At 31.0% G+C, this 72089-nt stretch overlaps 2 pseudogenes across 1 annotated transcript; both read left to right on the top strand.

Annotated features, from left to right (window-relative positions):
- The first annotated feature begins 45071 nt into the window (after positions 1–45071).
- Positions 45072–46085, top strand: LOC149566141 (tetraspanin-8 pseudogene; annotated as a pseudogene).
- A 10713-nt stretch (positions 46086–56798) lies between these two features.
- On the top strand, positions 56799–58239 carry LOC149566140 (tetraspanin-8-like; annotated as a pseudogene). The gene is made up of 2 exons (XR_016361393.1): positions 56799–57320; positions 57787–58239. The product of XR_016361393.1 is annotated as a tetraspanin-8-like (transcript).
- The last annotated feature ends 13850 nt before the right edge of the window (positions 58240–72089 follow it).

Here is a 72089-nt window from a genome sequence, read left to right as displayed (position 1 = left end):
ACTGTCACCTAATTAGTTAAAATCTTCAACAAAGAAGAGAAATTCTAGCATGAATCTAACAAACCATTCCACACAAGAATCAAAATAATCTATTATTTTATCCAAAATGGTTTTGGAGAAAAATTCCCAATTTCTCATAACATCAAAATGAGAAGTAAAAAGAAAGCTCGATTTAGGCATAATATAAGCACTTTTATAAAAGTGACTTATAAAATAGATTATTGACCCACTTAATAATCTATTTGCCCTTTTCCAATTAAATAAATTAATTTGAATATTATGGAAAATTATTTGGTAATTAACATAAAATAGAAATCATTATAAGTCCCCCAACATACAATTAAATCATCATTTTAATTTGATAATAATTGTAGAACTCTAAATGCACAAATAAACTCATTGAGCTAGTCAAATCAATAATGCATTATGATGTTGGATCTACCAACATTTAGTGGAGGGTTACAATAATACACTAAAATGGATATGTTGTTCATAGATGAATGACATTGGCTCAATATTTAAGGTCAAAGTCAATAACTCTTGGGGCCCATTTTTTTGGGATATAGTCACACACTCAAATCCCAAATTCATGATAAATTTACCTAGTACTTGTTCATGTAAACAAATAACATTAAGTGTGGAATTTCAATATATAAATAGATAAAGCACAATTAAACACATAGTTAGGTGACAAAGAAGAACACTATGTAGATATCAAACTGACTATGTCTCCTTCCCACTCCGTACCAACGCCAATGGGAAACAATGCATAACAATGGTATATAGTACAAAATTACAACATATAATCATATTATATTATATTTGAACTAAAACATTTAAATAATCATTTCTAGCAACATGAACCTATATCAATTTATATATTTCTAAAATACCCAATAGAATATAACACACATTGTCTAGCAATGGATGAAAATTTTCCTAATATATTAATCAAATATTTTGAATGTAAATATCTCATATATTTAACTATAGAACACCATTGTGAATACACTATAGAAGTGATAAATGACAATATAATATAATGTATCATAGAAATCCATATATTGCAATCTATGTTTTAGTTTGATCAAATAATATATAATAGAGTATATTTGCCTCAATACACTTGCAATATATGGTTTGACATTCTATTACTTCCAAGAAATGATAGGGTTGGAAATGCACCACACATATTTAATGCTTTAAAATTCCAACCTATAGATCAATGAGTCACACATGTGGTGCCGACCCTAGTGACTTGATTTGAGTTTTTTTTTTTACACATTTGATATATACATGAGATGTGATGTGAGTTAGGTAGTACTTCATATTTGAGCTACTGGACTTAATGTGTATTTCTTTATTATTGCTCAACAATGAGTATTTCTTCATGATGATTTAGATAGTAATTTTGGACTAACCCTACTAACCCTTCATGTGGCTATAATAGCGTCTAGTGATTCTTTATATATGATATGCATATATGTATGGTATTTTTCTTGGTTGGTCATGTAGGTATGTACAAGAAAAGTATTATTAAGCCTCTATTTAATATGTTAATTCTAGAGATGTGTAATGCCTAACCCTAGTTTACCTTTCATGTTATATTGCTGAATTATTTTAGGCTAGCTTTATGCTTATGTTTTATGATTTAGTGGTACTCAGTTTTGTAATTTGATTGGATATTATTTCACACTCAATTTATATATTTGATGAGCTACATGATACTCGATTTTTTTCATGTGTTCATTTTTTTTGTGTGATGATGATCCTTCATATGTTCATATAGTGATTTCAGTTGTTTCATGATGATGTTTAGTTGGATGATTTATATGAAAATTTCTATAATTACTTACCCCATAGTTGCATGTGTATGGTATATATATGTATGTTTTACTTTATGTTTGATATTTCTAATATGGTTGAGGGAGGGAGTTGTAGTCACCTGATAATCAGGATCTACTCGATGCACCACTCCCTGCCATTTCTTATTTAGTTTAGATATATATGAACATGTACATGTTTAACTTTTATATTGATTGCAGGTACGAAGCATTGACTTCCCTGAATTGCTAGGATGAGCCTGCCCTATCGCAATATCAATGGTAAAGAAGGGAGATAGTTCTTGAGTCCAAATCCTAAACCTAAACCAATTGTCCTAGAATACAAGACAAGTATCTGAGTTATTCAGCCTCCCAAATTCATCAAAGTGACATGAATTTGAGATTTTGACCCTTAAGTTTGAATCCGTACTTTGTCTTTCAAATAGGTTTTCTTATTTAGTTTTGTGGGTCTATTGTGATTTTTAGTTATAATTAAATCAAATAAAGAGAATATTAAATGATTTAATTTAATGATTTTTTTTGAAAGAAAAATCAAATTTTAATTATGTTTAATTAATTGATAAATTAATTAAATAAAAGAATTAAATTTAAAAGATTTAAAGAAAGTTCCAAATTTGGCGTAATTATATTTATTTAATTTAATAATAATAAATTTAGGAGTTTCATTTTAATAATAAACTCTAAATATTATTATTTGTCAAATCAATAAATATACTTTAAAATGTGTCATGTTATTTAATAAAAGCATGAGAAAATAAATTAAATAAAGTTTATTTTAATTAAAACATAAAAGTTTGCACATGATATTAAAATAATAAAAGAAAATAATTTTTGTGTTTGTAAAACCAAAACCCTAAAGGAGAAAGCTCTTTGTTAAGAAATTAAAGCTCATTTCTCCACACATAGGTTCAGAGGAGCAAATTTTGGGAAAGGGTTTCGAGAGATGGGAATTCTTGCAATATCTGAGCATTTTTCTGGTTGAGGAAGGAATTTTGTTTGAGATTATCATAGTAGACTGCTTCAAATCTTTCCTCTATCTTCTTTGTGTTTGTTTGTACATCTTGTTTTAGAAATGGTTTTGGTTGAAACACTTGTTGAGAAAGTTTTATTATTTCTTCGTTATTGAATTCTCTATGAACAAAAATCCAATTGAAAACCCTTGTATTGTGAATTGATGCTTGGATTACATCATAGCTAGGGTTATTTTTGAAAAATCAGATCTATGTTCAATTGGTAATTAATTTGAGAAAATCAGCGTTATCTTTATTTATTTTTTGAAAAGAAACTCACTGGAAAAAGTTGTTGGAAAATGAATAAAAAAATATTATTAAAAATTTACATTTTTAAATATAAACTATTAAAAAATTTATATTTTGGAAGGGGGTTTTTAACCCCCCTCCGGGCCAATGGCCTTGGGCATGCAGTTGTTGAAGCAAACTGTGGATGCCCAAGGTAGACCACCTCTGGAGTCCGCTACTGCTTGTGTAGATCACAAGAGGTAAGCAGGTTAGGTGTTTTGTTTATATATATTTATATATAATTTTAAAATATATTACATATATTTAAAAACAAAAAAATATAATATGTTACTAAATATTGATTAATATTAATTATTAATTATTAATTTATTATTAATTCTTATTATAAATAAATAAATAAATATTATTTATTATTAATAATAATTATTACATTTTAATAATGTTTAATTAATGATTTTTCTTTTTTAATTAGTTTTTTATTAAATTAAATAAATATATTAAATTGATAATTGAAATTTTGATTTTTAATTAAGAGAAATTTGTTTATAACATTCTGATTATTGTATTAAAAAAACATTAAATTTTATAAGAAATGGCATTATGTACTTAGGTGATTCTAATGGATTATTGAGTCATTGAAATACTTGTAAACTTAAGAAACTTTATCAAATGTGACACTTTGAAAATGAAAGCTTGAACCCATTTGTAAAATTAGACTTTTATGTTTTCAAAACCAAATGAACTATGAAACTACATTTGTTTAAATACTTGATGTGACATATGGTTTATTTTGTGTTGCAGTTGGGTTTAACCCAGTTTTGACCGGTTAGGTATGTATACTAGAGGCTTGGGGGATATTGTTCCATGATGATGTTATGTATATTATTTAGTCACGATCTTTTATTTCCAACCATTGTGATGCATTTACGTATTTCTGTGATGAGTTTTGTTCAATTATTTGATAATCCTTTCCAGTTGCTTGTATTAGACTAAGGTGAATAGTGTGATTTTCTTGGTGTAACTAGAGGTTTGGATCAATTATCTTTTGGTGCTTTCCAGTTGCATGTATAGGACTGAGGTGCATATTGTGATTTTATGAGTTGTACTTCTATGAACTTAGGGTAGGTTATCTATGTGTATGTTGGAAAGTGACTTGCAATGGAGGCTGAAGCCCTAAAGAGGCTGCTTAAGCAACCCATTGTAGGTTGTTTTAATAAGTGATAAAATTTCATTAAATGAGTTAAAATAAACTAACAAGATTTAGTGTTTTACCTTACACATGCCTCGAGTGCTAGTACAGGCTAGGATGGTAGTAGAGAGGATGCTTGGTTGCAATCTTGCCTCAGTAGTATATGCCTTTCTTGTAAGAGAGGATACTAATGCATCATAGAGTCACTAGGGGGTCAGTATTTAAAGAGGCTTCTAGGGTAACCTTAGAGTTGGCTCATGTGACGACACTTGCCTACTTATATAGTAGATTTCCTATCTTTCTTTGTTTCCTATGGGATTAGATGTTATTTGTGTACTGGGTACCGTTGAGATAGATTGCTATCAGGATTCCTTGACCTAGATTCTTGTTCAACTTTTGGATTTTTATCTATTTGGGACTTGATATTATCTCCTCAACACGGTGAAAGTGAACCATTTAGATTCCATGAGGTCAGGTGGTAATGTTTCTTATACCTTTGAGATTTTGACAGCTACACACTATTGCTAGATGTTATTGTGCAGCTGTTCCATTCTTATGATCTTGTGATTTTGTTCTATGGTTATATGTTTATTTATTGTACTTTGATTATTGGAGATCTTATGAGATGTTGTACTTTATTATGATGTATATTATTTTAGCATTTCATACCCTGTGACTTGTATAGATGATGACTATTCATTGTGGCTATGTCCTGTGGCATCTTATGTGCCTGTATACTAATTCATTTAATTTCATTTTTATGGTTATATGATGATGTGGACTTTTTAATGTACTAGATTTAATCTTAATAAAGCTTATGTATGTGATTCAATGCCATGGAACCCTTAAGAAATGTAACTATTATTGTATTGCTTTATATGTATGTGTGTTATTGCTTCCCCTATGTTATCTCTTGTTGTTTCTAATCTTTCAATTTTTTTTTATAGAAAACTTAGTGACTTTATAGGTTAATTTCTTTTTTATTCCCTAGTGAGGTGTTACAAGATGACATCATGATCCATATAGGCACCCTAAGCCTATAATTCCTATTTAGAAAGTCAATTACCCAATTTGGGGGAATTTTGGGTTGTTATCTTGAGTTTGATATTTTATTTTTATACTAGTGGTTTGCCATTGATTTGATCTTGGATCTTTATACTAGTGGTTTTACCATTGTTGTGATATTGAGATGAATACTTTGATACATTGATTCTTTTATATAGTTGTGATTTTCTAATTGTCTAGTCATGTATATTTATTTGAGTATTAATGGGTGCACACATATATGCCCAAATAAATGTACAATTACAATTGTTTGCATGAGTGACATTAGTTGCACAATTTATGAGTCTCAATCTAATAGTATTTTGAGAAAATAATTAAAAAGGAGAGAAAATTGAAATATAATTATGAGAAAATAGATGGACTTGTGTAACTCAAACCCAAGACCAACCACCTTTCAATTGTAACTTAGAAAAATCTAGCTACCTTACTATTGGTGAACCGTAAGAAAAAAAACAAATTATAGCCTTCAACTTAGAAGACTAAGTTAATGATACTCACCTAGATGTGGTTGAACCCCTCACTCTTTCTTATGCTTCTAGTTACCATTTGGCTATACGTTTTTTTATTTTTGATTTTTGATTTTGGGATAAGCCTTAGAATTTTTCGTAGACCTATTTGGATCATGGTTTTGTCTCCTAGCTTGGGGGAATGGTTCCTTTATGGTTCCACATGGTTTGGCGGCAATTTTTTTTAAGACTTGTACGTGGTTCAATTGGAAAAGAGTTGATGATTTCTTGATGCTATTGAAGATATTTCAAATTGAGAATTACGTTGATGTATTTTATTTGATGCAAAAAATGTGAACCCTCAAAGGGAACTTATTGTTATATTCAAAAGTTCAAGCTATGTAAAAAGGGAGGGTAGTTAGGAAAAGGGGATAAAGAATATGTAAATGTTAATTGATGTTTATCTTCTTTCCCTCTTTAAAATTTTTAATGATATAAAATGTAATTAGTTATAATTTTGCAATAATAACTATCATGTGAAATGAATTCATTATGGAAAGGTGTTCATGTTGTACATTTCTCAGCTTACACTCTTAACGTCATACATGCCAATTTATTATGACACTATTGTAATTGCAAATATAACTTAGAAGATAACTTAAATTTGGTTAGGTAAATCAAATGGAAATGTTCAAAGGAAATGAATTTAGGATATTTAACATTAATGAACCTATTGGGACAAATATACATTTGTAGAAATAATTTTTGAAAATAGATCTAGTCATGTTGGGTTCCCTAGTGGAGCATTACAACACATGCATTAACCTTTAAACTATGAAATTTAAGTTCAATCCTATGAGCCCTAGAATTGACTCAAATCAATTATTCCAAGTGACATGAAACTTAATTATAAGGCTAAAACAATATATGCACAGTTAAGGAAAATCATACATAACTCAATATAAATGTATAGGTAACAATGAGGGGTATTTGGTGAATGCATACGAGTAACTATAAATCTTTATTGATATAAACCAAATAAAAAATAATTCATTGAAATGAATCAAAGCTATCAAAAGAATGCATCACCATAGTCAAGCATAGAGTTAAATATTACCATTATGTTTAATGTAAACAAAATAACATTAATAATAAAAAGAAAACCTTAATAAAAATATACTTAAAGTATCAAAATATATAATAAATATTAGTAAAAGGTGGAATATGTACTAGTAAATTTACACACATGCCTTAAAGAATCCATACACAGAAAGAATGGGAGCTATAGAGGCTCTCTTCCCTTTGCTAGGATCATTTGTTTTCCTAATAAAATAGGCAATCAATCTCACAAGCTACAACATTGAATGCTCCCTAGATTAGTCGACTTAAAGGATCACTTTTAATTGTTATGCTCATCATGTCTATGGTGTCTAAAAGCATAACACCGCTTTAAAAAAACTAGCATCACAATGTTTAAAATAGCAATCTTCATCACACTCATAACACCCCATAAAGAAACTAGCATCACAATGTTTAAAATATCAATCTTCCGCACATTCATAACACCCCATAAAGAAAATAGCATCACAATGTTTAAAAATAACAATCTTCCGCACATTTATAACACCCCATAAAATAACTAGCATCATGATGTTTAAAATAGCTTTGCACATTCATAACACAATTAATCTTTAACATTACTCGACTTGTTAGAGTCTGCATTTGTGGAGCTAACTGTGGATGTAGTCCAATATATCGCATTAACATAAACAAAGTTGCATGATGATGCTAGAATGCAACAAGCCAACTCCAAAAAGAAAATAATAAAAATATTACAATCTTGGTAATAAAATAGCACTTAATGAACAAAAATCAACATTGTAGTACAATTTAACTACATGAATTGGGGATAAATTCCTTGTGTAGAAGTGTCAAGCTCTTGATATTATTCTAGCGGATGCTCTTCTCCACTATCTTTTGTAGCCAGTCTAAGTAGTCTTCTAGCTGGTATTCTTCGTGGACGTGGCTATCTTCCTTGCAAACTGTATAGTTGACCAAATTTAAAAAATTGAAAATGTGATGGATTTTTTTTTGAAAACTTCAATATTTGATCTTCATGATCTGCATAGTTTGTAGTCAAAAATTGAGCGGCTTAACCGACACACTCAAACCATTGACTAATAGTGCCTAAGAGTGGGCCCAGCCACTCTTAACCAATAGCATGACACCAATGCATAACAGTGGCCCTAAGCTATTGGCTGAGTGGCTGGGTCCACTCCTAACTACTATTAGTCAATAGTTCCAGTGTGCTGGTTAAGCCTGGCCCTCGGAAAAAAATGGAGAAAAAAGCACTACGTTTTCGTAAATTTGACAAAAAAAAAGATTTGACTTTATTTTATCTTTAATGCATTTTACATGGTGATTAGCTTCCTCTTCCTAAAACGACCCGTCCATCGCCTTTGTAGGTGACAACGAAGACAAAGAAAGCGAAGCATAACAAGACAACTATGAGAAAAACCACGACTGACAGGTAGAGCTAGAGAAGGCGTTTGAATCTGTAACAGGCGCCCACCAAGCAGGCAAGACTGCAGATTACTAGAATACCCCAAATTGCAATGAGAGGCCAATGGAGAATCATGGTTGGAGCTCAACTCTATAGGTGTATGGAGGGCAAATAAGTTCTTTAAAGCTCTAAAAGCGAAACCCAGGAAAAACATTGTATTAGGGCAATCTGATGCAGAGCCCTCTGTATTTATATTTAAGGAATCTTATTTCAACTCAAGGGATTCACAATAGGCTGGTACACCCTCAAGGAACCAAGAACATCTCAAAGATTACAACAAAGAACCCTGGCATTATACACCAATAAAGACAAAATCTTCACTCACACAATCAGATTGCTATGTCTAATTCCATTGTTCATAACTTCTGTTCTAAACGTAGTCTTGAAAAACCTTTTGGAGGAATTGTTCCAAATTAGTAATTCTAAAACATATCCAAATCTGAGACCAATCCAATAAGCAGATTATAAATTATGTACTCTGAACCAAGACCCATATTTTTTGTCATAAACCAGAGACAAAACTGGTAACCCTGCCTAGGGCATCAGATATCTTTCACAAAAAAAATTCAAATAATCTCAAACCAATTCTAAATTATCCATCTATGATTCTAGTTTTCAAATATGTAAGCCATTCATTTTTATCATTCATATATAAAGTTCCAAACACAAATCACTGTCTATAACTCCAATGAAAATTGTTAAAAACCAGTTTTCACTCAAATGCCCATAACTTTCACAAATCTATATAAAAATGATTCAAACCAGTTGGAAATGAAAGGTAGTTCACATATCTTTCCAATGAATATCATTAGAGATCTTGAGTCTCCAAAATATGTCCGTATCACACGCTGTAACATGACTGTATTCAGCGAATCTCAAATCTGCAAACATCCACTTTCACCAAAATACCCATAAATTATTCATTTCTTCATAAAATTGAACCAAACCAAAAGAATCAGAAGAAAGATTCATCATACTATATATCTATTACTATATTACATGGTTTCCAGGCTGTACATAGCCATACAAGGCCTAGAAACTACTCTAAAACTAAAAAAACCAATCAAAACCACAACAATAAAATGCACCAAAAATGTATCAAAGTATTTCCTCTTCTTCCAATTGATTTGGTTCGACCATACAATGGTTTTTATATCCATTTGACAGTTATAAACCTTCCTAACTACCCCCAAGACCAACCATATACCTTTTTACATCATTTTTCTATTATTAACAACTTTCTCAAAGTTGCATTTTACAACTTTTTACGCAACTTTTACATTTTTGACAAAAAAATGGCTTCATAGCCTTTACAACTTGAGCCAAATACAATACAAATGACTCAAATGACTTTATATGGATGTCAATAGATCCATTCACCAATTAAATAAACATTTTTACATTATTTATTATATTAAGACCTCCTTTGACAACTTATTACAAATGGCTTCTCTAGCTTTTATATCTTTGTCTTCTTGAAATTTAATGTGCTCCCAACATTAGGATATCAACCAAATCAATTAAACCAAACCAAATTCATTATTTGTGATATTAAATACATTTGAGTCATTAATATTGTATTTGGGTCAAGTTGTAAAGGCTATGAACCCATTTTTTGTCAAAAATGTAAAAGTTGCGTAAAAAAGTTGTAAAATGCAACTTTGAGAAAGTTGTTAATAATAGAAAAATGATGTAAAAGGGTCTATGGTTGGTCTTGGGGGTAGTTAGGAAGGTTTATAACTGTCAAATGGATATAAAAATCATTGTATGGTCGAACCAAATCAATTTGGAAGAAGAGGAAATACTTTGATACATTTTTGGTGCATTTTATTGTTGTGGTTTTGATTGGTTTTTTTAGTTTTAGAGTAGTTTCCAGGCCTTGTACAGCCATGTATAGCCTGGAAACTATGTAATATAGTAATGGATATATAGTATGATAAATCCTTCTTCTCATTCTTTTGGTTTGGTTCAATTTTATGAAGAAATGAATAAGTTATGGGTTGTTTTGGATTCTTGTTTTGAGGTTTGTTGTTGCAGAATGGTGTCGGTTCACTCAGCTGCAATGGGTGGACAGGAGAGGTCTACCAAAGGATCATAGGAGATGATCCAGGGCTAGAGAGGATGGTCCTTTGTGTGTTGCCAATAGACTGGGGAGAGAGGCATGATGGGACTCCCAGGTGAGGGACAAGAGGTTGTGATGCAGCATGGAGGAGTGGACTGAGGAATGAGAAGCACCATAGAGGCAACTAGCATAACTCCATTGATGGGAGTCATTAGTGAAAGAGATAGGAAAGTGGAGGAGGCAGAGATCCAGTGATGATGGTGAAGAGGCAAAGGAAAAGATGAGGATTTTGATCTAATATTTTTTCTTGCAGGTTATTGATTACATGTTTCCAAGAGACTTGGAAACTTTTCAAGTTTGGGAGTATGGTGCAGGAGCACATTAAATACAAGAACATGGGAAATTTAAGATTCATTATTTGTGATATTAAATACATTTGAGTCATTAATACTATATTTGGGTCAAGTTGTAAAGGCTATGAAGCCATTTTTTGTCAAAAATGTAAAAGTTGCGTAAAAAAGTTGTAAAATGCAACTTTGAGAAAGTTGTTAATAATAGAAAAATGATGTAAAAGGGTATATGGTTGGTCTTGGGGGTAGTTAGGAAGGTTTATAACTGTCAAATGGATATAAAAATCATTGTATGATCGAACCAAATCAATTTGGAAGAAGAGGAAATACTTTGATACATTTTTGGTGCATTTTATTGTTGTGGTTTTGATTGGTTTTTTTAGTTTTAGAGTAGTTTCCAGGCCTTGTACAACCATGTATAGCCTGGAAATTATGTAATATAGTAATGGATATATAGTATGATAAATCCTTCTTCTCATTCTTTTGGTTTGGTTCAATTTTATGAAGAAATGAATAAGTTATGGGTATTTTGGTGAAAGTGGATGTTTGCAGATTTGAGATTCGCTGAATACAGTCATGTTACAGCATGTGATGCAGACATATTTTGGAGACTCAAGATCTCTAATGATATTCATTGAAAAGATATGTGAACTACCTTTCATTTCCAACTAGTTTGAATCATTTTCATTTAGATTTGAAAAAGTTATGAAGATTTGAGTGAAAACTGGTTTTTAAAGATATCCATTCAAGATGAAGGTAGGGATTTGTGCTTGAAAAATTATATATGAATGGAAAAAATAAATGGCTTACAGATTTGGAAACTAGAATAATAGATGGATAATGTTGAATTGGTTTGAGATTATTTGAATTTTTTTTGTGAAAGATATTTGATGCCCTAGGCAGGGTTACTAGTTTTGTCTCTGGTTTATGACAGAAAATATGGGTCTTTGTTAAGAGTACATAATTTATAATCTTCTTATTGGATTGGTCTCAGATTTGGATATGTTTTAGAATTACTAATTTGGAACAATTCCTCCAAAAGGTTTTTCAAGAAGACGTTTAGAACAGAAGTTATGAACACTGGAATCAGACATAGCAATCTGATTGTGTGAGTGAAGATTTTGTCTTTATTGGTGTATAATGCCAGGGTTCTTTGTTGTAATCTTTGAGATGTTCTTGGTTCCTTGAGGGTGTACCAGCCTATTGTGAATCCCTTGAGTTGAAATAAGATTCCTTAAAGATAAATACAGAGGGCTCTGCATCAAATTGGTATTAGAGCTCAGAAGATTCTGAGTGTGTAGAAGGAAATCTACACCAGGTAGAGTTGGGTATATGATTTTTGTTAGTGAAGTTTTTGTGGTTGTAGGTGATAGTTCACTCGCTGTAGATGGGTGGATAGGAGGTCTACCAGGTGAATGCCATAGGAGATGGTCTAGGGCCAGAGAAGATGGTCCTTTGCATGTCACCAAAAGTCTTGGGGAGAGAGGCAAGAGGGACTCCCAAGTGAGGGACAAAGTGTTGGTGTTTGTGAGTAGCATGGAGGAGTGGAAAATGGACTGGGAGAAGCACCTTGATGGCAACTAGTTGAACTCCACTGATGGGAGTCAGTCTATGAAGAGTCACAATTGAAAGTGGTAAAGAATGGAAGGAGCAGAGGCATCAATCAAGTGAATACATTTCCATCGGGACATGGAAATTTTGAAACTGGGGAGTATGGTGTAGTGGCACCCATGAAATATTTAATTCTGATCATTATTTATCTACTATTATACAAAATGTAAGCAGGCAATTCAAAATGGGTAAATTTCAGGCAATATCACGCCACATGTAACAAGAATCTTGTGTTGTTAAAGAACCACCAAATAATCATTAATGTTGAAAATGTACAGTTCTGTAATGGTTACAATTGTCTTTATATAGATTATTAAATCAGAAAGGGAATCGGTACTGGAATAAGAATGTAAACGGTTACATGGCAACTGCCTAAAATGTTATAAAAGGCAGAGATTGTCGATAGGAAGGGATAGGGCAAAGGAGTGTGAAACAAATCAGACTCTCTGGCTAGAAGCCAAAGAGCCATCAATATTTTGTTGGCCAAGCCATTAATAATTGTAGTCATTCGAATCACATGTGGATTCAGTTTTGAATGTAGTGGAAATGTATTTTGCTAAAATTTAGTGTGTTCCCTACTGTCGATCTCTGTCTTGAAGAGTAGAATGGTGATAAATGAATGTGTATCGGGTTTGATGGATGATTCAATTGTTATTGTATCGATTTCAATGTCTAGTATGAATGATACAATAGTGGTACGAATCGGGTCTGGTCATTATTTCAAATTTCCATTGTTTATTGTTTCTTGTTTGGCGATTTCCCTTATCAGTGTGGACCTCGTGATGGTGGAATAGAACAGAGAAGTAAACGAGTCTGATAGTCTTCAATGTTTAGAATATATGTTGCATAGCATTTTATGCATCGGGTTTCAAAATTGGTGAGTTGGTTCAGACATTTGAGAGTATAACGGTTTGTAAGAAAGAAGAATTGGTTAAGAGAATCAATGGAAATTTCTTGATTTGTAAATCAATAATGTGAAAAGGAATCCGATTACTGTCTGAAGGTTGAAAATGCAGTTTGTTTGTAAAAAGGTGGTAGAATAAGGTGTCAGCACTTTTTGCACTCGGCATGAAACAGGTGGAAAACTGATAGCAAGATATGAAAAGCTTTTAATGTTTTGGGTTCGCATGTGATGTTAATAAGATATTAAGATGGATCCAAACTGGCCCTGGGATATGTATGATCGGTTCTTGATAAATCCAAGACGTCAATGAAGTTGGTTATGCCTCAAGAAACGTTGTCTTATTAATCTGCGAAGGAGATCTTGTGCAGTGGTGTTTGCGTTTGCAAATTGGGCAGTGAACCTGTTATAGAGAAGTGTTGGTTGATATCCTAAAGTCGGGGACTTCTTATAGATCCTTGAGTTGAACTCTAGTTCCTTGAATGGATTCCAAAAAGTTGTTGAATCCTCGAGTTGAATAGGGTTCCTTAAGGGGATATTAGAAGCCTTTGCATCAAGGGTGCACTTCTTTGGTGTTCAGTGATGCAGTTTTAGGTCCACTTTAATTTTTAGTGATTGTCAGTGTTCCAGGCTACGGTTCTGTCGTTACCATGCCTGTAATCTGGTCGGCCATATCCATTTCCCTTAGAAGTATTCTGGTTTCTAAAGAGCCAAAAAGTAAAACTGAAAGATTAAAACTGAAAGATCTAGTATATCATTATGGAAATGCATACTATAATGTATTTATGAAAAGTATTTGAGTGTCAACTTATTGCCTAGTCCATTATAGGGGCTCACGTATCTAGAATTTCTAATATGTATATCAATAATTGATCTTTTGGTGAATTTTATAGGTGATTTAATAGCTTAAAGCTAAGGTTTAGGCATTTCCACATCAATAGGCTCTTATAGAAGTCATAGAGTCATTCGAAAATGTTGGTTATGTTCACACCTCAATAGTTGTTCACCCAAAAAAATAGTACTTTTTGCACAAATGGACCAATCACAACCAAGAAAGTAAAAAATGATTAAATATCAATACATGTGCAATTGTCTATTAGTACATTTGTTATGGGCTATTAGTACATGTTTTATTATTTTTTGGAACTTTTCAAAATTGGTAATTGAGAGGGATCTATAACGTTACCTTTCATTGGATCCCCAATGACTATTGGGTCTCTTCTCCTATATTGATTTTAGTTTATAAACAAGGAGGCAGAGCATCATTTGAAGTTTGTGCAAAAGTTAATCACTAAGAAAAAATTACAATTACTTTTGGACATGAAGTATGTATTAGTATAGTAAATACTATAATATGATATTAATAAAATATAGTATTTTAATATGATGAGATACGAGTAAAGCGTGTAGAGAAATAAATAAAATGTTAATATTATTTCGATGGCAAACTATAGCAAGAAAGATAAATGTAGAATACCATATAGTACAAAGATTATAAAATTCACAATTCAATACTATTTAAAATAATATGTGAATAATAAGCATTTCTATTATTTGAGAATTTTAAAGATTTGGTTAAATGTCATTATTAAATCTTTGTGTCACAAATACTTATTAAATATTTCTTTAATGTAAATAAAATAAAGAGAAGCTATAAGTCACTCTCTCAAAGACTTTATGTCACATCATTATTAATTATATAAAATTAAACCAATGTTTTAATTTTAATTTTTGTAAATAATTTGTAATTTTATGCTAATTTATTGACTAGAACATAATGTATCCTTATATATTTTTCAAAAATGTAATGAAAGCTATTATTTTGAGCTAGAAATAATAAAATGCCATATATTGTGAAGTAACAGATTATATCTCATCTTTTCTTGTTATGAAATCCAACAAACAACAACAAAACTATATCTCCAACAAGATGCAACATACATAACTAAATTAACTAGGATAATTAATGGATGCATGATATTCTTTTAAGGTCCACATACTTCAAGAATCTATCCTTGTGAATTAAATGTTATTGATGACTCTTTTTCGAAGGTTAAATAGACTAAATCATCTAAGATGATATAAAAATAGTTCATTAGCATTTCCACTGATAAGAAAAAAAACTAAAATTATTTTTTGCATGTATGTGACTATAGCTTAGATGATATAATAATTAGAACACATTTCTATTGCGCATGGTCCTTGATTCTATTGTAATGAATACAAATACATTCATGCCTCAAAAATGTTTATCAACATCAAAATTATTGTTTAATCATACACTCATAACCTTACATTGCATTAGACAACTCCCAAGTACTTCAAAAAGTAGTCAAGTCTATTAATAAAGCTAGCCAAGTTTTACCAAGAAAATATATTAGTTTAACATGATAGCAGAATCAAAATGAAATACCACTTTTTCGAGGATGAAATCCTATCCTTTGTAGCCCTTTGATTGTCTAGTTTTTTGCTTTCCAACATGTTGATGACCAAATGATGCACATTATTTGAATATTTGATATGCCAATCAAACAGAAAATTTATGACTATGAATTTTGATTAGTTCTCCCAAATGAATTTTTACACCATAATTATTTTCGCTAAGAAATATGTGATTTACAAAAATAAAATAAAAATTAAGAGATAATTGTCCAACCTAAGGTGAAAATGAGGTCTATTCTTCTTGAAGCTATTTTCATTGAAGAAAAAATAACATCAGTGGAGGTCTCTCTAGCATAATTATAAGAAAACTACAAAAGTGAGGATGTTTCCCGATTCAAAATCAAACATTGAATAGTCTAGAGAAAGTTAATTTACAATCCATGGTAACTCATATGTGAAACTTAATAACTTCAATCCACTCAAATAGGAAGAGGGTACTTTAGCACCTCAGAAGAAAAAGTAATATAAATGGTAAAATAGAATGTACAGAAAAGAAGGAATGGATAACCAAAGAGAAGAGAATGAAACAAATGAAGTGGCTTTAGATATGTACTTATGTGAAGGCCTTAAAAACACAACTCTTTGATTCTTCTTCTTAGTAAACTCATTTTTGTGAGACTTTTCTTCCAACTAGTTCAACATCCACTTTAGACTAAGACAAGACCAATACCATCATTTTCTTAAATGTGAGATTACATTGTTAAAATATATTATAATAAATTCCTCGAATATTCATGGAATACAATTATGGATTCTATATTTGCATTTTTTTTGAATATTGCATTATTTTCTCAATACATTTTAGTATAACCATATTATACTTTTCTAACGATATACATAATTTCAAATAATCATCTCATGACCTCTAATCCTTATCATCACATTTTTTAACATGGTCAATGTACAAAGTTGGCTCTCAAATCCATAGAAGTTTGTGGATTAAAAAGTTTCCTCTCCATAAATGGGCATCTAATTTTAAAATAATTGGGAAGCCATTCCATTTCACTAGTAGCCCAGTGCATATTCTAAAATTGGGCATCCAATTTAAATTTCGGTTATACATTTTAGCCCGGATTGAAATGAATGGGGTGCCTAACTTTTTAAAAATTGGGGACCTAATTACTTACAAATCAGGTGCCTGATTTGTAAATATCAAGCACTTGATTCTAAACTATATATTTTTAAATTTGTTTTTGCCTCATTTTAATTCTTAACAAAAATTGGTTTACAATGATGAGTGCTTGATTTCTACTACCATACCAACCCCCACAAGCCATTTTTTTATGTGCCTTAGGTTTGTTTAACCATTTGATATTATTTTATTTTATTTATTTTTGTTAAAGATATGATTTATATATTTTTTAAAAATTTGTTGTTAATTACATGTATTAGGAATATATAATGCATTTTCATTTATTTTAAAAGATATTATTTTAAGAAATAATTATTTTATAGTATATAAAAGGGTCAATGCACAAAGTTGGGTCTCAAATTCATGAAAGTACATGAATTGAAATGAGACCCCTCTAGAAATGGGTGCCTTCAATTGGGTTCAATAGCCTAATCCATTTTCATGAATCATTGTCTAATTTTGAAATCAGCTGCCCGTTTCACTTTAGGAATCCAATGAAACAGGTGCCTGATTTGTAAAACATTGTAGCTCTATTGTTATGTGGAACCTAATCAAAATCTAAGGTTAATTTTTTATGATCCCCACTTTATTTGGTGTGATTTCCCCTCTTGATTATTCTACACAGGGTTTTTGGGAAGTGCCACTAAAAGGTCAAATGATTTTATTATTGTAAAAGGCGTTGGAAGCTCTTTTTCCATTGGAGGATGTATCCTAGCACTAATTTTGTAGGTGACAAAAAGATTGTATAAAATGTCTTAGGAAAACGGATTTTACAATGCATAATGAGATAGTAGCTTCTTGCAACAATATTGAGTTGCAAGGAATTATAGATTGTACAATCAAGTTGTAATCACTAGATAATAAGGATATGGAGTTTTTGTTTGGTGGGCGTAGCCTAGCGATTAGGTGTAACAAATTAAATATTTGTGTCTTGTATTCTCTTCCATGTGGTTTATTATTTTCTAATTTTGGTTATATTTGTATGTAATTTTATTTATGTCTCTCTAATCCTAACAAGTAGTATTAGAGTAAGGTTGTTTCAGTTATCATTTGTTGAAAGGTCTCATGGTTGAGTGGGAGCAATGTCATACAAGGGTAAGATGAAGGTTGACAAGTTTAATGGGGAAAAAATTAGTTTTGGAAAATGCAAATGGAAGGCTACCTTTATCAGAAGGATTTATGGTGGCTTTTGGAAGGAAAATCCAAGAAGGACCTAAATATCACAAATGAGGATTGGGATATTTTGGACATAAAGGAACTTGGAAGTATTCACTTGTGCTTGACATAATTAATGGTATTCAATATTACAAAAGTGAAGATGATAGAAGAGTTGATGCCAACCCTAGAAAATCTATACATAAACCTTCCACTTCAAACAAGGTATTACTCATCAAGCGTTCACTTTTAATATGAAGATGGTAGAAGTTGGATCTGTTGCTAATCATTTAAATAAGTTTAATAAGGTTACCAATTGTTGAAATCTGTTTGAAAAGATCATTGTTGAAAAAGGGAGATTGTTGAAGCAGAACATATGTTTCAATCATTATTTTGTCATTGATGTCAAACCTACTATTTGCTAGTAAGACAATTGCTTATAAGATCAAAGTACTATCACTTAGTTGATTGATGATGAGGATTTAATCAATATGATGTAACAACAAAACCTAGAGGAAAGGTTGAGTTAAGGCTATTTAATGAAGTACAAGGATCAGTTAAGACAATGGTGAAATAATGTATTGATAATCTACTTGAAGATAGAAAGGTTTCCTACACTTAGAAACTTTAGAAGAACAAGTAATACAAAGGTTATCTACAATGCTTGACCAAAGTTGATAGTAGGTGCCGAGAAAAGTTAGTTCATGCCGAGCAAAAAATCAGTTGGTGCTGAGTAAAAAAAATTCTAGTATGTGCCGAGAAAAATACAATAGGTGTCGAGCATTAGCAACTCGTAGTTGATGCCGAGTGAACTCACAATAGATGCCGAGTGAACTCACAATAGATGCCAAGCAACATAGTATGTGTCGAGCATCGGAAGGTTAATAATGTTGAGCTACTGCATTATTAGAAAAGTCAAAGATTTGCCAAATCTAAGCTGACAAGTTTGTTATCTTGAATTTTGTGAACTAGGTGGAAGATAAGGATGATGAGTTGGTGGTACAAAATTTGAGGTTAATCATTTTTAGGTGATTTCAAATGGATTTTAGAAGAAGTTTCTAGAAGAGACAAGATAAGGGGTAGATACATTGTATCCTACATAATACATCCAAACCCTAAATTGGACAAGGGAAAACAGAGTGGGAAAAGTATTCTAATTTCCTATTTAAGGAATGTCTAGTCATGAAGCAAAGTGTCCAAATCTGAGAGTGTGGTGTCAAGGAGAAGACATTTAGAAGGTTAGAGAAGACCAAGGAATAATAGAGATAGAGACTCTGCTTCGTCAAGTGACCATAGAAGTGACTGCATTGGCCCAACAAGCGAAAGGCTTAAGGAGACAAAAACTTGAAGAGTGAACAAGCTGTTAGAATAGTAGAGATTGAAATCCTAGTAAAATTGAGGACTGAATTGTGATCTAAGATCTGCAAGATAAGTTGTAAGTTGTATCAGATCAAAGCTCTACTATTACTCTCTAACAATTGTATTAGTTAGGGTAAAATCCTTTGGACTAAGGTTGACTTAACAGTCATTAGAAAATCCTTTAACAGGGTGTTGGGTGAACCCACAATACTGGGTACCACTTTTGGGGGATGAAGGAAATTGTGAAATGATGAAAAATTCACATATTGAATTTTACATATGTTTGCGCGAACATGCCAACTATGTTCGCGTGAACATAAAACAATTATATGTTTGCACAAACATATTGAGTTTAAATAAGGTATGTTTGCACGAACATAGCTTATTAATATGTTCATGCGAACATATTTTTAATGGCAATTTTGTGATTAAAATTCCATTTTTCCATTTGAGATCTTCATAAATTTAGTTTTTTTGTATGTTCGTGCAAACACGAATTATTTTAGATGTTCCAGCAAACGTGTTAACTTAAATTTTTGGCTGTCAGATTATTTTTCTCATACGTTTGTGCAAACATATGTTCACACGAACATGTCTAATATGTTCACGCGAACATAATGTTCGTGCGAACATGTCAAATTACAAATTTTTGGTGTCATTTTCTAGAAAAAAAAAATGAAATTGGCTCTTTTGACCCCTAAAATTGAGATTGAATGATCTCTTACTACAAAATAAAAATTACCAATTTTGTGCTGCTCGGAGCAAGCTTTCCAACGACTATAATTATAATACATATTATATTCATTAAGACTTTCAAATATGAGTTTAACTCATTACATGTTCATTACTGATTAAGCATCAACTGAATTTGACACTTCAAGAAAATTAGTAAATTAAGTAAAAAAAATTTTTTTTTTTTTTATAGGAAATAGGTTATTGAGATAGCTTTCTTTTCAAATTTTTTTTTTTGATTTATGATAAATTGAGTTCAAGTTATCTGTGTCAAAACAAACGTATGTTTGAATTACAATTGGTGTCACTTGAAAACTTCATAAACTATACAATATTCAACCAAATTGAATCAAACCAAATGCATCCTCTAGATATTTATGTTACAAATCCAATGCCAAAAGAATTACCTCATTATTTTTTCTAGAAAAAAACTTATGTGTGTCAAATAGACTGTCACTCTTTAAAAATATTGAATTTTAACATGTACCACTTTTCGAAGGAGAAAAAAAATTGACATAAATAATTTTTTTTTTAAAATTAAAAAATATGGTTACAAAGTAGGAATAGAGTACTAAAAATCACTAGTTTATGTCATCTTGAAATTATTCATAGTTTTAAAGATATAGTCACTTAAACGTGAGGTTTGTTTCAAAAATATTGATTTTAGTGTCAAAATTGGTCAAAAAGTGGAACCCATTATTGTGGGATCACCCTGGCATTCTAAGTGAATGGCCTAAAGTCCTTTAACCAGGCTCACTTCTAACAAGGTGATTGAAATCCCTTAACCAGGTCACATTTAATAGTGTGTTTTGTAATCTTTAATAGGGTTGGCTTTTTAGATGGCATCACTTCAGAAGAGTGAAAAATGAGTGGCATGTTACTAGTGGTTTTTCCCAAATTGGGTTTCCATATTAAATCATTGTGTAATGTGTGTTGATGTTTCATGTTTTATTGCTGCATGTTGATTTATTGGTAACCTGCAAGTTTGAGTAATTATCTTGGATGCATGAATGTTTAATGGGTTCACTAAGCTGAGTGAAAAGTTTTATTGGTACATCTAGACCTTGAATAATTGATTCACCTCCACCCCCTCAGTTATTCTAAAGAATTCTAACAATTGTTATCAAAGCCATCTGCTAATTGGACTAGTTTGAAGGTACTAGAAGCATAAAGATCAAGATGTCCAAGAGAGAAGTACCTAAGCTTAATAGAGACAACTTTCTTGCATGGAAAAGTCTAATGAAATTGCATCTTGGAGGAATACAAGATCATGCACAATCATCAATTTTAGTGGAACATGCTGATCCAGTTGGAGTTCCTACTACTGAAGATATGAGGAAAAAGAAAGAGTACAATCAAGCAATGTTGGAGATTGTCTCTGCTCTCTGCTATGTAGAATTTGATGACATCAAGGGATGTAACACTACATTCAAGATGTGGGATGCTCTGCAAACCATCTATGGAGGAGATAAAAATGTACAAATAGCCAAGTCAAAGAGCCTTAAACGTAAATTTGATGACATGAGAATGGAGGAAGGTGAGAACATTGCTCAATATGTTGCTAGAATAAAAGAAGTTGTTAGTGCAATAAAATGTGCTACTGGTTAGATAGATGATGATATTGTTCTAGAAAAGTCTTAAGAACATTATTGCCTACTTATGCTATTAGAGTATCTACTATCCAAGAATTGAGATGTATTCCAAGAAATAATCTAATTCTTCAAGGTCTAGTAGGTAGATTCACTGCTTTTGAGTTATCCAAATTTGATAGTTACAAGCTAGAGAGTCTTGAATCTGCTTTCAAGGCTAAGTTACCGCTGAAAGAATTTGATGAGAAGAAGTAGAAGAAGAAGAGAAAGATAACACATGTGTCCAGTGATAGTGAAATTGATGAAGAAGATGTCAATCAACTAGAAGCATTGCTGGCAAGAAGATTCCATAGAGGAAAAGGCAAATTCAAAGGTAAGCTACCCATCATTTGTTTTAATTGCAATAAAGTTGGACATATTGCTGCTATGTGTCTAGAAAAGAGAAACTACAAAGGTAATGAAAAATACAAAGGTAGAAGAAATGAAGACAACAAAGAGTACAAAGAAAAAGGCAAAAAGTGCTACATTGTTGAAGAAGATGATTTTGATGAACATAATGATGAAGTAGTCTATGTTGCAATGAAGGATGAGTCTGATGAAGATGAGGCAATTACACTTGTGACCTATGTAAACAAGACTGATAAATGGATCATTGACAGTGGATGCTCACATCACATGACCAGAGATAAAAGTAAGTTCATTACCCTAACCCAGTATGATAGAAATAGTGTTAGATTTGGTAATGATGCTCCATGTCTAATAAAAGATAAAGGTTCCATTAAGCTCATAGAAAAAATATCATGTGATAATGTCTACTATCTTGCAGGTTTGAATTATAATCTGTTGAGTGTGTTACAACTAAGAAATGTAGGTTGCAAAGTTGAGTTTGGAAAAAAAACTGCCAAGATATATGACACAGATGGAAATTTGATAAGAAAAGGAGATCAAACTAGAAGCAATCTATTTTACCTTGATATAGAGGATGCTATTTGTCTTATTGTTAAATTTGATGATGTGTGGCTATGGCATAAAAGGCTATGTCATGTCAAATTTGATAACTTGATTAGAATCAGAAACATGAAGAAAGTTAGAGGTCCGCCTAAGCTAAAAAACCCTGATAATGTGATATGAAAACAATGTCAGCTAGGCAAAATGACTAAGTCAAGTTTCAAAAGAAAAACTTATACTTCTAAAGAGATACTAGAAATTTCTCATACTAACTTGTGTGGACCTATAGAAGTACAAAATTACAAGGGAGACAAGTATATAATGTTTTTTGTAGACAAGTACTCTAGGATGATGACAGTCATATTTCTAAAGCAAAAGTTTGATGCCTTTCAAATGTTTAAGTGGTTTCTAGCAAGAGTTGAAAAAGAAATAGGAAAAAATTTGAAATGTTTGAGATCAGATAGAGGAGGAGAGTTTACATCAAGAGAGTTTGAGATGTTCTATAATGATAAAGGAATCAAAAGATAGACTTCTACACCAAGGACCCCTCCACAAAATGGAATTGTTGAAAGAAGAAATTGATCAATAATGGACTATGCCAAGAAAATTTTGATGGAGAAGAATGTTGCTCTAAAGTATTAGAGAGAAGCTATGAGTACAACTATGTATACCCTGAACTAAGTACAAATCAAGAAAGGTACTAACTCAACACCTTTTGAATTATGGTATGGTCACTCACCCGATGTGAAACATTTCAAGGTATATGGGAGCAAATGCTATATTCTTAAGGATACTAGAAATGGTACGTTTGATGCAAAAAGTGATGAAGGTATATTCCTTGGCTACTCCACAAGAAGTAAAGCATATACGTGTTTAAATACTAACACTAACAAAATTGTGAAAAGTGCAAATGTAAATTTTGATGAATACATAGAAGTTCATGATGCTAAACCCATCAAAAGACCAAAAGAATATAAATCATTTGTATACTTCTACAAAGGAGTGCTTGCAAAAGAAGAAGTTGCCAATCAAGTTGAGAACCAACAACAAGTTTCAGTAACTGCCAAGTCACAACCAATGAATGCCAAACTAAATTTAGGAACTAAGCTACATTTAGATGCCAAGTTATAGAATGAAGAAACTACACATTTTGATTTTGAAGTTAGCACACATGACAAAGATGCTGAGTTACCTGAAAGAAATATGCATAGTGACTCTAAAACTGAAAGACTAAATGAAGAAACAAGGGCTGAACCAAGACTATCCAAGTATGTTAGAAGATATCATCCAATTGAAAAAATAATTAGAAATAAGGATGCTAGACCAATGACAAGGAATAGACTAAGGAATAAATCATGCTTGTGAGCTAGAAAGAATGCAAGATAGTGAAAGATGCACTAGAAGATGATGATTGGTGCAAAGCTATGGAAGAAGAAATCGAGCAAATAGAAAAGAACAAAACTTGGAGTTTAGTTCCAAGACTAGATGATAAAAATGTGATTGGTACCAAGTGGGTGTTTAGGAATAAGCTAGATGAAAATGGTGAAATCACAAGAAACAAAGTCAGAATGGTTTGCAAAGGATATGCCCAAGAAGAAGGAATATACTATGGGAAAACATTTGCCCCTATTGCAAGAATGGAACGACTCTACTTGCATATGCTACCTACAAAGGATTCAAGGTCTATCAGATGGATGTTAAGTCTACATTTTTAAATGACATACTAGAAGAAGAAGTCTACATAGAACAACTAGAGAGATTTGTTGATGACAACAACAAGGATATGGTATGTAAACTACATAGAGCACTTTATGGTTTGAAACAAGCACCAACAACATGGTATGAAAGACTTCATAAGTATTTTGTGAAGATTGGATTTGAGAGAACTAATGATAATAACAATCTCTACATCAAGATAGAAAAAGGTAAATACATACTGTTAGCTGAAATCTTTGTTGATGATATAATATTTGGAGGACAAGATGCTCTATGCAAGGATTTTGCTAATCAGATGAAGCATGAGTTTGAGATGTTAATGTTTGGTGAGATCAAATTCTTTGTCGGATTATAAGTTTATCAAATGAGGTATGACATATTTGTTACCCAGTCAAAGTACATCAAGGAGATGCTAAAAACATTTAGACTAGAAGATTCAAAACTAGTAAGTACACCATGATAACAGGACATAAGTTTCAAAGAGTGATGAGTTTGCTAAAGTGAACCAAATACTATATAGGTCAATGATTGGTAAGTTATAGTATGTTGTACATAATAGACCTGATATTGCATTGTCTATTGGAATAGTTGCAAGATTTTCTACAAATCCAAGAGAAAATCATCTTATGGCAGTGAAAAGAATAATGAGCTACTTGAAAGGAATAGAAGAGTTTGCCCTATACTATAAGAAGAATGAAAAGTTTAATTTAAGAGCCTATATTGATGCTGATTGGGGAGGAAATATAGATGAAAGAAAAAGCACCAAAGGAGGAGCACTCTTCTTAGGAAAGAGACTAGTTAAATGGATTAGTAAGAAAAAAAGTTGTACCTCACAATCCAAAGTTGAAGCTGAATATGTTGCAGCTAGTATAAACTATACCAACGTTGTATGGATCAAGCACCTACTCAAGGGTATGCAGGAAGAGATAACATAGCTTGTGATACTTTATTGTGATGAAACTAGTGCCATAAATATATCAAAAAATCTAGTGATACATGCCAAAACAAAGCACATTGCAATCAAGTATCATTATGTAAGAGAGCTAGTTGAAGACAAAGAGGTTAAGATGGAGTATGTCAATTCAAAGGAACAAATTGTTGACATCTTCACAAAACCATTACCTATCGATGCATATGAATATCTTAGATGTAAGTTAAGGGTGATACCCCTATCAAAGGTTGTTTAAGTAACAATAGGATTGCACTGCATCAAATAGGTTGATTGCTAAATGTCACAAATTGATGCAGAGGATCTTACTTTAGGTATTGCCTGAAGTAATCAAAGTGCTGAAATTCCAAATCTGTCACAAGCAAGGTGATAAAGGGAGAAACTAAAGCTATTGTAAATTCTATATCTACATGTTAAATATGTTGAAATGTTATGCCTTTGGCATTGTTATCAAAGAGGGAGAGATAGTAGAAACTGATCAAATCTAAAGGATCAAAAGAAAGAGAAGGAGAAATAGTAGCTAAGAGGGAGAAACAACACAAGGATACATAACAGAAACAAATTAGGATAACAGATCACAGAAGGAGAAAAGATAAAGTGTATCAGAAAGGGGTATAATTGAGCTGATTACCTTAATCTACCTTGTAAGAGGGAGGTATAACAAAATAAATTCAGAGGGAGTCATAAGAAGCTGGAAGCTGCTGATGGAAGGAACAATTTTGAATACAAGAGTTCTTTTTGGAATTGTCTTACTGTTTTAACCTAGTAATTTTTGTCAAACAAAATGTTTTACCATTTAGGTGACTTGGTTGATCAATTTGGTTTTCCATGAATGCTAAAGAGGGAGATTGTTGAAATTTGATCGAAAAGATCATTGTTGAAAAAGGGAGATTTTTGAAGTAGAACATATGTTTCAATCATTGTTTTGCCACTAATGTCAAACCCGCTATTTGCTAGTAAGACAATTTCTTATAAGATCCAAGTACTATCACTTAGTTGATTGATGATGATGATTTAATCAATAAGATGTAACAATAGCACCTAGAGAAAAGGTTGAGTTATGGCTATGTAATGAAGTACAAGGATCAGTTAAGACAATGGTGAAATAATGTATTGATAATCTACTTGAAGATAGAAAGGTTGGCTACACTTAGAAACTTTAGAAGAACAAGTAATACAAAGGTTATCTGCAAAGCTTGACCAAAGTTGATAGCAGGTGCCGAGAAAAGTTAGTCCAGGGGGAGTAGAAAATCAGTTGGTGCTTAGTAAAAGAAAATTCTAGTATGTGTCGAGTAACACAGTTAGTGCCGAGCAAAATACAATAGGTGCCAAGCATCAATAAATCGTAGTTGATGTTGAGTGAACTCACAATAGATGCCAAGAAATGTAGTATGTGTTGAGCATTAGAAGGTTAATAATGCTAAGCTGCTACATTATTAGAAAAGTCAAAGATTTGCCAAACTGAGCCGACAAGTTTGTTATCTTGAATTTTGTGAACTAGGTGGAAGATAAGGATGATGAGCTGGTGGTACAAAATTTGAGGTTAACCATTTTTAGGTTATTTCAAATGGATTCTAGAAGAAGTTTCTAGAAGAGACATGATAAGGGGTAGATAAATTGTATCCTACCTAATCCATCCAAACCCTAAATTGGATGATGGAAAACAAAGTAAAAAATGTATTCTAGTTTCCTATTTAAGGAATGTCTGGGCAAGCAAAGTGTCCAAATATGAGAGTGTGGTGTCAAGGAGAAGACATTGAGAAGGTCAAAGAAGACCAAGGAAGAATAGAGATAGAGACTCTACTTCATCTAGTGACCACATAAGTGATTGCATTGGCACAATACAAAAAATGCTTAAGGAGACAAAAGCTTGAAGAATGAACAAGCTATAAGAACTGCAGAGATTGAAAGCCAATCAAAATTGAGGACTAAATTTTGATCTGAGATCTACAAAATAAGTTGTAAGTTGTATTAGATCAAAGCTCTACTGTTACTCTCTAATAATTGTATCAGTTAGGGTAAAATCCTTTGGACTAAGGTTGACTTAATTGTCATTAGAAAGTCCTTTAATAGGGTGACATTCAAGTGAATCGCCTAAAGTCCTTTAACCAGGCTCACTTCCACTAGGGTGATTGAAATCCCTTAACCGGGTCACATTTAACAGTGTGTGTTGTAACCTTTAATAGGGTTGGCCTTTCATAGGGCATCAATTTAGAAGAGTGAAAAAAGAGTAGCATGTTACTAGTGGTTTTTCCCAAATTGGGTTTCCATGTTAAATCACTATGTTATGTGTGTTGATGTTTCATGTTTTATTGCTGCATGTTGAGTTATTAGTAACCTGCAAGTTTGTGTGATTAGCTTGGATGCATGAATGTTTAATGGGTTCACTGAGCTGAGTGAAAAGTTTAATTGGTACATCTGGACTTTGAATAAATGATTCACAACACACCACCCCACCCCCCCGTCGCCCCCCCACCCCCTCCCCCCTCTCAATTATTCTAAAGAATTCTAACAACCAATAAGATAGCTAGTGTAAATGTTAGTTTCGGTAAAAAAATTTAGGACTCTCTTGATTCTATCTTATTTTTTTGAAAGATGGAATAACTTGGTAATGGCTGTGAGTAACATTGTTTCTGGTTCTAATTCCTTAAAATTTAGTGATGTTGTTGGTGTTATTTTGAGCGAGGAAATTTGTAGGAGAAGCTCATGTGGATCTACATTAGGAAGTTTCTTGAATGTACACAGTATAGATAGAATGAATGAGAGAATATTTATTTTTGGAGATCATGGTAAATCAAGAGGAAAATTAAAGGGAAGAGGTGTCAATCTAGGGGACTAAGAGATTGTTGGTACTGTAAGAAATTAGAGCATAAGAAGAAAGATTGTTGGTCTCAGAAGAACAATAAAAGAGACAAATAAGAAGGAAATAAGGAGGCAAATGTGGTAAGTGATAAATACAAAAAGGATGGTTTTTTAATATCCTTAAAAAATGTTGATAATTCATGGGATTTCAATTTAGGAGCTTCATTTCATGCCAATCCACATAGAGGTTATTTCTTGATTATGTCTACGGGGATTTTGGGCTAGTTTATTGGGATATAATGAAGCCTGTTAGATTGTTGGAAATTGAAGAATTAATTTTAAGTTGTATAATGAGAATCGTTGGCTACTATAAAATGTAAGGTATGTTCCAAGGATGAGTAGGAATTTAATTTCAGCAAGACAACTTTGTGATAAGGGTTGCACAGTTACTTTTAATGATAAAATCTAGAAGGTTACAAAAGGTTCCCCAGTAGTATAAAAAGGTGTGAGGTGCCTTATATCTTTATACAAGTCATACTACCATTTCTTCTACTTTATTTGTTACAAAGAAAAATAAATATTCAAGAACAATTATTATAGTTGAGTAGGACGAATATCAAATAGTTCTTGTAGATCTTGAAACAACACTATGGCACAAAAAACTTGGGATCATGAGTGAAAATGTATGAAAATAATTTATTCAAAGAAAGTTTTACTTGGTCTAAAATATGTCAATATGGATTTATGTGAAGGTTCTATTTATGAAAAACAATTTAAGAGAGTTAGTTTTGTGAAGAGTGGGAAGGAAAAGAAAAATGAAAAGATTAGAGCTTGTGCATACAAATGTATTGGGACCAACTCAGGTATCTTCCCTTGGTGGCTCTCATTACTATGTTACATTCATTGATGATGCAACTAATAAAGTATGAATTTATTTCCTTAGACATAAATATGATGTATTTCTAACATTTAAGAAATGGAAATTCTTTGTTGAGAATGATATTGATAAAATATTAAAATGTCTCGGGTGTTATAATTATGGTGAGTATTGGAGCAAAGAGTTTTAAGATTAATATTCCTCTACTGGTATTTGTAGGCATAAAAACTATTCCATCAACTCCACAAAAAAGTATAGTGGCTAAATGCATGAAAATGACAATAATGGAGCATGCAATTGAATGTTGAGCTTCCCTTAAATACATGGGAAGAGGCTATTAATATTTTTTTTTTATTTAATCAATAGAGGTCCATCTACTCCTTTGGGCTTTGATATTCTAGAGGAAGCATGGTCTAGTAAGAAGGAAAGTTATTCTTTTCTCAAAAGTTTCACTTGTGAAGTATTTGCACATAGAAATTCTGGAAATAGAATCAAGTTGGAAGATAAATCTAAGAAATATGTATTTGTTGGATATGAATTGATGAATTTGACTATAGACTTTGGGATTCTGAAAATCATAAAATTGTAAGAAGCATGGATATCATATTCAATGAGACAGTGTTGTACAAAGATCTATTGCAATAGCATGAGAAGAAAGAAAATGATTATATAGTGCTCAATATTAATCAAAAGGATGTTCTAGTAGTTACTCACACTTCACAATAATAGAAACAATGAATACCACAAACCCCTGTGAATGTTAGATGATCAACAAGGTTAAGTAGGCCTCCATAAAGATTATCTCCCTAGTTGTACTTTATTAATACATGTTGATTAAACATAATGTTAAGATGAAGTTGAGCATGTGGATACAAAGTTTTAGTGGGAGTTTGTAATGATAGAAGAAATAGACTCCTTGCTAAAAAATTAGACTTGGGATTTATGTAAGTTGGTTGTAGGTAAAAGCGATTTACAAAATAAATGGATTTATAGGCTAAAAGAAGAGGATGGAGGTAAGAAAAGATTTAAAGTTCTAAAAGGTTAGTTGTAAAAGGATTTGCATAGAAAAAGGGCATTGATTTTGATAAAATCTGACGAGGATAAGAAAAATCAAGAAAAATGCAAGACTCCAAGTGGAAAGGTGAAAGTTCATCTCGAGGAAGAGATAGTTATAAGTGAGGTGGATATGGTAGAGGAGGATTCTAAGGAACTTGTTTCAATTGTGGTAGAGAAAGGAATAGATAATTTGTGTGCAAGAGTACAAGTAAGAAGGTTAGTAGCAACAAAAATGCTTTGGTACAAGAAGATTCACCAAATGAACATGAGAAGGAAGGAAATTTATGTTAAGAAGAGCATTGTGGAGTGAAAAGAATAAGAAAAACTTAGTAAGAAAGAGTTTGTTCAATACTAGATGTTTACTTGTAGACAAAGTCTGAAAAGTGATCATTGCTAGTGGAAGTTCATAGAATCTGGCATCTAAGGCAATGAATACCAAGTTGTAGTTGGAAAGATTGAAGCACCCAAAACCACATTAGGTTTCTTTGAGCAAGTACGACCATACACTCACTTTAAGCGAACAATGTTTTGTGAACCTAAAAATTGGAAAGTATTATGATAAGATATTGTGTGATATTATACCTATAGAATTTTTCATATTTTGTTGCATATACCTTGGAAATATGATCGACATGTTGTATATGATGGAATATTGCACAAACATACGATTTGGGATAATGGGATAAGACCAATCTTGTTACATTTGATTGAAGAATCTATTAGTGAGATATGTACATCTATGAAGGTTGTATGATGGAAGAGAAACAATTTATTAAGGATTTGAAGAAGACTGATACATTTTTTGTTGTAATTCCTATTACACTAAGTGAAAGAACACAAGATAATGTTCTTGAGGAGGTTGTGAAGTTTCACCAGGTACAAGGAGATCATTTTAGATAATGTATGTGATGGTTTATAACTAATGAGGAGTATTAGTCATTGCATGGATATGATTTGTGGAGCTATTTTGTTAAATAAAACACCATACTGATTGACACCAATTGATAATGAGGAGCTTAGTTGACAAGTTCAAGAATTATTGCAGAAAGGTTTGATTTGAGAAAGTTTGAGTTTGTGCATACTACCAATTGTCCTGGTACCTAAGAAGAATAGAGAATGGCAGATGTCTACTGATTCTAGAGCTATTAAAAAGACAATAGTTAAGTATCAGTTTCCTATGCTAAGGATGGATGATATACTAGATTGTTTAGCTAGAAAAATATATTTTACCAGGATTGATTTGAATTGTACAAGTGTAGGATTTGAGACTTTATTAACTCATCAACTTGATGATTCTCCTTGCTCAACTTCTATTGTGTGTTATCTCCTTGTGGGCTACTTGATTGAGTTCTTCCTTGTTCATTTGATCAAACTTCTTAGGTTTGTTGATCATTTTCTTCTTGATAATCATATGATATAACTTATGTACCTATAATTGCCTTTTTTTTTATTGGCATCCAAAGATTCTTCCTCCTTGAGTATAATATCACTAGACTTACCAATGAATTTCTTCATTATAGGATTAAAAAACTCATATGCCATGGATTCTTCATCATATCCAAGAAAAATGTCTTTCTCACTCTTACTATCAAATTTAATTTTAGCTTCCTTAGGAACACATGCATATACAATACATTCAAATACTATGATGAATAAGACAAGTCTCACAAATTCAAGTTGGGTAATTCTATTCCCACCTGGATCACAAATTTTAGTTTAAAGTACATTTCATTTACATGTATGAGAATTATACCATAATACCACTATAGGTACATAATTAAAACCAAGAAGAAAATGGTCAACAAACCTAAGATATTCAACTAAATGAACAAGGAAGAACTCCATCAAGTAGCCTACAAGGAGATAACACACAAATAGAAGTTGAGAAAAGAGATTCATCAAGTGGAAGCTTAGAGCCCCCTAGCTTTTCAATTCAATTGATCTCTCTTCCAATAATATCAATGACAATGTGCTAGATTTTTTCAAGAGCATGGCATTCTTGACTTATACCAACTTGTCAAACAATCAACTCACTTATGACTTCTCTAGTAGAGTCAATTTCTCTAGCTTGTTGTAGGCACTTGATCTACATTCCATTAATCTATGTGGAAGCATTCCTCCTTGTATTGGAAACTTGACTAACTTGAAGTGTTTGGATTTGTCAAAGAATGAGCTTATGGGGAAAATCCCCTTTGCGAAGTTAAAACTAATGAAACTAAGACAACTGAATGTGAGCTATAATGAGTTGTGGAGAGACTCCTCAAGGGAATCCATTGGACAAGTTTCCATAGTCTTTGTAGATTGCCTCTTGGGACTTGTTAGCCAATAAGTTTAGGATTGTTTCAGTTGTCTTGTTTATTTAGTTTCTATTTACTCTTCCCTGTTTTGTCTAGTTTTCTTTAGTGCATGCTCATTTTCTAACCTCATGTTATAAATATTTTGTAACAAGATCTAGTTATCAACTCTTATCTACAAAAAAAATAGTACATTTTGTATTTTATTTTCTTTATCTTGTTTAATTTCTATGGAGTTGTCTTTGTTTTGTTTAGTTTCTATTGGATGTGTACTCATTTTATAGTATGATGTTACTTAAATTATAATATATTGTACATGTATCTTTCAATATTCTTTCTTAGTAACTTTGGCACTATTGTAGAAGTTTATTCAATTCTATTTTAAGTCTATGATATATTTGTCATTATTTTTGTATGATTACACATTTATTTTTTTCTAATTGTTTATTAATATTAGACTTCATGGACAAACTTTTAAGTGCATTAAATTAATTATCTATATAAAGCAAGTTTACTTCAATCTTTATTCAAACCTAATTTAACTCAGCCCGCCTCCCTATCTTTTTTACTAAACATTTTGTGGTTTTTTTTCCAAACGTTGTTTCATGTTATGAAGAGAATCCCACACTATACGTATTTTGTCAATTTAAAGTAGTCATAAACTCTTTCCTAGCACATTGAGGAAAAAATAGTTCACAGAACTTCTCTGACCTTTTGTGAAAGATCACCTTTCTTTACTTCAGATTTGTTGCTAATAAATCTTGTAATGCTGCATCTATTATCATGACTTTTACACTAAATATGTATATGCCAAAAAAAATGTTGTATTGGAAGTAATGCCATGATAAAACTTTGTTGATATTATCTTGCATTCATTGGCAAAGGTCCAACGTTCTACTCGTGTTTGGATCTCTTGACCTTGGCCGCTCGCTAGCCTAGGATGAGCACAATATCTTAGATCGTTAGGAATTCTCTATGCTCTATGCTCTATTTTGCAACCAAGTACATAGTTTCTTCTCATTTATACACTTTGTGTTTTGTTTTAGGTTACTATTTAACAATCATTTATTGAGTTTGATGAATTATTTTGTTGTTGATCAATGAAAACATTATAGCTATTGTTTGATTGTTCTTATGTTTTCCTTTATTTTTGAAACACATCCATATACAATACAATCAAAGAGGAAACAAAAAGAGGAGATTTGAAAAAGGAGGAGGGTCAAAAGGAGACTTCCTAGGGGTTTAGTGAGTTCAAGCTTACTCGCCCCAAATTTTCTTTGCTAGACCAGCTTAAGGAGTTGCAAAAGTAGGTGTTTAGTTAGTGTTTTGCTGCTAGTTCCTGATGTTTTTGATGCTAGATGGTTGCTGGTTTGTGTGGTGTGGTGCTTGGTTGCTTTTGCTAGTTAGGTATGTCATGGTCCTTTTAGTTATTAAGTTTTTTCTTTTCATGCTTTTCACTGGTGGCAGTTTCGTCCATCTTAAAACTCTTTTAGTTGGCTGGGATTTTGTTATGACCTAGCCTGGTTCGGTTTATAACTTTTTCTTTTAAAACTGTAGCTATTGGTTCTGATTGATGAGTTTTTGGTTGGGTCATTGCTCGTGATCTTATAGCATGTTTGTTCTAGACTTGATGTTACTTTCTGTTAATGGATTTGGGCCCTTCATGCTTTAATTAATCATAACAACATGTAATGTTGAACAATTAGTTGTAAAATTAAATTTTAAATTGATGACTATTGAAATTTTACAATAGAATAAAGTAAACCTCAACAAAATAAATAATTTTTCTAAAGTAAATAAAAATTTGAATTGTCTTTTGGATGTTTCCGGATTAGTGGGGAGTTCACCTCTCATTGAAAGAGCATTTATTATTTTTCAATTTCTAGGGCGGTTACTTTGTAAGGAGAATCAAATTAAATGTTTTATGGTATTTGAATGCATGCTTTGGGCTTGAACGTTTACATCCTATTCTTGGAATATATGACAGATTTCTGGCAACTACTCTCATTATTTCTATGCATGTCTTGGTTCTCTTGGGAAGAAGAGGTTATTTAGTTTTCTTCATTTCTCTCTGAGGAGGAGGGGAATGGACAATACCTATGCAGGTCTTTGTTCACCAATGCCTTCCAGTTAGGAGAATGCTTCAACCTATTTCATTAGTTCGAGGGATCAATCAATCAAGGGGAATCTACAAAATTTGATCACTGGTTTTTTCACAGGCATTCTACCAAACCAGGTGCATTGTCTATTATTCCTCATTTTTTCATGGATCCATGTTACTAGGGCCTTTCAGTCAATATTTTGTTTCTTTTCTCTTCTGTTTCCACTCGCTGGGTATCTAGATGGTTTGAAGCCCTTTTTAAGGGGTGGATTATCTTAACATTTATAGTAGCAATTACGACATATAGCTGGATCATGATAAAAGATAGGAAGTTTTCACAATTTATTAAAAATGTCAAAATATCAGAGGTTTTAGCGATAGCAAAATACTAAATACTTGCAAACAATCAGAACAGAAGCATTTTTGATATGCACCATGATAGATTCATGTAGTGATAATTTCTAAATTCTAGATGCTTCTTTAGAAATGCGTTTTTATTTAAAAGTAATTTGTATCTACAATAAGTGCATGATTCTTCTCTTGGGTGCTCTCATGTATGTGCGTACTTAATTGCCAAGCGTTATGGATGTCTTCTTTATTCGATACATGATATGCAAAATCATTTCTTTGCAGTTTTGGTTGAGTTCTGATGCGTTCTGAGTTGCAGATTTCATGCTTATATTCATCTGTATCATATCCTCTTTCTCTATCTCTTCTCAATGCGCGATTAGCTGTCATCTGTATCGTTATTAATAGAGTAACGGTCCATATTCATGATATCTTTTTTGCATTGTTCTGCTAAGTATTAGCAGACTGCATTTGGTTACATTCTGTGGCTTTGTTACACTGTCTTATGGGTACCCACCCAATATCTTGCGACTCCCTTACACCATGTCTTCACTCCAATGTCAATACTAGACTTTGTTCCCTACGTCATATGATTCAATTTATTGTAAGAAGTCAATTTCTACTGACTTAATCAAATAACTTAGCCTTTAACAAATTTGAAATACTTCTCTTGAATCTATTCTTTCTTGTTGAAGATTCTAATCTTATTTGTTAATATCTTAATTTCTTAGGCTTGATATTAGAAAGGGAAAAGATTATTGTAGTAGTTTTCTCAATTCTTCAATTCAGTTTCTAAAAATTATGAATAATTTGGAGATTGTTATATTATATTATTGAAAAACTATATTTTCTTTTTGGCTGAAAACTATTTTATTAAGTTGGAAACTTATTATGTTTTTTTAAAAATGATTTTTGAATTTTTTTTTTGATTCAAGTTTACAATTTAACATTTCTAATATTTTTAGAAAATTATAAGTGAAATGCACAATTATATAAGAGATTTTGTTATTTTACTCTTTAGGAAATGATATGATTGGTTAAGTTTATTCATCATTTTTTTAGATAACTAGTAGTTTACAAATTTCATTTTGTGTTTTATAATTGATATAGAACTATTCATTTACTTCAAATTATTTTATCATAAATGATTATTTCCTTATTTTTCTTTAGAGTCATTTGTTTACATTATAAATTTTTAAAACTAAATGTAAGAATACAAATTGAAAATGGAATATGTTATATTATCTATTCCTTTCTATTTTGTTAATATCTAGTTAAGATCTCTATATGTATACATATGCATCAATGATGAATAGAGATATTTTATAATGACTATAGAGTTGATTCGGGTATTACATCTCTATTCATATGAATATGACATGATATTTATGATTTCTCTTTAAAGTCTTTCTTTATTCATCTATAATTTGAATTTGTTTATGTAACTTAAAACTTAATTTTTTGTAGATTAAAACATAACTTACTATAATTTAAGAGAAATAATAAAATGTAGTATACATTAGTACATATGGGAGTTGTGACTTAAATTTGATCATAGTTGTTAAATATGTCCATGCCAATATTGTTCAATTTTTGTAAAAATGTGTTTGGTTAAGAAGATTTTTGTTTTTTTGGTGGAATGTAATGTCATGAATGTTTGAGGATAAGAGCTTACTTGTTACTAGAGGCATGGGTGTGTGTTGTGTTCTCATCTTGATAAGTAGTTTATGTTGTTGAGGTTTTCATAGATTCTATTGAATTTTTCAATAATATTTAAATTTTTATTTTTTCACGTTGGGGCATTTTGACATTATTTTTGCCCTTTCTCTAGATTGCACTATTTTCCAAGTTATTGTTTTTGGTGTATCACAATTATTTGCGACATTATGGCCGAGACCTAACAATGTATTTGAGGTCAAAATAAGTTTGATTCATTTACTAAATTGTATATTGTTGTATTCTATCTACTTGATGGTTATGATTCTATGTTATTAATGAAATTCATCTAGAGAGTTCATATGTGTGAGATATACACTTTATAGATTATTATTACAAGTTCAAAACCTAGTGATACTCTTATTAGATTCATATCAAGGGATGTAAATATCATTTTGGTTTTGATAGCTGCCTTGTTTATAATGGGATTCATGGATCCTAGTGATGATCTTGAGTTAGACTTCAAAATATTCTTTTATGGTTTCATTGATTATTAGGATTTTAAGAGGATTCTTGTATGGTTAAAGGATTTTCTTTTCACTTTTGATTTTTAGTTTGGATCATAAGACTAGTTTTCTAGGACCATGGTTAGATGGGTGGCTCAAAAAAGAGTTTGGGGCTCTAGGTAGTTTCTAAGATAACCTATTGTAGGTAGATAATCTAGTGATACCTTGATACAGATTATGGATTGGGTTAAAATACTAAGTAAGATAATTATCACCTCTACTTGCCTATGCTATATCTTATGTGGACCATAGATGGGTAGATAAATCTAGCTATAAATGTAGTTCTCCATGTGGCATAGAGTTTACAAATTGGTTTGTGTATCCTCATGAAAGGAAGGTTGGTTTACGATTACATCTATTTCTTGACCACTACCATTACCTTCTACATTAAATAATTTATTGAAATCAAGAAGTTTGAGAATGGATTATTGAGATAGCCTACATTTTAAATGTTAACACCATTCAATTAAGTTATCATTCCACAAAAAAATACCTCTTTGATATCCTTTGATTGTATCAATGATGGGTAAATAAATATGACTAAAATTATGTATGATTTTTGTATAGAAGCTTTTGAGGCCATGGCTCCTCACTTAAATTATAATAATTTATGGGTGGGCCAACTAAATAGCCCCAAACTTTGATGAATACATGTTTATACTACCTTTTGATATGACAAAACAAAGATAAACCAACTCCTCCTTTATGAATTCACACTTTTGTGGGATAGTAATTAATTTTTATTCATGTAACCTTCTTATGAAACAATCAATATGCTTCAAGTACTCCTCTTTCGAGCTACTAATAATCAAAATTACATCTAGATAAACAATAAAAAGTACCCATAAAAGATCTAAATACATCATTCATCAATCTCATGCATTGAAGAGTTGAAAGGAAATTACCATCCACTCATAAAATCCTCCATTAGTCAAGTGTATCTTCCATTCATCCCCTTCTCAGATCCTAATTTGACATGTCCATTCTTCAAATCTATTTTTGAAAAAGAGAAGTCTCCTCCTAGACAATCCAATAGGTCCTCTATTCTTCGTATATGTTATAGGTCCTCTATTCTTCGTATATGAAACATATTTATGATGGTTATCCTATTTATGAGCTTGAAGTTAGTTCATTATCTTCATCCTCCATCCTTCTAATAGGATAACATTGTAGGGACTAAACAAGGGATTATGATTTCTCTGATATTGCCTATCCTCAAAAGTTCATAAACTTGTTTGGCCATGTCTTCATTTTGGTAAGGGGTCATCAATTATAGGAAGCTTTATTAAGCAATGTGGCATCGACAATAAAATCAATATGGAAATAAATGCCTTTCATTTTATGTAAGGAACTTGGAAATTCATGAATGGAAATGCTCTTATACTTCTGCAAGAAATATTACACTTACCTCGATGTTACGTCTTTTGTGATGGAGACAAAATTGACATGTAATTTGGTTAAGAATTGATAGAGATTTGTACACCCCTTCATCCTTTAGAAGATTTTAAAAATTATTTTGCGTTACTATCAAAGCATGAGGTCCCGTATGATTTTCCTTACCATCTTCTTGTAGAGAATAATGGTTGCAAGTCACTTCATTTTTCATAATTGATTAAGTATTCTTCTCCCAAAAATATTTTTATTTCCTATCAAATTTCCAATGTTTACGTAAAATTACGTGGAACACATCCATAACTTGATGATATCACAGTAGATCTTGTCCAAGGTAGGAACCAATAGTGAACTCTGACTAATATTTCTCATTTACCAACACATGTTGTCTCTTACCGTTCCTTTTCAAATTTAATTGTCCTTGATCTTAAATAGTGCCTTCACTTGTGGGGGTTCCTTGGTGACTAACACCTTAAGCAATGTTCTTCTAATCATCAAGATTTATATTACCTACAAAGCAACACTTATCATGTGTAATTTTACTTTTTCCCTATCCTTTAAAATAATATTCTTACTCTCTCCTTATTGTGAATGTAAATTTTTTCTAGGGTGTCCAAACCATTTGTAGATTTTATACTTGTTAGATAAGGTATTCGATCCCCTTCTTCGACCATTTGATCTTTCTCTTCTATAAGGTCTCTTGTCAAACCCTTCTCTTCATTCATATCTTGATCTTAGTTTCCAGTTAACTCCCCTTGTGATCTTTTTGACTAATTTCTACCACTAAAATTCCCTCCTTTGAAACTTCTTCCTTTGCCCCTTCCTTTCCACTCCTAATTAATCTTTAACTTATCTTGAGCCCTACACTTCACTTGAAAAAAATATTTTACTATTTGTTGGATCACATGATTAATTTCATCTTGAATGTAAAACTTCAAGTCATTTAGCTATATCTCCCTCACATTTTCCATATTGGTTTAGCTTAGACTATGCTTATGGAATTCCTCAATGTAGGTAGCCTTATCAATATTCCTTTGATAAAATTTGTGTATCTTCCTAATCACTTGGACCTCATAATCTTCATGTAATATTTGACTCTTCATTTTTCTTACCATGTTTTTCTATGAATTAATCTTGGACCTTTACATATATACCCTTTCTCCTTGGGTATAATTCTCCACCCTGTTAAGGAAAACTCCTTCAATTTTCTCTTTTCTAACTTCACCCTTTTTTCTTCTTTAGGCATTTCCTTGAAGTCAAAGTAATTTTTTTTATAATCAATCAAGTCTATTACCTCTTATACATCCTTTTTATCTCTATATTCTGGAATATCTATTTTGACATCACAAGTCTCCCCTTTTATTAAATTCAAAATATTGAAAAACCTCTTTTCCTCACAAGTGACCTCTTCTTCCCAATGTATATTTTAAGGGTTACCATATTCGCGCTACAATTATTATTTTGGATAAAAATCATCTCTATTTCTCTCCTTCCATATTTGTCTTCAATTGTTTCAATCTTATCCCTTCAGAATTTCAAGTCCCTAGTAACTACCATGGGCACATCTTTTTGGGGTAATTTGTCTCACACTTCAATTACACACATTCTCCTCAACTCACAAATCAAAACTTTGATATGCTACCATTATGACCCACATCATATAAGCAACATTATAATTGATCCAATAGATATTCAGAAGGATTTTTAGCCAAAGTCATCAAAGTGCACCAATAGATCACACAAACAAGGCTATCTAGAGAAAACTAAATATATGACCTCGATTCCATGAGAAATCTAATCTATAAGTTTTTTGAGAAGAAAATGAATTAAAATATCTTATTTCAAATTTTGGTATTAACTTAGGACAATCACCCAAAAACCTTGATTTAGGAGTTCTTCTCATTCTATTAGCCATATTCAAGTAGAGTTTGGCCAATCATATCAACCCCTTACCTTATCCATAGAAAAATGACACTTTAGAATACCCTTTCCAAATTCACATGGAATATCTTAATACTCCCCTATTTTGTTTTCTTGGAAACCAAGGATAAATCATCTCTACAACAAATTGTGAGGATGCAATTAGCCCTATTTTCGAAAACAAGTACTTGAAAAAATCAAAAATATGTTTTGAAGAAAAATTATAGAATATGGAATAAAATACACATACAAATATTTCATAGGTTTTAGGTGGCTAAATCTCTCAATTTTTCCTTACACTTCAAGTCTCCATTCATAGTCACACAAATTAGCTTGTTGTAATGAAAATGTCAGCTCTAGGGCTTCCATTGTATCACTACCATCTCCATCTATTTCTATGAAAAAAATGAATATTCAAAAGGACAATAAGAAATACCATCTCCCAAGATTTAGATTATTCCTATATTGGAATAGAGATTTATGGGCATTTTAATGTGCAAACCCTAGTTTTTGAGGGTTTTAGACCCACTCTATGAAGAGTAGTAATAAATCTTTAAATATTTGATGAAATATTTGCAAAATAGATGAAATATACACTATATTATCCCATTTTTATATCAAGGCATCTTAAATGGAATGAAATTATAGTACAAAGCTATAAAAGTCACTAAAACATGCAAAAAAAATTAAAAGTTAGGAAATAGAGAAATTATTCTCTTTTTCCAAGATGTAAATAGCCACCATGACATCAACCCAAAGAGGGATCATCAAAATCCTTCAAGTGATACCTAATGGTCCACAAATAATTTTTTGAAAGTGTTACAATTGGGATTTGAAAATTTGTAATTTTGCACTAGCAAGTTAAAAAACTTGTCAATGCAACTTTTGTAACAATAATACATTTTTTTCTTACTTAAAAAACTAAATAAAAACATAATGGCTACCTTTATTATATGTCAAAATGTAAAATAAGGGTCCAATTAAATATTCTTCACTCATTTTAGACAAAGTTTGAGTGGTTGTCCACCAACTTTGACCCAATAAGGACCTTATAGGTATGATAGTCTAGGTGCCCCTGCGCTAGTTATCTACTATCCTGGGGGAGCAAACCTTAGGGTTTCACATTTTCGGGTGGAATTTTTTTATCCATCAAGTATCACTTAGGATTGGATCAAAAGTTCGGATGCTCTTACATGTCCTTCTTTGTAGTTTCATGTTCATGTGGCGAAACAATTTTTATCATTCATTCTTAAATAGTTTCGTCTTGATGTAATGATGCAACATTGTGTGTATCATAATATTGATGTTTATTTCCTTGAGGAGAAGGATATAATATGTATATAAATGTGTTCCAACTAGCATACCTAAAATTTTAATTAATTTTTTTTTAAAGTTAAGCCAAGAGATATCTAAAGTTCATATACTTTTGTTTCCAAACAAGTCACCCAATGACTATACATCAGCCTTGGAATATTTGTCCACCTCTTCCTTCACCAAAATGACAACCAGTATGTCGAATGTTGGACCTGAAACCAAGCTCCCAAGCTTTTGATATCAATCACAACCTTCATAAAAATAATCACAGATCACATGCAATTGGATGCAAGCCTCTGATATGATCATAAGAGCTAAAATCAATTAACTTAGAACTTAATAAATAAATGGCAAGCCCCTGTTAGAAATTGGAAGCCTCTATCCAAAATCATAATTGTAGGCTACTTTAAGTAGCGGTTGGACTATTTTTCTATTTGTATTTTAGAAGGTAAAGAAGGCCCTCTAAAAACACACACAACAAAATAGTCCAACTACTACTTAAAGAGGTAATGACAACCTTTCAACATGCAACTCCATACCTGCCGGTAGAAAAATTGGGCTCTAAATGATTAGAAGCAAAATGGAAGTTGGTCCAATCAATGAAATTAAAGCCAAAAAAATCTATGGTAATGGAAGCCACTCTTCTATTAAGCAAGACTTTGTGTAGAAATTTTCATGAGAGAGTGCACACTTGAACAATTCTTGAGTACCATTTTCCTCCCATTCTGTACAACATAATTTTTTTCTTCCATTCTCAACTGGTGAGTGTTTTCAAAGCACTAATATACCCTCTTCCACGATGCTTAGTTGCTTTGCACAAAATATATTATAATTTCTATTTAGAAATGGACAAATAAAATAATGAGTATAATAGTTGCAGAGGATGTATACAAAGGAAATACCAAACATTCTCTACAATTTAACCAAAAGATTCAAAGAGTGGGTATTAAAACGATTTAAAGAGTGAGTATGTAACTTCTTTGCATGAGTGCAACTATACATTGAATCACTTCTCAATTACATTTTTTCTCTGATGCCATGAATCAACCATTACATTTGTTCTTTCCTACATGTTATTAATAACAAAATAAAATTGTATATTTGGTTTGATACTCAACTAATTTGCAAGAATATTAAAATCAATGAATATAAGAAAGTTAAATGAATGTCAATTTTAAAAAAAATAATTCTTATAAGTTTACATTGATGAATGCTTCCACTGTAGAAAGCCTCTCGGCTTAATAATTACTTGTAATTTTTATTTTTAAACATTTTTGCAAGATTACTTAAAATGTATTGAAAGTTGAGGATAAAAATACTTGAACATGTTTTGATCATGTGACTATATGTACATAAGCACTTTCTTTTTTATATTGTAAAAACTACTATAGTTTCAAAGTCACCTAATTGTATTAGTCATGTATTCTTAAATTTCTAGTAGCAATATTTGACAATCTAAGGTCGTCTTGCTATCTTATTAGTTCATTTTTCATTCATGTTTGTATCTAATATATTATATTATTGACTAGTTAATATTCAATACAGTTTTAATTGTAAGGTTGCATTCATGTTTTAAAAAATGTTAATATGTGTCTTTCTATTAGTTTTTTGTTTTGTCCTCTTGGGTTCCCTAGTCATGGTGTTATACATAAGCCACTTAGTTTCTCAACCAATGCCATAATTTTTTTGAACTTTCCAAAAAAAATTCTTGTAAAATCATTTATGAATGATAGAAAATAAATTCTCCTCACTCATGATGGTGTTTGCATTGGGTGACACAAATCTATATTTATAGTTTCTAAAGTTTCTTATTAAATAAATGACATCCCTTATTAATAAATTTCTCTAAGATGCTTAGCCAAAATGCAAATTAAAAGAAGTAAATGGTACTTCAGTAGGAGGTAAACCTCTTACAATTTTCTTTCTTTGCAACAAACATAATCCTTTGAAAATTTAGATGACAATGCCTCAAGTGCCATACTCATGCTTGATCTTGTTTTGTAGCCATGAAAGTTGCTTCAAATTCTTGGATCATTGCTCTTATCCAAGGTGGAAATGTTCTATTACTTTTAATTTCAACTCTTGCATTCATCATGATACTCTAGGAGGAATGTCTAACATATTGTACATTATTTAAAAACAACAGTTCTATAATGCTTTCGTTTAAGTTGTCCGATACTTGTAAAATTATGTTTCAAACTATATACAAAATAATATTTGGTATAGAATTCTTATTGAGCCTTGTCACTACATTGATTGTGCCCCTTCCTTTGATTTCTATATGTCATCGATGTTCAGTTATATTCTAATTCAAAGAATGCATCCAAGTTGTTAAATATGTGCCCATTTTCTGTCAACCACTATTTGGAAATCAAACATCACTTGAACTTTCTTAACAAACATGAAATATACTAATGAATAAATTCATTAAACAACTTTTAGGAAAAAAAAAATTTGGTTGTCTACATTATCTTTTATGCTTTCTACATTTATTTGTAAAATGACCATAGTTATTACAATAATAAATCTGAAAATTTGACGCATTATACTTTTGTGATTGTTGCTGATTATTATTATGTCCCTTGAAACTGTAATTTGATTTCTCCTTCTTCCCCAGTTTGGATTACTTCTCACTTCTCTTTTTAAATTATTTATTCCTCTTCCTCTTTCTCTAATCATAGATTTCCTCTTCTTCTACCTCTACCAAATATCAAAAAGTATTCTCTAATGATGCATTGTAATTCCTATTCATCTTGTCTTCAACTTTTTTGAAAAAACCAACAAACTTATCCATAGAATACAAATGTAGTCATACCATTCTATTCCTGAATTACCATATTATTACCTCTTCTACAATCTTTTGATAAGTTAGTTCATCATCACATTACCTTATATATTTAACAAAATCATTAGTTCATCACCACATTACCTTATTTGATTAACTAAATCATTAGTTCATTATCACATTACCTTATTTGATTAACAAAACCGTTGACATAATATGTAAAATTAATCTACTTAATCTAATTCATTCATTTGTAAATTCTCTTCTAAATGTTTCTAATTTGGCAAGTTTTACCTTTGTTGTCCTTCGATATGCTATATCCTATGCGTGCTTAGCTGCATTGCAGTGGCTCACTTGATTCTTCACAGAAATGAATCATCCAGTCCTTGTCCAAGTCCAATTTTCAACAAATCAACAAAGTCTTTACAGTCTCTTTCCTATATTCTTTGAGTTCATTATTTTCATCACAGTAGCTAAATAGACTCATCTTAGACTCTGTATAACCTATTTCAGCTGTATCTGATAAAATACATCTGAAATTATTGAAAAAACATGTTTTCTTTGTAAATGTACCAGTTCATATTCACCGCAGGTTCAGTGGATTTTTTCAAATCATTTGGATTCAGGAGTTTGTATATGTAAGATTCAATGTTTTTTATGCAATTTGTTGAATTACAGTACATCCTCCTTACACAGGCACTACTCGAGCTCTCAAACGTTGTGGTTGAAAGAGATATGGGATCGTGTTCGGCAACACTTAGCTTTGTGACATTTTTGGTGTCCATGCCCCTTTTGGGCGGAGGAATATGGCTCGCAACAAAGGAGGACAGTGATTGTGTGAGGTTTCTTGAATGGCCTCTCATTGTCATGGGAGCTTTTCTCATGCTCCTCTCTCTCATTGGCTGCTGCAGATTCCGGCTTAACTTGGCCGTATTTTTCTTCTTCTGCTTCACTCTCATTCTCTTCACTGCCTTTGCCATGGTCGTCACAAACAAGGGCGCCGGACACTTGATTTCTGGTAGAGGGTATAAAGAATACAACCTCAGAGATTACTCAAACTGGCTGCAGAAGCGAGTGGAGAAGAACAGCAACTGGAATAGAATCAAAATCTGCATACAGGATTCAAATGTATGCAACAAACTTGGGGTTGATTCGGGTAACCAAGTTGAAAAGGAGTTTTACAAAAAAGATTTATCCCCAATTCAGGTAATTCACTTGAACTTCAAGTTTAAAATCCTCCTTTCTATCATAAGTAACGTAACTGTGGTGAATTTGAATTTTGCATTTCTGATTTTGTGATTAGTAGGGTTCTCTTATGTTCTTTGATGTTTAAATGTAAGTTTTGAATTTTTTATTTTTTTTCAGTCCGGCTGCTGCAAGCCTCCGACCTCGTGCAATTTTGGCTATGTGAACGCCACTTATTGGACAGGTTCCACTGCAGACAAGTTTACGAACATGGATTGTAACAGATGGAGTAATGAGGAGGATCAATTGTGTTATAACTGCGAGTCGTGCAAGGCAGGTGTTGTTGCAAATTTGAAGCACGACTGGCATAAGATTGCCGTGATCAATATTGTGATGCTCATCGCTCTAGTTGTGGTTTATTCTATAGTGTTTGTTCCATTTGCAATCTTTCTGGTGTTAGACGGATGGAAAAAGTGAACACATGTATGGAATAGAAGCTTAATTCATACTAATTTCTTCTGCAAGCCATTTGGGATTGAAAATATCACATAAAATAGAAACTGGCATTTGTATCCATGGTGATTATTTTGGGAAAAGGAAAACTTATATCCTCCGATTTCTTTTTTGTGAAGTGTAATATGAGTATATTTTTTAATTGCGCATAGAAATTATTTTATTTGTAATTTTAGTTTTGGAAGAATGATAATTTTATTGACATGAAGATATCTTATAAATGAAAACACAATGAAAAATTTTCATTTCTCTTTATAATAAATATCATGTAATTTTATAAATAATAATAACAAAGAAAAATATAAATAAAAATATTTTATATTCCTATTTTTCTCTATAAAATTGTTGCTAAGGATAAATAATTTAATATTGAATAAATTCTACTAAAGTCTCTTTTGACTATCTCATATTTGTATTGCATGTTTGCCAACCATAAAATTAGTACAACCATAGATTTGATTTGACACGGATATGAAAACATAGAATTCCAAGTTTGATGGGCATAGTGTCTTGTTGTATGGGCATTGAGCCATGTCTAAATAACTTCCTGGGCAGCCATTGCCTTTATAGTGTACCCCCAATTTCAAATTATCTATATAGAGTACATTTATCTACATTGAATAGGGAAAGATATTATTTTGACCAGATTGGATGTGTTCTCTTTGTACTGCTTAGATATCTTAGTCATATCTTATATTAGTTTTCAAAATTATTTTAGTTTTCAAGAATTCATATTAATAAGAATGATCTACACATAATTATGCTGAGTATTTTTATATGACAATCAATACTTTTAGTAATATTCAATTATCTTAAATTACTTTTCTACTTCAGTAGTAATTAAAGTCAACTTTATTTTAAGTAAAATATGTAGTGTAACAAGAGGTATGTTGAGCATAGTCTATCATAATAATAATAAAAAACTTTAAAGAAAAAAATGTAATACCCCTTCTTTATTATCATTATAGACTTCATTGTTAAAGTTCTATCTAACTCTTTTGTGGACATGTTTTCCTTAACAGATATTTGAAATGCAATACTTTGTATATAGGGCAATTGATTATACCATATAGCAATGGTTACCTTTGTGCAATGATAATACTTTCATGTGTCTATTTGATGATTATGTGATTACCTTCGTAAATTACTCTTAGCTAGTAAATACAATTATTTTCTTGATGATAGCATATGTTATATCTGTAAATGATCATTATTCTATCTTTATGATGACAAGTTATTATAGTGAAATACGAGGCTATTTGTATTAATAATTTATAAATATGGTACTTACCTCATAGTTTCATGTGTTTAGTGTGCATGTTTGTTTTATATTTCTTTCTAACATGTTTTATGTGATTAGGGAAGGGAGTAGTAGTCACGTGCTAGTTGAGATCTACACAATGTACCACTCCCTACCATTGTTTGTTTAGCTTAGATATATATGCACATTTACATGCTCATCTTTTATGTAGGTTGTAGGTATCAGACATCAATTTTCCTGGATTACCAAGATGGGCATGCCCTGTCACAATAACTCAATGGTAAGAATGAGGAGATAATATTCAGACCTACAATCCTAGCCAAAACCTAATTACTTGTCCTCAGAAGGAGGATATTTATTTGACTGACAACCCTTTTTAAACCTATTAATTTTTCTTTGTATATTGTTTTATTTTGACTTTGGTCTATTTTATTTATGTGGGTTTAACTATGTGATTTGCTTGGTAAATGATTTGTTGCAATATTCACCACCATTATTAGATATGAGACATTTTCACATTTTACTAGTCTCATTTTCAACCTGGATAGTTTATAGAAAAGATGAATTTATTTAGTTAACATGTGTGTGTAGTGTTAACAAGATGCTAAAACTATTTCTCATATTTTATTCTCATGCCATTTGCTTGTGAGATTAGGAAATGCATGTTCTCTCTATTAAATATTAAATGGTGTTGGAATAATAATCCTAAAGATGTGGTAGAATTGTGGAGTTCCCCTACTAATCATTCATTTACTAAATAAATCTAGTGACTTTCTCTTCTTTATAAAAGTTGGTCTATCTAGAAAGATATAAATAATAGGATTTTAGAAGATAAAATAAATGATGTTATTTTTGTCTTCTTATCCCTCAATCATAATATCAAGGAAAATATGAGGACAATGCACCAAATGACCCAAATACCCCCTCTAGATTCCTTAGACTTAAACATTACAAGATGATGGATTCTTGTTAAATTCCCTCAAAAGTTCAAAAAATATATTGCTTGAATAAGAAAAAATATTAAGTGTCTCTCTAGACTTGGGATGGATTAAATTAAAATTTGATAGATGTTCTATTGGTAACTCAATCCGAGTGGGTGCGTGTGGGATTATAAGGAATTCTAAGGGGGAGTTGTTGGTTTCTTATGCAATTAATTTGGGGTCATAAATAGCCTATGTGGATGAGATATTGGAACTTTACCATGGTGTGAAGCTACTGACATGTAAATATTTCAAAAAAGTCATTATTAAAGGAGACATGCTAAATTCTATAAACCTTTTGAATAATAATTACTAATGGCAGATGGAATGGGAGGGATCTTGGTAACAAGACAAGTTAGTTACTTGCTATGATGGATGAAGTGAGTTTCCTTTACACATACAAAAAAAAATTCAATAAGCTTCAATATGTTTTCTAAAATAGTTAACTACATTGACTATATCAAAGTTTTGGAAGATATATCAGCTATAACTACATAAAGTCATGTGGAAATCATGAAGGATTGTTCCAACTCTGCTAATAATGGCAATGCATTTATTGAATATCAAGACAATCACTTCCCTTTGTCTTTCTTTATTTTTTGAGATTTTTCATATTTGCTCTTTTTGGTTTTAAGTTTATGTTTATACTAGGTCTTTCTCTATCTACATTTATTTAGCAAAGGGTTCTTGATTTTAGTAAGTATGAGTTTGTAGCAAACATTTGGGGAGATTTAACACTTTGGGAGAAAATATAGGTGGGGTTCTTTACTAGGTTAAGCTTGATAATTATGTTGATTGCAAAAGTGACCATAAGGTTAAGGAAATTATTGAGTAAAGGAAGATGCCTACCTTTGTGAAGGTCATTAAAAGTTATAACACTAACCTTTCTTATAGGATTGCAGTTTCTTGGCATGGTGAAAAAGTCTCTATGGGTTGTGTGTTATTTATGATTACTTTAGAGGCTATTGCAGTGGTGATGGGTTCAGTGCTTGAAAGGTGTGAGAATCCTTGATAACACCAAGATGTCTTTCAAAGAGGCCTTCAAGAAGATTCTAGATCAAAGGTGTTAAATTCTAAGGCAAGAATCTAGGTTCAACAAGGAGCATTTGTCGGGTGTTTGGAAAACTATAATGATGATCCTTATTAAGTTGTTTTACTTGTAAAGGGAGGTATAAATCATTTCACTCACATTTGTTTCCTATGTTCACCACTTTAGGAGGAATGATACTTTTTTCTTTTATTTTTGGCTTTTCTCTTCCCTCTCTTTCATTGGAGAAAGGCAAGTTGAGGGTCGACCTCATCTCCACCAAGTCTAAACTATTAAAGATGTATGAGTTTCATAGGGATATCATACCTCAAAATGACCCTAATCTAATTATGAAGCTTAATAACCTTGTGTTTTCCCTCATCTTGTCCTTAGTGAAGCATTAAGAATCCCCTTAAATGACATCTATAGCTTCCTCTATTTTTGGTACTAGGGTGCTTCCTATCCACAAAGAAAAACACAAAAAGAGGAAGAATCAGATCTGGTGGAGAAGAAGGTTGAGGTATTTAATGACTTGGCTGTAGCAATTTCTTAGAAATTTAGTGAACCTTGACTCCTAATTTATCTACCATTTGCTCTATTCCTAACTCCCCTCATACATCTCTTTTCCCACCCTCTCCTAAGATTAACATCAATTATCCTAGGGGTATGCATGTTTCTCACTCTAGCTCACTTAGTCTTCTTCCAAAAGGGAGTATGGTGGTGTTTGTTTAGAGGGAGTGACTTTACACTTAGATGAGCTAGCTATTTCCTATAATAGGCTAAAGATACTACTACATGAATCTTATTCTAGCTACATATAGGATGCAAGAAAATCAATAAGCTACAATCCCTATCTAAAGGTGAGAGAAAGGAAAAGAATTAGACCAAGGGTATGTGAGACGAGGCTTGGTGGGATGTTAGTAGAGACTTAGGGTATATGATGCACATATAGTTGTCATTAGAAGAGCAAGTCTTAAAAATGTGTACTTTAGTGCCTTTTGAGGAAGAGAAGAACAATACTATAATGATGTTAGGGTCCATTAAGGATTTCTAGAGGAAGTTGGGAGAACAACTCAATGAGTTAGTTTCTTAGCAATTTGCTACCTAGAAGAGGATGGATTTTGTTGGTGCAATTAAAGTGTTTCTTGAGAAATTAAGGTCAAAAGAAAAAGTTTCAAGGATGTGGAGTAAAGATGAGCATATGTAGTTGGTTAATAAATAGGTCACTATGTCAGGTGATATTTATTCTTACTATCCTCTAAACAAACCTCCTTGAAAAGGCTCAAGGAGTTACAGATGTAGTTGGTTGTGTGAGGGTTTCTACTACTAGTCTTTATTCATTTTGGTTTCTAGGTGTTTGTGGTGTTGTAGTGCAGTTGGTTTTTCTAGTGAGGTTTTTGTTGCTTTGTCTTCTAGAGCTCATTGGAAAATATTTTTTGATTCATGGTTCAGTATTACTAGTTACTACTGGGAGATTTCTAGTCGAGTCTTCAAGTCTAATTTTTTAAATTTTTTTATTTTCAAGTTTTAGTTCATTTAGCTTCTAGTTCTACTTATGTAAGGTTTCATAGCTTGTGAACCTATTTCATCTATCTTATAGACTTGGTGTTACTTTTTGTTAAGTGTGTGGTCCTTCTCACACTTTACCTAATAAAACTATGTCCCTTCTCCCTTGAAGCAATCTATGAACTTCTACACTTTTCTTCACACACAATTTGATGTTCTAAGCTCTTTATTTTGTGCAGCTATAAGGAATTTTTAATCAAAAATCTAAAAACAAGAAATCACCATATTATTTCTCACAAATTAGATTTTTCTCTTGTGTTAAAATAAATAAATATAGAAACACAATAGTAATCACAAGAAACAGAGACATAGATAGCTGCTACAACATAGATAAAGAGAACAAATATTTTATTGATTGATATGAACATATTACATTGCCTTCACATTGCCTCTAATATATATATATAGGACCTTATACTTTCTACAAAGAAAGAGAAAGATTTGAAGGAACCTTCCAACTTAACAAAGTAATCATATGTGGAAGTTTAAGAGGAGAGGTGGGGAAACAATCTATTAACTGCTACAAACATTTTAAGAAATGAGTGTCAAAAACAATTCACAAACTGTGAGAAAATTATGCAAGTCATTTACAACTTACTGCATATTGAACACATCCACTACATGGGATTGGTGTCAAAACACAAATGGGAATATCCTATAAAAGCATAGCTGAAAAATATTAGTACCTACTTGAAAATGAGAGAGTGAAATTGTTGCCAAGAAAAGGGATATTTTCCAGTCAAAGTGGAGGAAAGCATATTAAGGACAGAGAAGGATTAGCCAGAGATTATAAAAATATAGAATAAAATATATATTTTTAGGTAGCTTTGAGATTTGAACTACCATAGATAAGCTGAAAGTAATTACAGATGATTAAAAAATGGAGGTTTTAGATGGTGATTTTTAAAGGATACCATTTGATTAGGTAATTGTTAAGATAGTAAAGGAGAGTGTAACTATTAAGTCAAGAGGATAATATGGTCATATTGTAAGGTCACTGAGGTTCATGATTGTAATAAAGAGAAAATTCTAGTATTATTATAGTTTAGGATGTTGAACAATATTAGCAGTATTTGATGGTCATATAGTTTATGTCTTCTTTTAGAAGAATATTTGATGTTTTGAATCAAATAGTTTATCGATATTTGATTATCGTTCTATGTGATTAAAGAAAAATATATTTGATACTTCCTATCAATAAAATATCTATGATTCTTATAGGGAGGACTCTTGAATTAAAAATCTACAAATACTGCTCTCAAATATGTTATTTCATCTGTGTTATGTATCTATCGTTAATAACACAACCATTAAAATATTTAACCACCTGTTTAGACCTTCATCTTTGGTTATTTATTAGTGCAATTGATAAATCATTTGATCATGTCAGCCTCAAAATGTTCATGACAATGTAAACTATTTTCTACCTCTCCATAGATAATAGACTCCAAATTCACATTTAATTCAAGAGAATATTGAAAAATAATTTTAAAATAAATAAACAAATGAAAAATATATTAATAATATTAATAATATAATATACCAAAAGATTTATTTAAACTCTAAAATATTAGAATCCAAGTTCCTATTTAATTCAAAAATATTGAAATAAAAATTAAGATAAGCTATTGTTAAAATTATAAAAAATAATTAAATATAAAAAACTAAATATTCATGATATTGCATATAGATATACTTTATTTAGTTATAAGATACATACACAACTATAGGCAAAAGCCTACAACACAACATAACTTGCCAATCTTTCATGTGGAAGGTCTTATGTTTGAATCTACATTGTTTTCCAATCCAAGTATATATATATATATATATGTATGTATGTATGTATGTACACACACACACACACATGTGTGTGTGTGTGTGTGTGTGTGTGTGTGTGTGTGTGTGTAATGTGTAATGCAAAAAAATTGGCATTAACTTACAACTATAGAATAATACAACCATGATATTTAGTATTGATAGAAATTTTAATTATGTGTCTTAAATTAGGAGCAATTAATATGCTATCATAGCTATGAATACAAAGTAAGAAGTTGGAAATTTTCTTTTAGAAACTGAAATAAGAAGTTATTACCTACCACAATATTTTTTAAAAATAAAGACTGGAAGCCAAGGTAAGGTAAACTTTCAAATGTATAAAAAGTAATCTAAATAGAAATAAAAATTAGATAAACATCTTAAAATATTTTGTATTGTAATTTTAAATTTCAAGCTAAGAAAAAGTAGAATTGAGTTCAAAAATAAGAATGATTTCTAAATAAAAATTTTATTTTAAGATTTTATGTATATTAAAAAAGAATTTATTTAAGTTTTTTTTCTTTAGAATTTATATATTAAAGAATACATATTAATGTCAATAAATTTTTTATTCTAATTTCATTTTTTAAAACGCTTTTGTGCCAATGAACAAGATTAATAACAAATATATAAAACATAATCTAAATAGATTTTTTTTTAGATAAACATCTTGAATTATTTTGTATTCTAATTTTAAATAATTTTGTTAACAAAAGACTTTAAAAACTATAAGAAACAAAATGTTTTTCTTTAGATTTTATATATATTTAAAAAATTATTTAATTTTTTTCTTTAGATTATATATATTAAAGAATACATATTAATATTAATAAAGATTTAATTTTTGAAATGTTTTTGTGCCAATGAACAAGATTAATAACAAACATATAAAAAGTAATCTAAATAGAAATAAAAATTAGATAAACATCTTGAAATATTTTGTATTCTAATTTTAAATTTTAATTTAAGAAAAATAGAATTGAATTAAAAAATAAGAATGATTTCTAAATTTTTTTTTATTGTTTAAAACTCTTTTGTGCCAACCAGGCCTGAAATTTAATGGTCGCCCTTGCGTGTCATATGATTTTTTTATGATGGCTAAATTTTTTTCATGCCTTTCATTTTACATTTTGGTAAAAAATTGATTGTCAAATTTTTTGTTTAAAATAATTTAACACATTATTTTAAATTTAAATATACTACAAATTAAAAAATAATAATACAGATTTAGTAATATATGCAAAATTCTATATGAATAACTTATAATTATAAATTAGTAGTATACACAAAAATCTTAAAGAAGCAAGTTTTTAAGTTACTTTAAAGATTTGTAAAATTTATGTTTCTAAAATTCATTATTTTTTATTTCAACGAGATTCTAAATTAATATAAATATGCATTCGCCAAAATGGAAATGTAACTAAAGAGAAGAAAAAAATTAGAAATATCTATAATATAAAATTATATATATATATATATATATATATATATATATATATATATATAAAATTGATATATATATATCATATCTAGTACAAAATTTCATTTATGTATAATATTAAATATAATACTAACTTAACTATAACAATACTGATGGTTTAGTAATAAATTTACTTGTCATATTAACGGTTCTATCATAAACTAGTCCATCGAACCATACGGTCTTACAATTTTTTAACCTGTCATATATAGTTCAAATGTCCAAAAACGATAGTATGACCATCAAATTCAAGGCCTGGTGCCAACGAACAAGATTAATAACAAAAAAAAAAAAAAAAAATCTAAATAGAAACTAAAATTAGATAAACATCTTCAAATATTTTGTATTCTCATTTTAAATTTCAATTTAAAAAAAATAGAATTGAGTTAAAAAGAAGAAGAATGATTTCTATTTTTTAAACTTTCTTAAGAAAGATAAATCATAATGATAGAAACATGATTAATAAAAAATATATATAAAATAATTTAAATAGAAATAAAAATTAGATAAACATCTTGAAGTATTTTGTATTGTAATTTTAAATTTCAAGTTAATAAAAAGTAGAATTGAGTTTAAAAATAAGAATGATTTCTAAATAAAATTTTATTTTCAGATTTTATGTATATTAAAAAGAATTTATTTAAGTTTTTTTTATAGAATTTATATATTAAAGAATACATATTAATGTTAATAAAGATTTTATTTTTTAAAACATTTTTGTGCCAGCTAAAAAGATTAATAACAAATATTTAAAAAGTAATCTAAATAGAAACAAAAAATAGATAAACATCTTGAAATATTTTGTATTCTAATTTTAAATTTCAATTTAAGAAAAATAGATTTGAATTGAAAAAAAAGAATGATTTCTAAAAGATTTTTTATTTTAAGAAAGATAAAATCATAATGATAAGAAGCAAGATTAATAACAAATATATAAAAAGTAATTTAAATAGAAATAAAAATTAGATAAACATCTTGAAATATTTTGTGTTGTAATTTTAAATTTCAATTTAAGAAAATTAGAATTGAGTTTAAAAATAAGAATGATTTCTAAAAGATTTTTTATTTTAAGAAAGATAAAATCATAATTTGAAGAAAGTCAAAAATCACCCACCAATACCGTACAAACTAAAAGTAATCAGACATATTTTAAAACAATGAGAACAAGGAAATAAAATTAAGATGCTATTTGACCTTTTGTACAAGTTTGACATTTCTATTTAATAAAGTAGAATTAAAATAAACAGTTGGTAATGTGCATTAGACAATTCTTGAATCCTTGTAAAACTAATCTACCCATAAAATGTAAAATGATCTTGTTATAGGCAAGCTAAAATAGGTGCTGTGAAAAATCTACACTCACTATAAGACTGATGGGGGGAACGGTTTTCCACTTACCATGCAAAAATTAATAGGGGACAACATTCAAGCCCAAAAGATAAAAAAACAATTCATAAATGATTGAAAAAACCATATTAATAAGATGTTGGGTGAGAAAATGGTAAAAGTAATCTAAATAGAAATAAAAATTACATAAACATTTTGAAATATTTTGTATTGTAATTTTCAATTTAAGTTAAGAAAAAGTAGAGGTGAGTTAAAAAATAAGAACGATTTAAATTTTTTTTTATTTTTAAAGATTTTATGTATATTAAAAAAGAATTTATTTAAGTTTTTTTCTTTAGAATTTATATATTAAAGAATACATATCAATGTTAATAAATTTTTTATTCTAATTTCATTTTTTAAAACACTTTTGTGCCAATGAACAAGATTAATAACAAATATATAAAACATAATCTAAATAGAAACAAAAATTAGATAAACATCTTGAAATATTTTGTATTCTAATTTTAAATAATTCTATTAACAAAAGAATTTAAAAATTGTTTGAAACTGTGAAAAATCTACACCCACTGCAAGACTCATGGGTGGAATGGTTTTCCACTTACCATGCAAAAATTAATAGGGGACAACCTTCAAGCCCAAAAGATAAAAAAACAACTCAAAAATGATTAAAAAAACCATGTCAATAAGATGTTGGGTGGGAAAATGGTGTTGTTCTCAAGAACAAAGTTGAACGCTATGGATGATCATTTATAGAACTTGAAAACTTTACCACAATTGAATGTTTAAAATAAAAACTTAAAAATACTCCAACGAACAACACTTCTAGTAATCTAACAATAATTATGTGCTCGGCATGATTTTTGCATGAGTTACTAAACATTTGAACTGGCAGTTAAAATATATTGATTTGTTCATAACTATTCTAAACAAGTGATCTACCAAGAAAGACTAAACGTAACACCAAATTAGACACTTTGAACGACAAGTGCATGTTGATCGCTTGGGGGTGAAACTAAGACTTTGCATCAAGTAAGTAAAGCTTGTGCCAAAACATTCACCCAAAGTGTTTGTTTCTACATTTAAAAGGTTTTCTAATTCCCAACAATGATTTAGGTTTTCTTGATAAATACAGAGACTTGGTGGACACCTTCTAGTGCATTGCATATAATATTTTCCTTGCAAATTATTGAATTACAATACATTCTTCTTACACAGGTACTGCTTAAATTCTGTGTTTTCATGGATGAAAAGGATATCATAATCTCTCGTATACCATTTACTCTTGTGGCACTTGCATTGTCAATCTCCATCTTGGTCACAGCATTGCAGCTCGCAGAAAGGGAGTGCGAAGTGTTTCTTCAATGGCCTCTCATTGCCATCGGAGTTTTACTCCTCCTCCTCACCCTCAGTGGTTTGTCATGCTCATCCAGAGTATACTTGGCCCTCTCCATCTCCCTGTGCTTCACCATCATTGCCTTGACTGTCTTTTCCTTGGTCATTACCCACAAGGGCGGCGCTGGACGGTTCATTCCCGGTAGAGCCTACAAAGAATACAGGTTGGGTGACTACTCAGACTGGCTGCAGAAGGCAGTGGAGAAGATCAGCAACTGGAACCAAGTTAAAAGATGCTTGATCCAATATATGCAACAAACTTGGGGTTGATTCCGGTGACCGAGTTGACAAAGAGTTCTTCAAATGGAATTTATCTCCAATACAGGTAATCCACTTCAATAACACAAATCTCATTTGTATCATAAAAATAAGGGCCCGTTTGATTGCGAGGATAGGAATATCATAAAAATAAGGGTCTGTTTGGTTGCAGGAATAGGAATAGCTATTTTGGAATAGAAAATGGGAGTACATATTCCTATTTTCTGCAAGAATTTGATGGAGAATTGGCAGACCCAAAAATTTATGTTTTCTAAAATAAATAAAATTAGAATAGTAATATGTATTCCAATTCTACCTATTTAGGTGGAATTGCAAAACCTCATTTTAAGACCAAAATTGGAATAAGTATTCCTATTTTATTTCGTATTCCAATTCTGATTTGGTGCATCTAAACGAAAAATTCAAAATTTTAAGAATTTACATATGCCTACTCTGCTTGTATTCCTGTTGATTATGATGAATTTGGTTTGTGTCTCTCATTATACATGTGCGCTTGGATTACTCTTTTGCAGTCTGGTTGTTGCAAGCCTCCAACCTCGTGCAATTTTGGATATGTGAACGCAACTTATTCGACTCCCACAGAAGGAAACTTTCCAGACAAGGATTGCAGCAGGTGGAGTAACAAGGTGGATCAACTGTGTTATGACTGTGATTCGTGCAAGGCAGGTGCGCTGGCGAGGTTGAAGCACGACCGGCGTTGGTCAGCCTTCTGGTTGTGCTTTATCCTATCGTTTTCTCTGTTGCGGTATTTGTGGTGTGTGAGAACTCTCAACGTCACCGGTGTAACATGTATGGAACATAATCTAATTCATATTAATTTCATGTACCAACGATTGGAGATTAGCGATATCATGAAACAGGAAATTGGGACTATATGTAAACTATGCTTTTATTTGTTCACAAAAGATACAATGTGTTATTTAATTTTATATTACATTGTAGCTTTGGTTTTAGAAGAGGAGTGATTTTATCGACATGAACTCACCAGACACAGTATGAATATTTAGAAGTATCAAACCATTTAGGGTCCGTTTGGTTGATGGAATAGGAATAGAAAAATTAGAATAGGATTTTTATTTTCTGTTTGGTTCGTCACTTGGAATAGGGAATAGAAATACATATTCCCATTTTGCCTCTAAAATGAACTTATACCCATTCCAAAAAATAACTTTGATTGGAATAGCCATTGCTATTCCCAATATTACATGCCTATTCTCCATTGCTATGCCCGTGGCCAAACAGGACCTTATCGTCCATTTAAAAAATAATCATTTGTGAATTGAATTGAAAGGATGAATTTCTTAAGAGTTGTAAACCATTCTTAGTAAAGCGTCTTCAAGCCGAATGGCAAACAATTCCATCTTCAATATTGGTTTTAAAATTAGATTCATGCATCCAATGATTTGATTTCTTATTACTTTGTTAACTATTTAAAGACCATCGCATCCAAACCATTTTCTTCCACCCTTCAGTAGTTGATTGTCATAGGTGGAAGTTAAAATACAGGTCCATTTCTAATTTCATGAAATAAGGAGAATCAATTAAATCAAACTTCCTGTCAATTCCTATGCAAAGCTGTCGATTAAGCCTGGAATTTGATGGTCGCCCTTGCCTGTCATATGAATTTTTAATGATGGCTAAATGAAAATTCTGCCTTTCATTTTACGTTTTATGAACAAAAATGATTGTCAATTATTTAGTTCTAAAATAATATAACTGATCGTTTAAAATGTGAATATTTTATAAATTAGAACATAATAAATATTAATTATTAAAATATACAAAAAGCTTGAATAACTTATAATTATAAATTGCTAATATACACAAAAATGTCAAATAAATGAATCAAGTTTCTAAGTTCCTTAAATAGTTTTAAATTAATATAATTATGATAAATAATATCAAAACACATACCTAATATTGTAAATTACTAAAAATAAATTTTTAAAACTCTTTATATTCTATTAAACCAAGATTTCAAATTAATATATACAATCATCAAAATAGAAACATATCTAAAAATAGAAACATATATAATATAAAATAATTTATATTTATCATACACATATATTATAAAGATTGTAAAATCACATTCATCTATATCATAATACTAAGTTTCCTATTATAAATATTGATGGTTTAGTAATAAATTTACTTGTCATATTGATGGTTATCTAAATTTCCTATCACTTGATATGGTCTAACAATTTTTTCACTTGTCATATACGAGTTCAAATGTGTAAAAATGACCAATACGACCATCAAATTTTAGACTTGCTATCGATACTCATTTCCCAACATTCATTCCATAATGCATCGGACCATACATCCCATCCATCACCTGTCAAATAAAACTACTCTCAGTTGGCTCTGAGTTAAGTCAAAAAATCTTGGACAAAATCTCGTCAAGATTGAATTGTACGAGATCTATTATAAAATTTATTGTTTGAGCAAAACTTTCAAGCCGTGGATCTCCCTGCAATGCTTGTTCAGTAAGAACTATTATATATTATATTTGCATTTAGATTTTTTTGTTCATGTTAGATTCTTGGTTTTAAAAGTTTTGGTTTATGATTTTCAAAAAAAAATCTTAATCATAAAGAATATTTATTGTGATAGAATAAATTTTATTAAAAAAATTATAGTATGACATTTTTTAAGTTTTTGGAGATTGAAATATTATTTTCTTGATACAATATGAACAATTGTGGAGTCCATAGTATCTTGTTTGATTCATTCGGATTGATCATTTGGACTTACATTCACATTGAATAAAAACTGAAGAATCTTTTTAGTCAAGACTATTTTTTAGATTAATAAATAACAATTAAGATTAGAATGTCACATAGTATCTTAAAAATAACAAAAACACTATAGAATCAAGAATCTTATCAACATTAAAATAACATCATATCCCTTATCAACATCAAAATATTAAATACTAATACCAAGTTCAAGTGACTTAATATTTGTGTGTTAATAATATTAAAAAACATAGGATTTTACACAATGTTAGAATATTGTCAACAATTACACTTAAGAGATAATAATATAGAATATTGAGAAAGAAAATTATCACCTTGAAATTAGATTACATAAAAATTAAACAAAATTAAAATTAAGGTTTCACCTAAAATTCATAGTCCAAATATTTTTAAACATTTCCCTTCAAGATTTTTTTTTCTTTCCATCTTTCACTTTCATATGGCTCTGTATTTTATGGTTATTATAAGACATGCCAAAAATATTTAAAAAATTTTGAATCATAATTTATTTTGTAAGACACTACTAATGTCCAATCATACAACTGACATTTGCATTTATTTTAGTCAATTTCCCAAAATTAGAATGTCCTAAAACAATTCTCCTTCCTCATTGATTACTATTGTTAGCTAATTAAAGTCCACCTTCAATTATCTTTATCAAATCATAGGCAATAAAAATTTATCGAACAATATATCATACATCTACTTGTAATACAATTTTTTTAATAAAAAAAATACCTTTATATATCTCATTTTTATATTATTTGGATATTTAATGATATGTATATAATTTTATACTATTAAACTATTTTTATTTACTTTATTTATATGATTTTTACAACATGACATGGAATTAGATTGTAATTTTTTTTGAAGTCAAAAGTAAGTGTGAACACTAAGGTAAAGAGAAATATACTAAATAGCAATGAAAAAACTAATATTTTATTTACTAAATTTTTAATAGAATAGTCAGTAATTATTTTAATATTACTCAGAATGTGTAAAAAGAATAAATAGGAATCACTCATCGAACTAGGTGTACAAGATATTCCAAACCAAGGAAACTATTTCTGAAGTGATAATCTTGAATGGATACCTATTAAAAAGGTGGTGAAATGGACTTATGTGCTGCAATCCCTCTTGAAAGCCTCCCTCACTTTGTCAAAGTGGAAGGTTTGTTGGATAGCACAGAGACACACTTTGTATGTAAGAAGCATAAAGAGCCCATCTCAAAAAATCCTACAAGCCACACTAGAAAGACATACTCAAAGTTTGGCTATATTTAATAGATTAATTAAATGTCATATTTATTGATACAATTTTATGAAGTCAATTAATTGTGTTTCCATGTATACACATATATTGGTGTGCTAATGGTCTTGAGGACAATAGAGGAAAACTTGAAAACACTGAAGGGAAATGAAAATTTACACAAAAGAGTGGTTGTCAAGCTCATTTTCTAGTTAGGGTTATGTAAAGTAGACCCAATGTTGCTATAATTACATATAACAAGTTTACCCATTATGACACTAATGGTGAATTTTGTTATGGAAAGGTTGACCTTGCTGGTGATCCAAGGAGCAATTTTGCACCAAGATTATCAAATGAATGCAAATCTTACATTGAATCTCTATTACCAATGAGTGTCGTAATTGACACAATATGTGAGAAACACTACTTAGATCGTAGTCTAACTAAGTTGATGAATCAAAGAGATACATTTCTATTGAGAAAAGATGTATTGAATGCATTGAAGAGAGTGCAATCCCTTCGATCTTAGAAAGATGAAGATGATGCTAAAAGTGTAAGCTTATGAAGTGCAGAGGATACATATAATTTTTTCTACTATAAGAGGCCAAACAACATGGAGATGTTCTATGTGTTATAGGCATCCAAACACCATGGATGTGAGAAATGGTGGTGAAACATTCACATAAGGTCTCACTAATTGCAATTCTCTACATGTAAATATGGCGTAAGTAAAACATTGACGTGCTTATCTATGGATTATAATTTTATTGTTGATAGTTCTATTTTATAAACTTTATAAATATAATTTATTTATTGATATAATTTAATCATGTGCAGTTTGAATATACAGTGCTTGTATTTGATGAGCAAGAGGTTGGTGTTCCTGTTGCATGGGCAATATCCTCAAGAAATAAAGTTGAGGATATAAATTAATGGCTAAGTGAGATTCATAAGAGAGGAAAATAGTCCAAAGAAGACATGCATGTTAATGAATTTATGATAGATGATGCTAGTGCTGAGATTGAGGCAATCAGGTTTTTATTTCTTGATATTTAGTTTACAAAATTATACTTTTCATTCAGTTTGGACACTAAAATTTTATTTTCTTCAAATAATATTTATGAGCTACTATAATTGAACTTGTAGGCCATCCTTCAATTGTTGAATACTTTTAGGTATTTGGCATGTGCATAGGGCATGGTTGAAGAATGTGTTTAAGTAAGTGTTCTTTTAAATTAGAATGCATCAATGTTTCATGTTTGAACATCATATCTTGATAGTTTACTTTATAGTTTAGACATGTGAGAAATAAAAACGATAAAAAATGTTCAATAGATTGGGTGAGATAATGTATGCAATGAGTGATGATGAAGATATTACTACTCACCTAATAAAGAATTTCATGGAGGAATTAAAAGAAGAGAAGACTTTTATTGATTATTTTCAGAAAACTTGGTGTCATCATGAGAGTCGTATTGGGTAATATAATGTGATTATTTATTAATTTATATAAATGTATACAATGTTATCTATTTTTGGTTGACATCATTATATTTGTTTATGTAGATATGTGGGCCAACAATTTTTGAAACTTTTCTCATTCAAATCAAGAGACCAATGCTTCAATAGATTCATACCATTGTCACATCAAGAGTCACTATTTATGTGGTTGTTCTAGGAATTGCACAAGGAGAATGGATTGGCTCATCCATGTAATTCTTCATAGAGTAGAGCCATTCTATAAAAATAAAAGATTTCTATAGTTATTTGCGTTTCTAACAAACTTCAAAAAATAATGATACTATAAAATTGCACTAGAAAGATAAAAAACAATACTAGATATTGATTTCTATGCTTATGATCACCTCCATAATGTGTCTAACATAAGAAGCCAAAAAATTCCACCAAAATGGTATGTTGTCAGAAAATGTGGACTTGATTTGCATGTGTGTGATTGTTAGTGGGCAAAAAAAGGAAACACATGTAAACATGTATTGAAGATTCTAGATCTTCTAAAGAGAAACAAAACAAATGAGAAGGATCAAGTTGTAAGTATGTTTGATTTCATAAATATGTTTAGTTGTGAATTTTTAATTATTATTATTAGTTTCAAATGTAACTAGTTTAATGCCATTAAGTTATAGAAGGTGTTGGTCTATTGCCTAATGGTGCCCATGATGATAGGGGGGTCTTAATAATGAAAACATCACTTTACAGTTAGACATTGCATCATTTAATGGTTCTCATTTTCATTATTTTTTATTTCAAATTTATATAGATAGTTGTGTTCAATTTGAAGATCATGATGCTTGTGAACTTATCATCGGTGAAGACCAAAAAATAGGTAAATTTATATATCATAATTTGATGATAAATTGTTTATTCTTGTAGGTATTTTCTAACTTACTTATATTTGTTTCTAATATAGATAACATATATGATGTTTCAAATGAAGACTTTGAAAATTTCACTAATTATCTAAGTTCATTGCTCCATAATTTACCAACTAGAGTGAATGAGAAAAAAACATCTTAGTGAATGTATTAAGAGATTTAGAAAAGATGTCAAAACACCTGTCACTTCCTTTTCCAAATTTCAAGCAATACCTAGGTCAGGTAACATTCCTATGAGATGAATGTCACCATGGTTTAGTCTAAGAAAAATGTAGAAATGTCATTCTACTCAACGAAGGCATAATATCATTTCTCTAAACTTAAGTGGAAGAGTTAAGTAGGAAAGTTTTCAATTCCCCTCTAGAGGATCTAGAAAGAAAATAAAAAAGAAGGGAATTTATCACTCGAGTATAGCAATACAAAAAGAAACACTTATTATCATGAAATAGAAAGGTGATTATTTGTTCAAAAACACTTTATTAATTTAAGGAACTATGAATTTTTATCATGTCACATATTAGTCATATGTTGGTATAGGTTTGTATGCTCAAGATAGTACTCCACGACACTAGTGACCTTTTTCTATTGATCTAAACCAAACAATAATAGGTGAAATACACCTCACAGATGGTATATGTTAACTATTAATTTTTAATATATATATATACATATATATATATATAACTTTATTGTGTATCTAACAAAATTTCTATGCTAATTCAAACAAATTAGATACAATTTGTGGTGATCAAGCATCGATGGTGAATGTTACCCCTGACCAAACATTTCAATAATCCATTTCAGGTAATTGACATTTTAAATATTTATATACTAGTTACATTATATATTTTTACACTTTAAAATGTTTCTTAAGTTGATCAAAATTGAATGTGCACTTGTTTCAGTTTTAAATTTTCAAAAACAAAATGGACACGTGTTACCCTTTTGTATGGATCTCAATGAAACACCAAAAACAATGGATGGGGTACAAATTGGATATGGTATGAAAATGATCAAATGATTTTATTTGAAAAAATTAATTTGTATTTGGTTCATTAAGTTTATATTTTAATTTGCATGTTTTTCCAGATTTAAATGATATAGTATAAGAGCATATGTTTCCCTATTCTATTTATATCACCTACCCAAATTTAATGTTTCTGGTTGTTGTTCCTGTAGGTACTCAGATTTGTAGTTAGGCATTTGGTTCAAGAGGCAACTGCATCAAATATTTCAACACAAGGCAGGTGTTGTGGCAAACTTCAAGCATGAATAGTGTAGAATTGCTATGATCAATATTGGAATGCCTGTTGCTATAATTATGTTGCTGATTGGGGGGCTGATTGTATTGCGATTGTGGTTTCTTTTCTGAGGTGGTGACTTGATGTGTGTTGCGTATTGAGAGACAAGTATAACCATATGCATTCTTTGAGAAAAGTACATCCATATGTGTGACCTCCAAGTTTTGCTAAAGGCAAGTGAATATTTTTACTATAAATGATCTTTTTAATGTTTTTTTCTATGAAATAGCTATACAAAGGCTCCCATTCATTCTATATTCATTATATTTATCAATCATCCTTATTTCTTTTTTTTAGTTTAGTGTTCAACATCACACACTAAGCAAAAAATTAAAGTTGGAAAAATAGGTCTTGATAATAAATCAAATGTACAAATAACCTTCCACCAAACATATAACATCAAATAGATAGGACATCATGATTTTATCTTTATCTCATTACATTTTTTTTAAGTTGATAGGAGGATATGAACTTATCTTAGTGTGCCTTTGATTTTTAGGAGTGGATCAAACTATATTATCATTGCATATTTATAAGAATATATTTTAATGCTAGGTTTTATGGATGGTCATATGTATTTAGGAAAAATAAAATTGCTACTAAATAAATTAAATTAAATTGTTGAAGCTTGTGCATTTCTTATTTGTTTAATGTTAGAAAAAAGTTGGGGTACACAAAGGCATACATCAAGGGAGATTAATCTCTAATTGTGAATGAATGCATAAACAAGAGATCTTCGAATTGGTAGATTGCATATATATTGAAACAATTTTATGCTACTCCTTGAAAGATTACTTTATTTCTCTCTTGTAAAGAAACTAATCAATATACATCCTAGCAAATATGGGTTGTGACAAAATTTAATTTGGGCTCCTTATTTACAATGCATATAATTTAGTGAGTTTAGAACTCTAGCAGAGAATGTTTTATATAGAAAATTCTCAAGTTCTTTGATATTATTAATTATTCCAACTAAAATACAATAACACCATCAAATAATAGTATACTAAATTAAAATACTTGAAAATTAGAAATCAAGAAGAATATTTTCCATTCTTCTATTTACATGAAACTGTACAGGTACATATATAGTTGTATGCCATATGCATAAAGCTATAGGAAAGGAAACAACTATAGGAAAGGAAATAATCAATTTAGGAAAGAATCAATCCAATATTAGAAACAATCCAATATTGCAATACTCCCCCTCAAGTTGGTGCATAGATATCCCTCATGCCCAACCTGCCCAAAAAATTTGAGAACACTTGACTTGAGACTGCTTTGATAAGAATATTGTCCAGCTGATATTCTGATTGAATCTTAGGTAGCTCCACAATCTTCTCATCCAACTTCTCCTTAATAAAGAATCTGTCTAGCTCCACATGCTTTGTACAATCATGTTGAACTAGATTATGAGCAATATCACATGCTTCTTTATTGTCACAATATAGTTGAATTGGCCACCTAGGCAGACAACCCAAATATCTCAGGAGAAGTCTTAGCCACAATGCTTCACATACTCCAAGTGCCATACCTCTAAATTCTGCCTCCACATTAGATCATGCAACAACATTCTATTTTTTGCTTCTCCATGTAATGAGATTACCTCCTACAAAGGTGAAATAACCTTAAGTAGAACACCTGTCATCTACTACTCTAGCCTAGTTAGCATTAGTATATGCATCCACACTTTAATAATCCTCATTTTTAGTGAATAAAATTCCTTTTTCAGGAGTAGACTTCAGATACCTCAAAATGTGCATAACTACATTCATATGTTGCTCTCTAGGATTATGCATAAACTGGCTAACAATACTTAATGCATAGGCAAGGTCTAGCCTTGTGTGTGCTAAGTACATCAATCTTGCTACAAGCCTCTGGTATCTTTCTTTATCAACTGGTACCTAATTAGACTCAATACATAACTTCAATCCTTCTTCCATTGGTGTATCAACGGGTTGACATGTTGTACCAGTTTCTCGTAACAAGTCTAAGGCATACTTTGTTTGAGACAAAAAGATCCCTTTATCATATCGAGACACTTCAATCCCAAGGAAATATTTCAAGGAACCGAGGTCTTTCATTTTGAATTCTCTGAACAAGTAATCCTATAGAGCCATCCTTTCTTTAGGATCATTTCTTGAAACTGTCATGTCATTCACATACACAATAAGTGTAGTGATCTTACCTTGCTAATTCTTTATGAATAAAGTATGGTTTGAATTGCTTTGACGATAACCAAAGGCTTTCATTGACTTTGTGAATCTTTCAAACCATGCCATCAGAGATTGTTTCAACCTGTATAGTGACTTCTTTAATCTGCACACCTTTAGACTATGTATTTTTGGTATCACACAGTTGGGTGGGAGTTCCATGTAGACTTCTTTAGACAACTCTCCATGGAGAAAAGCATTCTTCACATCAGACTATTGTAGTGGCCAACCCAAGTTCATAGCTAGAGACAACAAGACTCGTACTTAATTGATTTTAGCTATAGGTGCAAATGTCTATGTATAATTTATCCCATATTTTTTGGTGTACCCTTTTGCCACCAATCTCACCTTAAAGTGTTCAATTGTACCATCAAATTTGTACTTAATAGTATAAACCCACTAACATCCAACTGGTTTCTTTCCTAGTGGACGGTAAACAAGTTCCTAGGTATTATTTTCTTGTAATGATTTCATCTCCTCATTCATAGCGACTTTCCACCTTGGATCAACTAAGGCTTCCTGCACATTGTTAGGAATAGATACAATAGATAATTGATTTACAAATGACTGATTTGATTATGATAAACAATGGTTAGACACATAATGACTTATAAGATATTTAACTTTACTAGAAAGTTCGGATTCATATGTGGATTTAGGGATACCTCTGGTGAGACATTGAGGTAGTTTTTTTCTAGATGGTTCAAGAACATCCTTGGTAAGCGATTGGTGTGGTGTGAGGGACTCAGACGGAGGTGGACCCATAGCTTCAATTTCTTGGTGTTCATCACTACTTTGATCCAAAGTTTCACCTACTTCTTGATTAAGAGTTTCAGAGAGTTCCCCTTCTTTAGAGATGTCTAAGCTACCCACATCTTCAGGGATGTGAACATCCACATCTTCAGAGATGTCCAAGCTACCTACATCTTTAGAGATGTGAACATCCACATCTTTAGAGATGTGATCATCATAGTCTAGAGTCTGAATTTCTTTCTGGTATTCCCCTAAAGTTTAGGCTCAAAGTAAAAATACATCGAGTCTTCATGAAAAACTACATCCAATGTAATAAACATTCGTTGGGTTGGAGGATGATAGCATCGGTACCCCTTTTGATAAGCATCATATCCTAGAAAGACACATCACAATGCTCGAGGAGATAACTTGTTGTGCTACTGGCTATGGAGGTGTACAAAAGCTACATAACCAAAGACATGAGGAGGTAAATTTGGGATATCTGGAGCAATAATCACCTCAGCGAGAGCTTGGGATGGTGTCTAGAAATCAATAGTGTTGGATGGTATCCAATTGATCAAATATGTTGCAGGGGTAATTGCTTCACCCAAGTAGGATAATGACATATGACCTTCTATCAGAGAAGCACAGACAACCTCCAACAAGTGACAATTTTTTCTCTCAGCTACCCCATTCTGCTAAGGTGTATTGGAACAAGTAGTTTGATGAATAGTTCTATGTGCTTCCAGATACTACTGAAGTTAAGAACTCAAATATTCGCCTCCATTGTCACTATGAAGAACTTGAAATTGTGCATTATACTGAGTACAAATCATGTTACAAATTTTTTGAAATAACAATTTCACATCACTTTTAGACTTCATTAAGCATACCCAAGTCATCCTAGTACAATCATCAACAAAAGTAACAAACCAACATGATCCACCTAAGGTAGTGACTTTGAACGGACCTCAAACATCAGAATGTATGATCATAAAGGGAATTGGACTTTTATTCAAAGTTAATGGAAAATAAGCATGATGGCTTTTTGCAAGTTCACAAACTTCACAGTGGAAGCTAGAAACATCAAATTTTGAAAATAAATTAGGAAATAATTTCTTTAGGCAACCAAAGGAAGCATGTCCTAGACGTCGATGCCATAACTAGATTTCAAATTTCTTCTTGTCCCCCTTAGAGCCAACCATTGCTAGAGCTTGATGCAACTTGTCCAAATTATTTGACACCAAGTCCAAGTAATAAAACTTCCCTCATCTAACACCACAACCAATCATTTGCCTCATTGGATGTCCTTAAACTCATAGAAATCAGGCCAAAAAATTACAACACAAAGTAAAGTAGTGGTGATTTGGGAAACTGACAACAAATTGTAATCCAAAGATTGAACCACTAAAACAGAATCTAGATTAAAAGTATCAGTGAGAGGTAAGGATCCTTCTCCTATAACTGGGGCCAAAGAGCCATTGGCAATGGAAACAATTTTTTGTGAGGATAGTTTAAGGGATGAGACTTGTCTAGAATCAAACATCATATGATCTGTAGCACCAGAATCAATTATCCATGCACTATTAGAAACAAGTGTAGACATATTTAAAGACTTACCACCATTACTTGCCACTATTGCTAATGCCAAGATATATCTAGCAACATTATCCTCTATCTTTGTTTCAACAAACATTGCATCATAGGTCTTTTTGGAATTCTTCTTCCGTGAATCACAACTATGATCCATCCATTCTAGATACCCAACAAGTTCAAAGAAGTGACTTTTGGTATGACTAGTTTGATTGCAATGGGTGCATTTGTAGGTGGATTTATGAGCACCATTAGTGATCTTAGGCAAGTTTTAATGAAGCCCATTCTAATTAGATCGATTTCGAGTCACCATGGCTGAAGCTTCAGTCTTTTTTGGTTCTCCAATCATTTTTGTATGTCAAACAGATTCACAGCGGACCAATGCATAACATGCTTCTAATTTGGGAATAGGATCCTTTCTCAAAATTTCACCATGAACTTGTTTGAAGTCACCATCTAATCCAGCAAGAAAAATATGTACCCTTTGTCACTGAACTGATTTTTGGTAAGATTCATCATCGTTCGCACTTTCCATGATCACTTTATCATGATGATCTAACTCACCAAAAATCTCGATTAATTCTCCATAATACATAGAGAGTGTTCTACCATTCTATTTGGCAAAGAAAGCCCTCTAATTCAAGACAAACACCTGCAACTCATCTGGTCCATCATAAAAAGCCTTAGAAAGAGCTTTCCAAATATCTCAAGCGGTGGGTAAGCTAATGTATCGCTTCATAATTTCTGGGGACATAGATATCAACAACCATCTTTTGACTTTTTGATTGTCTGCATACCATTTCTCATATCCATCATCCTTCTCGGTAGGTGGCTATGAGTTACCACGAATGAAAGAGAGTTTCTCCTTCTCAGCAATATGCATCTCCATGATTTGAGACTACAAATCATAGTATGTTTCATTGAGTGTAGTCCCTGCCTTGAACGATGAACCTTCAAATTGAGTAATAATGGGAGCATATTTGCTCTCAAATACTTCCGAATCTAAATCAGCCATGGTTCAGTGAAAGGATACAAATGATTCAAGCTTCGAAGCTCTGATACCTACTTAAAAATCAGAAATCAAGAAGAATATTTTCCATTCTTCTATTCACATAAAACTGTACATCTACATATATAGTTGTGTGCCATATGCATAAAGCTACAGGAATGGAAAGAGCTATAAGAAAGAAAAGAATCAATTTAAGATAGAATCAGTTTAGAAAATAATCAATCTAATATTAGAAACAATCCAATATTACAACAAAAATAAAAAGTTAAAAAAGCACACTTACATTAAGTTAGAATCATTACTGGATCACAATTTAGTGGAGATGTGGCATTACAAGACACATCATTTTCAACAAGCCCAAGTTCCTACTAGCTCTTGATTGGTGCAATTGGTTAATAGCTTGAGAAAATGAAATCCATCGTTAAAAAAATGCAGGGGATTTGCAATAGAATCGAAGTATTCTTGAAAGAAATGCCCTAATATGTAGTGTTTTTTGTCTGCAATTTAATGATCATTGCTCCCCCTTTTTGAATTATGGGTAATCAGTTATTTCACTGGACTAGGGTAAAAAGGTAATATCCATGGAAGCATCAGCATATTTCAAGCAAGAATGGGGTAAGGTACTCCAATAAGTTTCTTTTTAAGCTTTTTTTTTCCCACTATGTACTAGCTGAATGTTACTAGGATATATTGTAATAGATTGTAATACAGGAAGTAAATGGAGTACGTTAAGAATAGAGGTTTTCTTTAGTTAATTTTCTTCAAGAATTTTCAAATCAGTTTTCGGGTTTAGAAATATTTTAGTCATTTAATGCTTTTGTAAAAAAACAAACTTTATAAAAGAAAAATCATAATTTTATAGAAGAGGGATCCATGTGTAAAGGCCGTTTCTTCAAAAGATTTCTTCGAACAAATCTACATACTAAAAATTGCTATAACAATCTTCAAAAATTTCAAAAATCTGCATAAACACGTTAGCTCCGATACCACTTTTGACGGCAGAGATGGTGTAAAACAGAGATAAATATTAAATTAAAAAAATAAACCCAGTGAATGTTCTGCTAGAGCAGAAAACAAAACAAAGAATTTCATTGCCTCCCTCTATATACAGAAGTTGTTCGAATATCAGACTCGGAGATAAAAGATTAAAATAAAAGATAAATTGATAGTCATATCAAATCTTTTGTGCATAACCAAAAGTCAAACATAGAATGGGGAAGTTGTTTTTACAGTCCTTGGAATAGACATGAAGTTTCACGTGACTGATTCCAATCTAAACTGCCAGGAATTTGATGGTCGTATTGGCCATTTTTCCACTTTTGAGCTGACACACTAAAAATTTGTGGGATCATATTGATTGACATGTTAATTTTTTATAAAACAGTCAGTATAAATATATGATACTTAAATTTATAAATAAACGACAAAGTTTATAATCGATAATCTTTTTATAATTATTAGTATGCCGAATATAAACTTTCAAACATTCTTAGGTTGATTTTTTATTACTTTCTAGAATTTTAGATTAGTTTTTAGAACGTATGAATTTAGAAACTTT

Source organism: Cupressus sempervirens, chromosome 3, assembly GCF_028749045.1.
Source record: "Cupressus sempervirens isolate cs-2001-9-10 chromosome 3, ASM2874904v1, whole genome shotgun sequence".
NCBI classification, from domain to species: domain Eukaryota; kingdom Viridiplantae; phylum Streptophyta; class Pinopsida; order Cupressales; family Cupressaceae; genus Cupressus; species Cupressus sempervirens.
This window is presented reverse-complemented; position numbering and strand designations above follow the sequence as displayed.